This window comes from Camellia sinensis, unplaced genomic scaffold (genome assembly GCF_055761805.1).
Source record: "Camellia sinensis isolate YWXY unplaced genomic scaffold, ASM5576180v1 Unanchor1, whole genome shotgun sequence".
Taxonomy (NCBI): Eukaryota; Viridiplantae; Streptophyta; class Magnoliopsida; order Ericales; family Theaceae; genus Camellia; species Camellia sinensis.
Window position 1 is genome coordinate 15,043,570 of NW_028128987.1, and position 72,089 is coordinate 15,115,658.

Consider the following 72,089-nt stretch of genomic DNA (forward strand, 5'->3'; position numbering starts at 1 on the left):
TACATAGTCTAAAGTGATAACTCTGTTCGAGAGTAGTTGTCATATGGAATTATGTCTATGATAAATATGTCTAGACTTTCCATTATACGTATTACTCGGTGCCCGTCCAATCGCCGATTAGCTGTCACAATGAATACAAATGGCTGGCACAGGTTTGGACCAACGTGGAATATCCTCAACAAACTGACGAAGCCATTCGGCTTCTTCAGTTACTTTATTCAAAGCAATAAATTCAGATTCCATCGTTGATCTCGATACACACGTTTGCTTGGAAGATTTCCAAGACACAGTTGCCCTTCCGAGGTAAACACATAACCACTAGTAGATTTGGAGTCTTTTATATTAGATATCCAATTAGCGTCACTATACCCTTCTAGTACTGCTGGGTATCTGGTATAATGCAGCCCATAACCCCATGTGTAGCGTAGATAACTTAACACCCGTATAATGCCTCTCTAATAAGTAGCATTAGGATTACTTGTGTATCTACTAAGCTTGCTAACCGAGTAGGCTATATCCGACCTTATACAACTTATCAGATACATTAAACTTCCAATGACCTGAGAATATTCTAGCTGAGAGACACTCTCACCATTATTCTTGGTCAAGTGTAGACTCACGTCTACTGGTGTCCTAGACACACTTGTATCTAATTTACCAAATTTCTCAAGTATCTTCTCAACATAGTGAGACTGAGAAAGTATAATACCGCTAGATGTTCTGGTAATGTTAATACCAAGAATAACATATACAAGGTCCTGTAGCTCGACTTTTCGTACCCCCTTTTGGAAGATGAATAAACCCTAGAGTATCGGACTCCCGTGGCTCTAAATCTGATCTCACAAGTGCAATGTGAAAATAGATAGACACCAAATAGTCTAAATCCGACAAATCTTTTTAGAAAATTGATTTTAAATCAAAAATGCCAAAAATGGACTGCTTTGACAGATACAGAGTCTTCATCTAAATATTTTTGAAAAATTTTGGAAACCCATGACTCGTACCAAAGGCTATATGTCAGTCATCACCAAGATTGTCTCGGCTCCAGAACTTAGGTACGAGAGGGGAAGGTCATGAATTGAGCACCCCTATTCTCCCGATCAAAGATTGGCATCTACTAATCATGATATGAATCTTATTTACATTATATGTTCTTATTCCGGTTTATTAGGCTAGCAATACTATGTGATGCGCACAAGTATAGACTAATTTGCAAAAATTAGAACATTTGATTCATATTTGTTTGCAAAATTGTTTCAAATGTGTACCACTTGAAAAAGTGATCGCATATATACATTACTCAATTTATTCCAATTAAAGCAATTAGCCTTCATCCACAGGCACTCAAACAGTTTTATCAATTAAGCATTTAGCCTCATGGTAAGTATGCTAAACATGGCAACACTAACATACAATGCAATGTGCTAAAACAAAAAAAAAGCTCACCTAGTATTCCAAGACAAGTCAAAAAGATAAAAGTGTTAGAAAAATGCATGATCCTAACTATGCAATATGACCAATGCAACGCATGCGATATGCAACTTACTAGGCTCGGCTACTGATATAGCATATGAATCAATTTGATATCATGCGGTCTAAGCACGTATTCAAAGGATGTTAACTAACAATGCAAGTTAGAATGATGTGCCGAGCCTCGATGTATGCAAGACAATGGATGCAAGACATAGGAGATGCTAAACAAAATATGATGCCCTAAACTAACCATCATAAGCAGTTAAATAAAAAAGAGAAAGATGTAGGGTTGGAAGACATATACATTATTACAACATTTGCACTCTCAAGCAGGAGTGTCCGAATAAACTAACTGGCTAAGCTAATTACCTAGCTATTACAACACAAATGAAATAATTTAGCTAAGCTACTTAACTAATTAATTACAATAACAAATTAATTAACTACTCTACCTAACTAATTATTTACAACAAATTAGAACTAAATAATTACAAATTAACTAATTAAACATGAATACAAAGTTTAAAGAAGTATTAAGCTAACTACTCTAATTACTCCACTTCGGTAAACGAGGAATGCTCATGCATGCGCGGATTTCCACCCAAAAAAGGCCACTATTCTGTTGCCAGATGCCTCTGTTGCACAGTAGAACACTTGTACTGTTTTTCACCTCAAAACCAACTCTATTCTGTTTCAAAAGTCCACTGCCTGGTTTTTCAAAGGTGGCCGGCAGGCTAGAAGTGGTGGCTTGCCGGCCACAAATGATGGTCTACCGACCACTGATGCCTAGTTTTTTCCGCTGTAATAGAGAGCAAATAGAGCAAGCACAGGGTATTCTCAAGTGTTGTTTGCACAACTTACCAGTCCTTATCATCAAACAACATAAAGGAGTAGTAAACTTGATTCACAAACCATCAACCGATGCAATTTCATTGCATGATGGCCTGTGAACCAAAGGGTGCAAGTTCAATAAATGCAACAAATAAGACTCTCAAACCCCCCTCCTTATCATGGATTGATTTGGGAAGTGGTTGACAATGACTCTTGAACTGTTTACATCACTAACAAGTATGAAACAATTCAAGACTCAAGAGTTCAATTAATGTCCGATTGAACCCTAACCAAGTTATTATCTTGCATTATTTTTAGTTCTCAATTTTATTACTCCATTTTAAATTACTAACCATTTCTTAGTAATTTAAGTCCAAAGGTGAAGATTAAGTCTTCTAATGGAAACAAGAATCAAACCAAGAGTTGTTTTAGGCATGAGAGAAGTGTCATGCCATTGGTAATGAACCCCCAAGGGGATTAAACCATTAAACACAAGACCTCAATCTCATGCTTTAAAAAAGCAACTAGTTTGAATCAACTTTCAAAGCAAAGCAAAAACCAAGAAAGGAGGGAGGTTGCAGAAGTGATTAGAGGTGAAAACAAGTATGGAAAGCCATAAACAAATGCTATCAACTCAAATATGATGGTGACTAAGGCCTAAATCACCAAATCTATGACGACAATTACACTACAAGCATGCAATACAAGGCTCAAATGCAATGAACCACTAAAAAAAGTCCTAGAATAGTGCTAAATCAGTCCTAAAACATGCTGGAATTAAGACAAAAATAGTTAGAACAATAAACTAAAATATAGAGCTATGTAAACTAGTAAGCGAGACACAAAGAGGGGAGGCTACCCCCTCCATTTTTGGACTTTAAAACAACATTTTAGCCACTGAAAAATCTCTAAAAATTAGTGTTTAAAAGCTCAAAAAAAGATAGTGTAAATGTGGGAAACACAAGGGTAAAGGCTAGAGAAGCAAGGTGGAAAGAAATGTGAACCACCCCTCCACCCTTTAAGGCCTTTATCCACAAGTTTCAGCCCAAAATTACAGAGTTTATACAGCCTAAAAATAGTAGGAAACAAAGCAATTAAAGAAAAACAATAAGTAAAGGCTTATACCTCTTGAAGAGAAGAACACTTCTAAGCAACAATTCAACAAAAACACACCCTCAAGAGCTCAAAGTAAGCTCAAAAGTACCTCAGCTCAAAAATGGTAAGGTTTGGTTTAGAGTGTATAGGCAAAGGTTCAATAACTAGCAAAAGAGAAAGAGAGAATTATAAAGAGAGAAAAAATAATTTGCTCCAAAATTTTCTAACCTTGAAAGCAAGAGGGGAGGTCCTCTATATATAGACAAACATCAAACTCCCTTAGAAATATCAATACATACACGTGTAAGCAAGTGCATGCATCTGTGACAATATATAGCTGGCATAGCTGGCAGAAAATATTTGCAAAACACACTTGTGGCCGACAGGCCGCTAATTCTAGCCGGCAAGCCACACAAGTGGCTGACAGCCAAGAACAGTGGCCAGTAGCCAATAGTGGTGGCCGACAGGCCTCAAGGTTTTTCAGGCTTGAAAAGTTAGGGTTTTGGTCCAAAACAAGGCAAGAGGTGTAGGGGTTTAAAGGCTCAAAACTGTGACAATATGCTAAGGACTTCAAGCACTTAACAAGCATATTCACATTCATCATCGAGTGTGCAAGTGGTGACGTCCAAGTCGTAAGGGCAGTCAAAAATGGGGTTTCTATGGGCCTATGTCTTTCATGTCAAACTTGGAGTTTAACAATCTCTTGGTAGTTCTAATCATTTCATCATTATTATCAACAATGAGTATGTCATCTATGTATAGACACAAAATGACATAACCTTTGTCGATGTTTTTGACATATATGCATTTGTCACATATTGATTTTGAACCCATTTGACAACATAGCGTTGTCAAACTTCTCATGCCATTGCTTGGGAGCTTGCTTAAAACCATACAATGATTTGACAAGCTTACAGACTTTCTTATTTTGTCCTGGAGCTGAGAACCCCTCAGGTTGTTCCATGTAGATTTCTTCATCTAAATCTCCATTTAAGAACGCTGTCTTTACATCCATTTGATGTATCTCTAAATCACGTAAAGCTACTATTGCAATAACCATGAGAATGGATGTAATCCTTGTTATAGGTAAATACGTATCAAAATAATCAAGGCCTTCACGTTGCTTATATCCTTTGATGACTAGTCTAGCTTTATACTTATCAATTGACCAATCAGTTTTCATCTTTCTTTTAAAGATCCACTTACTCCCCAAAGCCTTATTACTTGGGGGTAGATCAACCAATTCTCGAGTATGGTTCTGCAAGATGGAGTCAATCTCACTCTTAATTGCTTCTTTCCACAAAGGACTTTCAAGCGAAATCACAACTTCATGGAAAGTTCGAGGTTCTCCCTCTAACATATAAGTCAAGAAGTTTGGATCAAAAGACTTTGCAGTCCTAGCCCTTTTACTCCTTCTTGGCTCATCTACGTCTTCAACTTGATCATCTAAGTGGTCATTTGTTTGATCAGCTATGTGATCATTGTCGCCTTCGACCTCTTTCATGGAACTCCGAATCCCTTCTTGGAGATGACGTGGAAATACATTTTCAAATAAAGATGCCTTCTTGATTCCATAATAGTATTCTTGTATATATCTAGAATAACAGGCTTATACACAAGAAATCAATATGCATTACTATTATGTACAAATCCAATGAATACACAATCCACTGATTTCAGTCCTATTCGAACCCGTTTGGGTGTAGGCACCACCAGTTTTGCAAGATACCCCTACATTCGTAAGAATTTATAAGAAGGCTTGATGCCTTTCCATAACTCATATGGGGTCTTGTCCACCTTCTTCCTAGGTACTTTATTCATAATGTAATTCGGGGAAAGAATTGTTTTCCCCCCACATGTTCTATGGTAATCCAGAACTTATCAACATTTCATTCATCATCTTCTTTAGCGTCCTATTCTTCCGCTCAGCAATCCCATTTGACTGAGGAGAATAAGGCGCTGTGGTTTGATGGATAATCCCGAATTGAGCACAAATCTCAATAAACGGTGATTCATACTCACCACCACGATCACTTCTTAAAGTCTTAATCTTGCGGCCTAATTGATTCTCAACTTCATTCTTATAAAAAACAAACTTGTCAATAGCCTCATCTTTGCTTTTGAGCAAATACACATAACAATACTTAGTGCAATCATCAATAAAAGTGATGAAGTACTAATTGCCACCACGTGATTGTACAATTTTTAAGTCACATACATCACTATGCACTAAGTCCAACGGCTTCGAACTTTTTTCAATAGAATGAAATGAAAATCTTGTTAACTTCGCTTCAACACAAGTTTCACACTTGTGTTTCGGATTAATCTTAAAAGATGGTATGTGATCTAACATGATTAATCTACATAAAGATTCAAAGTTCACATGTCCTAGTCTACTATGCCACATATTGGAAGACTCAAGCATATAAGCAGAAGAAGATGCATCTTTATTCATCTTTGGGATAAGAGTCATTATATTGAGTTTAAACATACCCCCCAACATATATCCCTTACCCACATACATTCTGCTCTTGGTCAGAACGACCTTGTCGGACTCAAAGACCATGCGAAAACCATGTTTGCTGAGAAGAGACCCTGAGACAAGATTTTTATGAATCTTCGGAACATGCAGGACTTCGTTCAAAATCAGCTCATTTCCTAAGGTTAACTTCAGGACCACCTTTCCTTTCCCCTCAACAATTGAGGTAGTAGAATTTCCCATAAACAACTTCTCGCCGTTTGTAACTGGCTCGAAAGTTGTAAACAACTTCTTCTTGGAGCAGATGTGGCGTGTAGCCCCAGTATCAATCCACCATTCTCTTGGATTTGAACCCACCATGTTCACCTTAGAGACAATGACAGACAAGTGCATGTCATCCTCATCATAGGAGTGCTCTTACATATCTGCCATGTGAGCACGGGGTTTGCTTTTGTATGGCTTCTTCTGCTTGCGGCAGTCACTAGCCTGATGCCCCTTCCTACCACGGTTGTAACACTTCCCTAAGAACCAATAACCAGGTTCCTGCGGCTTATATGCCAGCTTCTTTGCAACACCACCCCTTGGCCCCAGCTTTGAGCCCTTGTTTATAGGGGGCTTCTTCCTCATCCCAGAAGATTTTCCATGCTCAATGACATTGGCCTTCACAGATGAGGTAATCCCTCATTTCTTTCTATTATACTCCTCAATTCAGAGTCGGACAATCAGGTCTTCAACTGACATTTCCCTGCGTTTATGCTTCAAGTAGTTCTTAAAGTCCTTCTAACCATTTGGAAGTTTCTCAATGATCACAGCAACTTGGAATAACTCGTTCAAAGGCATCCCCTGAGCATGAATTTCATGCAAGATTACTTGGAACTTCTAAACTTGGCTTTTCAAAGTTTTTGAATTTATCATTTTAAAGTCCAGAAACTGGCCAACGTCAAATTTCTTTGCCCCGGCATCCTCAGTCCTGTATTTCTTATCCAGAGATTCTCGTAACTTCTTTGCTGAGCTTTTGGCACAAAACACACTGTAGAGTGAGTCTGTCAAGCTGTTGAACACGTAGTTCCAGCAAAGATAGTCTATATACTTCCATGTGTCAAGCACCATGACCTTCTGCCTGTCTAGCTCATTCTCTGCCATGGCTGGAGGATCCTCGCTCAAAACCTTTGCAAGGTTCAGCGTGGTCAAGTAGAACAACATCTTTTGCTACTATCTCTTGAAGTTCACCTCAGCAAATTTCTCTGGACACTCATGGTGACTAAGCAGTCCTCCCGGAACAACCGGAATAACATCAGGGTTGACCACAAAGGTCATATTTGGGGTTGGCAAGTTAGTTGCTCTAGGGTTTAGATCCCCACCAACATTAGCGGCAGCAGCAGCATTGGTAATGGTTGTTATTTCTGAAAAATACAACAGAATATCACTTTCTGTGTTTCCAGAAATTAAACTTAACACTAGAAAATCTCACAATTGAAAGTTAATTTAAAACTAGTCTCACCACTAAACCTAGAATCGACTATGGTCAAGAATGTTTTTAGAAAAATTAGAGGGGTCACATCGGTCCCACTTAAAACAAAATTAACCTTTTGACAAAACTTTCAAGAGCATGTTGACTCCTAATCCGTGAGAAATAATTTTTAGAAGTAAGTTTTCCAAAGAATGAACTAGGTTAAAACAAACTAAGGTCCAACACTTAAAAGTAATTTAACATTGCTCACCAAAATTACAAGCAATAAAAACAAAATAAAATTGCTACATCAATGATAAGCAAATAAAATGCTTCTAATTTAATCTATCATAGGAATCTATTTGGCCACTTTCATGAGAAAAGATATAAAATATGTTTTAAGTTTGTTGTATAAATTGTGTGATCAAATAAATTCATATTTCATAATTGAAATTATATAACATAACATCATGATAGGAATAACAACTAAAAGAACAAAAACACTTAAAATTAAAATAGCAACAGAAGGCAAACTGAAGCCTTCACTAGACAGTGTCCTTAAAATAGATTCACCGCCTCGCCAGTTGGGTGCTGGAGGTTGTTCGATGTCTGTCTCCCAAGCTACGACAGTTGAACCAGCTACGCAATGCACCGATTAATTAGTTTCGGCGTACAGAACTTTACAACACTCTCATAGGAAGAATATAATATAAGCTGAATGAAACTTTTGACAAAAAAGAGGAACAAATTTTTTAATGTCAAAAACTGAAGGAGGGGCCTCTTTTTATACACATGGAGGGAGAGAGAAAGAGGCTTAAGATGGGTGAGCCAAGCCCAAGCCCAAGCCCAAAGATCCACGGACCTGGGCACGGCCCGGTTTGGGTGAGCAGGCGGTGCGCGTGCGTGTGTGTGGATTCGCCCTTTTTCGCGCCCCCTTTCGAAAGGTTTGAAAGAAAGGCCTCACAGTTCGAACTCCCGCGGCTTTTGAATCTAATCTCACAAGTGCAATGTGAAACGGATAAACACTAAAGAGTCCAAGTCCAGCAAATCTTTCGAAAAATCAATTTTAAATAAAATATTGCCAAAATTGGACTGTTTTGCCAGATACAGAGTCGCTACCTAAATGTTTTATTTTTAAAAAATTTAGAAAATCCTGACTCGTGCCGAAGGCCACGTGTCCGTCATCACCAAAGTTGCCTCGGCTCGGGAACTTAGGTACGAAGGGGAAAGGTCATGAATTGAGCACCCCCACTCGCCCGATCAAAGATCGACCTCTACTAATCATGATCTGATTTTTTTATAAACATTATGTGTTCTTATTCCGATTTATTAAACTAGCTTTACTATGTGATGCGCACAAACAAGTATAGACTAGTTTGCTCAATTTGGAACAATTCAACTCATGTTTGTTTACGAAAATGGTTTGAATTTGCCACCTCAAGTGGGCTTAAAGATGTGGTTTTGTCACTAAACATAGTGGGCTTAAAACATGATTTGTCACTCAACAAAGTAGGCTTAAAACTCACATTTGTTGAATTATTTCAATTCAAACAACAAGCCTTCATCCGCAGGCATTCATGCAATTTAGCATTTAACCACATAGCCTCATGGCAAGCACGCTAATCATAGTAACATTCACACTTATGCAAGTATGCTAAAGCGTAAATACTCACCTAGTACTCCAAGCTAAGAAAACATGAATTAGCGAAATATGCATGATTCCTAATCATGTTAAGTGTTTAATGCAACACATGCAATATGCAATTAATAGGCTCGGCTACTAATATGACATATGGATCGATTTGAACAACATGCGATTAAACACATATTCAAAGAAGATATTGAAATGATAATGTAATTTGAATGATGCGCCAAGCCTCGGTGCATGCAATACGAATGAATAGATGCAAGCATAAGGTATGCTAATTTGAAACATGACCCTAATCTAACCATCGAAAGCGATTAAATAAAAGAGAGAAAAACGTGGGATTGGAAAAACATACACATACGCACGCACACTTATTACAACATTACGCCCTCGCAAAGGAGGGTCCGAATGAATAAGCTAACCAACTAGCTACGCTAATTAAGCTAACTAATTACAACACTTAAAACTAATTAATTATTCTAGTTAACTAATTATTACAAATCGAAATCGAATAACTAGTTAACCTAACTAATTAATTACAACTCTTAATTAGCTACAACTAATTAATTACAACACATATTTAAGCTAGATATTTAAGCGATAAATAAACTTGGAATGCAAGGGAGGCTTATGCACGTGCCTGGTTTTCACCCGAAAAAGGATTGTCTTGTTGCTGCATGTCTCTGTTTGCACACTTGAACACCAAAGAAGTTGTCCACTTCCAGAACACTTCTGCTCCACCTCAGGAACACACTGTGCAAATTTCATTAGTGGCTGACAGGGGGCCGGTCGACTACCATTGGTGGCCGATCGGCCACTGGTGATGGCTGTTGGCCACTGATGGTCTAAGCTTCCTTGCTGTAACAGAGAGCAAAACAGATCATTTCTCAAGGGTTGTTTGCACACTTTGCCTCTCTTTTTCATAGGGAAATCAAAAGAGGGACAAACTTTGGTTCACAAACCATCAATCAAGCAATTTCATTGCATGATGGCTTGTGAAACCAATTGTGCAAGATCAATGAATGCAAAGACAAGACCAAAAGGACCCTCACCCTATCATGCATGATCAAGGGTAATGGAGACCAAGGAAAATGGTACATTTCATCACTTTTGAGTATGAAATGTTCCATTGTCCTTATGTTCAAATTAACGTCCGATTTGAACACATGTGATGCAACACAAATAGATGCTTATCTTGCCTTTTTTTACTTGCCAATTTTATTTACTCATTTTAATTACCAAATCATTCATTAATCAATTAAGTCAATTGTGAGTGTCCTCTAATGGAAAGAGAGCTCAAATCCCAAGTTGCTTTGGTCATGAAAAAGGCATTACACTGTTGGTAATGGACCCCCTAAGGGATTAAACCATTAGGTGTATCACCTCCATTTCACACTTAAGCAAACAAGTGGTTTGAAACCACTTCAAAAGTGAAGAATTGAAGGGGATTGCAGAGATTGATTAAATGCTGAAAATGAGTACTAAAAACACTAAAACATGCAACCAACTCAAACCAATGATAGCTAAAGCCTTAAAACACTAAACTAGTGAAGGAATTAACACTACAACCATGCCATGCAAGGCTCAAATGAAACAATTAGCCAAAACCAGAGGTAAAACAACCCTAAATATAGTCTAAGACATGCTAGACCTAGGCCACAAAAAGCTAAAACATTAAGCTAATACATGGAGTTAACTAGGCATGCAAACAAGACACAAGGAGGGGAGGCTAACCCCTCCAATTTTGGACTTCAAAATAAGTTTTTTACCACTGAAAAATCTCTGAAATTCAGTGGTTAAAAAGCCCGAAAAAGTTGATTTGAAAGTAATGAATAAAGGCACAAAGCTTTACAAACTAGCAAACAAGAAGGGTAAACCACCCCCTAACTTAAAAAGGGCTCAAACCAGCACTTCTAGGCCACAAAAATAGAGTTTTTCTCAGCTCAAAACCAGCCTCAAAACAGTAAGAAAAGATGGTAAAACAAGCTTGCAAAATAAAGTAAACATGACAAGTATACTACCTCTTAAAGCAAAGAGGAAGTCTAGGCACAAGAACAAGCTAAAACCACCTTCAAGGGTTCCAAGATGACCCCAAATAACCTCAGCTCAAAGGTAAGAGTATTTGATTTAGGATGTGTATGCAAAAGTGTAGAGAAAACAAGCACTTAGGCACAAAATTGTAAGAGAGAGAGAGAAATCTAAAGAGAGAGAGATTTTTGCTCTGAATTTTCTAACCCTTAAAAATGCTGGAGGAACCCAACCAAATATAGAAAAACATGCCTTTAGCTTAGAAACATCCTACCATACGCGTGTAGAGAGATGTAACTAATTGTGCTAACAGCTGGCACAACTGTCAACAAATATCAAGAAATATCTAAAAAAAAGACTAGTGGCCGTCGGTCACCACTGGTAGCCGATCGGCCACACCAATGGCTGTCAACAGCAAGCCATGGCTGACAGCCTCTGGTGGTGGCCAACAAGTCACCCGACCACCACAACATTTCAGGCACCAAGTTTTGATCCAAAACAAGGCACAAAAAGAACAAGGTCTAAAGGCTCAAAGACAGGGCGTTCCGCTGAGGACTTCGGGTGCTCAAAACAAACACAAACAAACATAATCATCATATGCACAAGTGATGGTGTCCCAGTTTTGAGGACGGTCAAAAATTATATGTTTACAGTGTGACAATTTTTGCATAACCAACTTGGACCATACTTTTGGCCCAAGTCCATCCTTAAAACATTCATTACTCCCTTCCTTCAGAAAATTCAAATGCCCCAAAGGATTGGAACCCTTATGCAAAAAATGGGATTTAAAAACCCATCAATGCTCTCCTCTACAATCAATGTGGGATACAAGGTTTTATACCTTTCCCAACACGTCTTTCATGAGGCCAATTTAATGTTTCAATTTCTCATTCAAATCTTAATGATTTTTAGTCATTCTCTTTGTAATATAAAAATTTCACTATAAAAAATCCAAATCTACATTACTCCACCTCAATTGAGGATTGACACCCACTTTAATATTGCATTAAAGTTATCAAAAAAAATTATTATTTTTCTGACAAAATATTTATTTGTTAATATATATATATATATATATATATAAATAATTAACTAACTGTCTATAATTCACTACCCAACCCATCTACCAGATTGCCAACGACGTCATTGCCAACCAACCTTTAATACAAAAAAAATAATAAATAATTGTTGAAATGGCTTTAGTTGGGTGTAACGCAGATTTGTCAAATCCTCATGCAAAGAAACAAATGCTTGAGGGATTGTACGAAGACCTAGGAAGGCAAGGACGGAGTTACATAGGCTTGGGGTACGTGCCCCCTTATTTGTTTTAAGGTTACGGGCCGGTTGGTTAATTATTTTATTTTTAATTTTTAATTTATATTTATAAAAATTTTAAAAGTTGTCATAAAAATTTATTTGATAATTTTTTTAATTTATAAATAGTTGTTTCATTTTAATTGTAATTATCATCATATTTAGGTCTTGTTTGTCAACTATATAATTTAGTTAAAAAGTCAAAAAATTATATATAAGTTGTTCCATCACTGTTTCTACTTTTCTGCACATCTTTTCGTAAAAAATTAAAAAATTACTAAAATAGTATGTTCCCAAACGAGACCTTGGTAACTAAAATAGCAAATGAAAAAAGTGTGGGTTAATTGAAACAAATTTAAGGCGCATAATTTTGACATTACGTTGATTTTTTATCATCCTATCACTAAATGAAAATTAGATTTAGTTAAATTTTGTAATTGATATCGCTAAGGATTAATAGTGGCCCCATGAATCAAAATCTTGGCTCCGCCAAACCAAACTAAATCAAGAGTTAAGTCCTATCAAATGGGATCGGCTGCATGAATCCTTCTTCTCCACTTGACTCTATCTAAGGTCATTTTGTTAGCCAAATTAAAAAGATTCATATCTCTATTTACTACACTAGTTCACGTCAATCTAGGTCTACTACTTCTCTTAACACTACTATCTACTGCCACTGTATCGCATTTCTTTATTACTACCTCTGTTGGTCTCCGTTGTATATAACCAAACTATCTCAATTTATTCTCCATCATCTTCTATCAGTATCATTCCTACCCATTCTCGATATACTCATTCCTAACTCTATTTTTCCTAATTTTGCCACACATCCACCTCAGCATTTTCATCTCAGCAATACTCATCTTATATACATGTTATTTCTTAGTTGTCTAACATTCAGTCTCATACAATATCGCTGGTCTAATAGTTGTTCTATAGAATTTCTCTTTTAGTCTTATGGGTACTCGTTTGTCGCACAGTACTCCAGACGCATTCCTCCACTTACACCACTCCACCTTAATTCTGTAGATCACATCAACTCCAATTTCCCTAATCGTTTTCTTAATCGATCCTAAATAACGAAAATGTTAACTCTTAGGTAATTCTTGGTTCTCAATCTTCACTTCTCCTCTACTTTTATTGTGACTGTTACTAAAATTACACTACATATACTTTGTTTTAGTTCTACTTATCCTAAATCCTTTATATTCAAGTGTTATCTCCAAATTTTCAACTTAGGCCTCATTTGGGAACCTTCCCTTTTAGCCAAAAAGTCAAAAAGTTACTAAATTAGCCAAAAAGCCAACTACCCATACCAAAAAGTCAAAGATTCTCTTTTCTCTCTATTTTTTGCACATCATTTCGTAAAAAGCCAAAAAGTCATCACAAACATACTATTTTTTTTAGCTCATATTTTAGCCAAACAGCCAAAAAATTACTAAATTAGCCTCTTCCCAAACGAGGCCTTAGTGTTAACTCCTGCTTTAGTCTTATCCACCAATACGATATCATCTGCAAAAAGCATATACCATGGCATATCATCCTAAATATTATGCGTCAACTTATCCATAACTAAAGCGAAAAGATAAGGACTTAAGGTCGATCCTTGGCGTAATCCTATAGTAATTGAAAATTCACTCGTCTTTCTAGCAGTTGATCTAATAGTGGCTCCGCTATTGTAAAAAATATTAATTAATTAATTGAACATTGTGTGACTTCCCTACACCTTTTTTTTTTTTAATTTGGATTTTGTTAATTATTTTTTTAATAAATCTTAAAAAAAAAAATTGAAATCTTTGAAACATAAATTTTAAATTATGGATTACACAACATCAATAAGTTATTGCTTGAATTAAAAATCAACTTAAGATTCAACGCCTCCTTTATTAATAAGGATGAATGTAGAGACCATGTTTTAGGAGTCTCTCATATTTATTCCCAAAAAAAAAAAAGAAAAAAAAATTACTTGAGGTTTTAAGGAAATATTATTCAGTGTGTTTCTGAATTTAATTTTCTGAATATTGAATTTTTTATTTTTACCATTTTTTTTGGTGAATATTTTTAAAATTTTAAGCAATTTTTTATTTTTATTTTTTTAGATGTACCTTGCTTAAATGTATCTAAATAATAAAATATTTGTGAAAAAATATTTTAAAAAATTAATAAATACACAAAAATATAAAAAAAATGTACTGAATTTATCGTATTTATATATATATTTTTTGTATTTCGTGAATTTTTTTAAGATTTTTTTTTGCGATTATTATACATTTTAAGTTTATTTAGGTTATGTGTGTCTAAAAATTAAAAAAATTGCTTAAAATATTAAAGAAATTCAGTGAAAATAAAAAAAATACAGAAAATGAAAAAATAAAATTTTCTGAAAAGTAAATTTTGAAAACTAAAACCAAACAGAATAATTAGGTTTTGGAGTAATATTCCACACCAATCATTGGTTGACATGTTTCATGTTATTTTGCAAAATATTAATGTAAAAGTGATAGTAATATTACAGAAATGATAGAGACCCCTTTTTTTCTTGATCCCTACAACTCCCATAGACACATGTCAGTGAATAATAGAAAGAAAAAAATAAAAAATAAAAAGTTAGTCAATCCCAATACATTAGAGATGATAAGAGTAAAAAAAAAAAAAAAAAAGTCTCAACCTTTTTCCGTAATATTATACAAACTAACAACAGAAGCGTTATATATCACTTGTTATTGGACTACCAAATTATTAATTGACAAATTTCATGTTACTTTTCAAAATGTCAATATTAACATGATAGCAATGTTATACAAACTAACCAGTTATGTATCAATTGTTTTTTTCACTCTTTTGTATCATTAGATTATATGACAAAATACTATTCAGTATGTTTGATTTTAGTTTTTTAAATTCAGTTTTCTGAAAATTGAGTTTTTCGTTTTTGCATTTTTTTTTTAGTGAATATTTTTAAAATTTTAAACAATTTTTTTACTTTTTTAGATGCACCTTACCTAGATATATTTAAATAGTAAAATATTTGTGAAAAAATATTTTAAAAAATTAATAAATACGCAAAAAATACGAAAAATGTACTAAATTTTTATATCTTTTTTTTTTTGTATTTTTTGATATTTAGTGTATTTTTTAAATATGTTTTTCAAAAATATTATACTTTTTAACTGTATTTATGTTAGATGTGCCTAAAAATTTTTAAAAATTGCTTAAAATATTTAAAAATTTCATTAAAAACATTAAAATACGGAAAATAAAAGTAGAATTTTTTAAAAACTATTTGTTGAAAATCATAACCAAACAAACTAATTCTTTTTTATTAAAATTTTTAATAATTATTTTCAAACAAGGAAACAAATCATAAATAAGTGATATAAAATGGTGACAAGTATAATATTTCTAAACTAACAATTCTGGTAGACTTAAAAGAGTGTCGTGTAATCTTGAAAATTGAAACACAACACTCTTTATTGTAACTATGAAATTAAAAGATCATGTACTCTTTATTGTGACAATGAAATTAAAAGATTATGTAAATTTAACCCAAATATAATTCGAATTTGGGGGAAAGAGGCATTGCTGTGCTTCTTATTGATCTGATGAATTGATTTAATTATTTATGTAAAACAATTATATCATCTCACAAAATTAGATGATATATATGATTTTGAGAATATATTTTTCAATTGTTTTTAGACAATCATGTGTGTATCAATATTCAATTTCTTTAATTTTGTATATGAATAGTTTTCTCAATGGACCATACAAAATAAATACTCTATCCGTCTCATATTGTTTGTCTGACATGAAAAATAAAAATTCAAAAATAATGTATTCACGTGCTGTATTTTTAAAATTTCTTTCATCAATTAAAAGATCTCTTTAAATACTTTTAATTTGTAAAAAGATTTGAAAATTTTGATAGAAAAAATAAATAAATAAATTTGGGCCGAAAAAATAATTTGAGACTATCATCTCAATTGTTTGGTTGCACAATACTTGGTATGTATTCTATTAGGCAAAGAGTACACTTGAATTTCGTTCAAAAAAAAGAAAAGAAAAAAAGAGTACACTTGAATTTGTCTCCATGGGCTCACATTTTTTTAGTAGAAATGAGTGAGACTGTCACCACTCCCAGTGAATGTTGATTAGTCTAAAATATATATATATATATATATATATTTCTTCCTCTTTGTAACCCTCACATGTATGTGGGGGCGGTGGGGGTCACCCACACTGGGGGTCTGTATTAGGATTGTTTTTTTAGGATAAATTATAAATATACTTTTTGAGATTTGATTAAAATACGAATCACTCCCTGTAGTTTTGAAAATTACATTTCACTGTCTGAGATTTCAAATTTCATAACAACTCACCATTTTTATTAATAAATCATCAAGTCAATTAACATTTTTTAATGATGCAATTAATAATTTAAGTAATTTTATTACTGTATAGGAGAACAATTATAAATTTTATTTTTTTAGTTAATTTTGTTAAATAAAAAAATACTAACAATGAGATATTTATAATTTTTCAAACCACAGAGAGTAATTTGTACTTTAAACAAACTTTCGAAAGTGTATTTATAATTTACCTTTTTTTTAAAGATAAATTTCATCAACACTCTTTTGATTTTTTGAGATCATATCACCTCATTTATTCTGTAAAATACCAATGTGCTCCCTTACTTTTAAATTTTGTGTAACGTAATAGTCCAGTTGTTAGCTTGCGTGAATGTGACGGAAAAGCAAAAATATATTTCAAAAAGTCAATTCTACCCTTGTAAAATAAATAAAAAAAATATTATCAAAATCAACACAAGACTCCTCTCTTCCTTCACTCTCATCAACACCTCTCACAGTCCAATTTAGGCCATCATTAAAGCTTTGAAGAGAAGAGTATGGTGTGGAAGGTCATGGTTTTGAACCTCAACGACCCGTTGTCTTCTAATATTTTGAAATTGGATCTGAAATTAGATTTTGAAATTTAGAAAAGCTAAAAAAAAAATTTGCTAATTAAAATTACCAATATTTATCTATATATATATATATATATCACGCCCATCCATAGCAACATCTATTTCTGCAATAAATATCTTGCAATTGGATGGCGATCGGGTAGAATGACTCAACAATCCAACATCACAACTTCTTCATCTTGAGTAGATTCTTAAAAAATAAAAAATAAAAACAAGAGAATAAAGGTAAGGGTATTATAGTAGTTTTAATATGTTAAGGTCAGTGCTATTTCAAGGAATAAGAAGGGTGCTAGTGTGATTTCAATAGAACAAAGGGGGTGTCAATGTCATTTACCTTTCTTCTTTTAAAAAAAAATTCCTTTACAATAGTGGCCTTCACTTTCAATAACAATTATTAAATCTGTTTCATTTTGAATTTTTAAAAATTTTAATTCATATTTTAAATTTATTTTTAATAATTTTTTTAATATTTTAATATTTTTTTTGGCTTTTTGTATTTATATAATCTAGATATATTTAAAAATTAGAATATTTATAAATAAATATTAAAAAAACCAATAAATATTAAAAAAATACGAATATATTGAATTTTTTAATTTTTTTTGTAATTAGTTTTTAAAAAAATCACAAATTTTATATTTTTTAAATGTATGTAACTTAAGTGAATCTAAACCGGGAGAAAAAGAAAAAAATGGTAGAAAGTCCAATTTTGAGAACTTGCTTAGTGATACATTTTATAAGGGTTTGTTTGGTATTGATTTTTTTAGCCAACTTTTTTGTGTTAGAGCTTTTTTAATCTCGTTTGTTTTTTATTTTAGAGTTTTTTTAACTTTTATAAGAGAAAAAGTGTAATGATTATGGGTAAAAGTAATATTTTATCTTATTGACTTAATAAGTCTAATTTGTCTTTTTGTGATTATTTAACTCTAAAATGTTAGCCAAACCATGACTGAAAATACTTGTGATTCGATAAGTTCTATATATATTTTTTTCCAGACGTTATAAGTTTTATATGTTTGAAATTGTGCTTTCAAATATTTTTTTTCAATTAGATATTTTTCCATTATATTTTTACTCTTATTTTTGGTCAACAAGTTTTGTTGGAAAATAATGATTTTCGACAACTTTAATTCGAAATTGAAGTGGGACCAAACCGCAGGTTGAGATATGTTTGATTGGTTTTGTATTCTCTCAAATGAGAAGATTACAATATAAAAATGATAGGCCGAAACTATTGAGTTGTGAATGAGAATTGTCTCATAAAGTAGGTATCAATAGAAGTTTGGCTTGGGCCTAGGCTTGGACTTGGACTTGGACTTAGTTTTAGTCTTGGTCTGGACTGGTCTAGGCTTGTGCACGTGCATGTGTTGGACTTAGGCCAAGTTTGGCAATCCAAAAATAATTCATCTTTTTATTTTTTTATCTTTTTTTCATCACATCACCTCTCTACTTTTCTGTACATCTTTTAATAAAAAGACAAAAAGTGTACTTATTTAGGTCATCCCAAATAACCCCTTAGTCTTGGGTATGAGCTATGTGCTATGCTGAACTGGGCGTGTCTTGTGCATAGGTTTTAGACTGTGTGTAGATCGAGTTGTGACCCAATACCCATATTCATTTTGCAACCCATCTAGTTGGATTATTTAAATAGCATTATATATATATATATATATATATATTTAACCTTTGTAACTCTCATCTTTTGATGATAGAGTTGATAGTCATTGATGTTAGGTTTTATGGTGGCTTTCATAGTTAAGACCTCTTCCATACAAGTATAAAAAAGGTCTTTCTCCTCCAACTTAGAAGAAGAGTTTAAGAGAGTTTTGAGAGATTTTTGATGGACAATGGAGATATTGTTTTAAGATAAAAAAGTTGGAGATAATTTTTTACACCAAAGAAAAATTTTCCTATATTTTGCTAGTCCCTTCTTTGGTTCTTGTTAGAGAGTGCAGCCATCATCAAGTTTGCCAAAACTAACAGAAGGTGTTTCTGTGTTAGCGTGGTCTAAACCGTCGTATCCTGAGAGACAAAAGTCGACGTTCCTCCAACACCCACAGTGAGGTGACTAATCTGGTTTAAGGATACTGTAGTATCACGCAGGTTTCAGTTTACTTCCTTCTACTAGTTTTATTATGAATTTTTATAAATTCTAGCTTTTTCTTGTTCTGAAATTCAAAGTAATTATTCAATATAAATCTATTTATTTTATTTAAGTACAAAATTTACACAATAATCTTAAAACAGATTATATATATATTTTCTATGCAATTGGTTTAATAGATTCATATATGCATTAGGTTTTTCCTCCCTAACTGCTGTACCTGTTGCGCTGGGAAAAAAAAAAAAACTGTTGCCTGCTAGTGGCCCACTACTTCCTTCCCATGAATTTGTTGCTACTGTTTTATGTGATACAATAGTTTGTTTGGTTTTATTTTTAAAAAAATATTTTTTCAGAAAATTTTATTTTCTTATTTTTTGTATTTTTTGTATTTTTATTAATTTTTTTATATTTTAAGCAAATTTTTTTTTATTTTTTAGACACACTTAATATAAATACACCTAAAAAGTAAAAAAATTGTAAAAAAAAATCTTTTAAAAATTCACTAAATACCAAAAATATTAAAAGATGTATATATAAGAATTCAGTACATTTTTTATATTTCTACTTATTTATTAATTTTTTAAAATATTTTTTCACAAATTTTTTACTTTTTAGATACATTTAGGGATTGTTTGGGGTGTCCTAAATAAGTGCACTTTTTGTCTTTTTAGACTAAAAAATTGAGGAAGAAAATATAGATGTTTGGGTTAATTTTTTGACTTTTTATGAAAAAATGTGTAATAAAAATTGTAAAAATTGATTTGTAGGAGAAAATTAGGATTGGGAGTTGTGCAGCCGTAATTGTTGACTTTTGGTGAATAGTGTTAACTTTTTAACTTTTTGAGTAACTTTTTGACTTTTTAGCTTTTCCTGGACATGCCAAACTTGGCCTTAAATAAGGTACATCTAAAAAAGTAAAAAAAAATATTTAAAATTTTAAAAAAAAATTATTCACTAAAAATAAAAAACACAAAAATTAAAAAACTCAATTTTCAAAAAATTTAACCCAAAAAATTCAAACCAAACACACTACTCTGCCCAGTTTGTTTTTTGTTTTGGTTTCCGTGTTTGTTTGTAGACTATGCCCCAGAACTGTTTTGGTAGTCTTGATTGAGATATTAATTTAATATCATTTGCATGCTGGTTTGTAATTTCTAGTCTTCTCCCATTATTTTCTAGCTATTAGATATTCAATTGAATTTACATGAGAGCCCGTTGTTACATATATGAGTTCTTGGTTACAAATTCATGTTTAATTTAATAAATTCATATATAAAATGGTGTGTTTTAATTTTCCAATATTTATTTAATTTAGTATAATTTTATTTTATGAGCATGGTTCATAATTTCCTAACATGCTTTGCATGTCTTTTATTTTATAAATTATCATTTGCATGCCAATGAGTGTTTAAAAGTTTTAGTTAAAATGGACATGATAATTAGTTGTTATTTTCTTAATACAAGTTCATGTTTTTCTAGATCCCAGTTTAATTCACATGTTTATTAGTTTCTCGGATTTTAAGGTAATTTGCATGTTCTTTAGTTTCTAGATTTTAGTGTAGGCTACATGCTTATTTTTTTAGAATTATTTGCATGATTTGAATTGCTAGAGTTATTTGTATGTTTATTGTTAAATAAATTCATATGTAACTCTTGCCTATTAAACTTTAATTTAAGGTTTTGGAGTTATAACTAGTCCAACTTTATTCACATGTTTATTATGTAATAATTGATATATAACTCATAGCAATAATTTTTTAATTTGACTATTTGTAATTATAAATTTTTAAGGTTTTGTAACTTGCCTAATTTATTTACATATTTAGTGTGTAAATTAAATTGTACATTTAGTTTTGTAGTTTTAAGTTTTATATGTGTAACTTATATTGCATTTTATTTTTCACTTAATGTGCTATTCATGATAATGCTTGAAGGGTTAAATACAAAGTTTTTAATTAGTTACTTTGTATTATGTTGTGGTTTGTTACTAATTTTTTTCGTAGGCATACCTAAGCGTGGAAAGGATCTTTGGACTACTTACAATTCTTAATTGGATTGATTTACTCATATTTTATTTGAAGCAATTGTTTGCTTGAGTTCTATTGTGGTTATTTACTAATTTGTAGAAGCAAGTTTGTTTGCTTGTATTGTTAGAAGCATTTTATTTACTTAATCATTGGTTAGCAATTTTTAAATTATTTGTAAGTTTGAAGCTTGGTTTGATTTTCAGTAATAGAAACCAAAGTGTTTAGCCTTGGCTACAGAGTATTTCTTATTTGTTCAGAAATGACAATTAAGACAGATTTGGTTTCAAACCTTTGGGGTTTGATGGAATTTTTTGGTTTAATCATTTTATTCCCAAAGTGTTAGAAAACTAAGTTTGGAGAAAGTTTTTTGTTATAATCTGATTATTTCTAAAGTGTTTTGGTTTTGAGAAAAGAAACCAAATTTTGGCATTAATTAAAATATTTTTGATTTTTATTCATAAATAATGGGTTCAATTCCGGGTATACCGATTAACTTTTATGAGTGGTGTAATTCTGGTAAAAAATTTTATTTGCTTGGGAATTCATTTGTTTTAACTTGGTTTATCCATTGAAAAACTTAATTCTAAAATTGTTTCACACGGATTAGGAGTCAACATGCTCTTGAAAGTTTTGTCAAAAGGTTAACTGGATTTTAAGTGGGACTGATGACCCCTCCAGTCTTCCTAGAAACATTCATGACCATGTTCGATTATAAGTTAAGTGGTGAGACTAGTTTTGAATTAAATTTCCAACTGTTGGATTTTTTAGTGTTAAGTTTAATTTCTGAAAACATAGAAAGTGAAATTCTATTATAATTTTTCAGAAATGACTTCAAGAGGTGACAACAGAAATGTTATTCCATCTGACAACCTTAAACCTTGCGAGATTCTTGAAGGAAGATCTAGAGAGATCAAGTGTAATTAACGGAAATCATAAAATTGTATGATAATATCTCTGAATTAATCAGAGGCGATTAGTATGTTATCCTTGTGTCAACTATAGCATATATGATTGCTATGTAGCTTTGTTTGAAAGCAAAGATAAGACAACTTATTAGGGTAGGTGAATATATTTTTGAATTTTTTAATTCCAAATATATTCTTAAATTTGTGGCTCTTAGTGAGTATAAGATCACTGATCACAGAGATAGAAAACTAGTGGTTCCTAGAAGGTGTTAGACCACTGGCTACACAGTTATGAGATTGTGGTTCCTAGTAATGAACAGATTACTGATCACATGTCAAGATATGATGGTTCCTAGTAGTGGAAAGGCTACTGATCATATGTCAAGACATGATGATTCCGAGTAATGAAAGAGTCTATTGATCCTATATCAAGATGTTGTGATTCCTAATAATAAAGTGACTACTGATCACAGGTTAAGACATTGTGATTTCTAGTAGTAGAAAGTCTACCGACCACATGCTAAGAAATTAGTGATTCCTAATTATAAGACTACTGGCCATGTTATGAAGTTCTGAATAGTAGACTATTGAACATTAGATTTATGTTTCCTAATAGTAAGACTATTGGTTTCAGAGTGATAGGTTGGACCAAATATATTTGGATGCCTAATTCGATTGATGACATTCTGAGAATATATTTACTGTCATATAATTTTGAGAGTTTCATAATCATTTTGACACAGTAAGTTCATATTTTATTCAACGTGAGAGATGTCCTACTAGTACATGTTTGGTACAAAGTAGGTTCATATTTTATTATTAATAACTTCCCTAATAAATTTACTCATCGCTGTACAGTCTCCCTGTAACGTTTAAGGTAAGTTATTAAGAAGTCTTAATAGTTTGATCTAATTTTAATTAAATTCTATTGAAAATAAGTTTTAACAAAATTGTTATTAATTTTTTTTGTAACAATTTTTTACAAATATCTTTAAAAATTGACAATTAATAATTTTTTTTGTCACGATTTTTATACATTATTGATAAAACTTATAATCAGTGACTTTTTTTATAATAAATTTTTTAAATTGTTGCTAAAATTAAAAAATTAATAACATTTTTTATAACAATTTTTTTGAGGGATACTTTTTCATAAATTCCTTTTCACTTACTTATGTTCCATTTAATCCACATTATTTTCTTATATTCCAATAAGTCCTACGAGTGACATAGTTACCAAAATACTCTTAATAATATTCACATTTACAGTGTGAATGTTCCATAATGTAAATATTATGTGAATGTTCACACCATCAATATAAATGTTAATATATCAATGTGAACATTCACACTGTCAATGTGAACATTCACCTTGTAAATATATGAATGTTTATATCACCAAATTGCTAACCGTTCAAAAAATATTTGCAATGGTAGAAATGTCCACAAAATACTTTAAATATGAGAATTATGATTTGGTAGATCAAATGTTCAAATAGTAGGATTTATTGAAAAATAAGAATATTTTATGAACTAATTAAGATACAAATACTTGAAAAGAAATTTTATAATAAATCTCTCTTTTTTTAAATTGTCGTCAAAATTTATAATTAGTAATATATATATATATATATATTTTTAATGATAAAAGGGTAAATTACACTGACACCCCTTGAGGTTTATGTTTATTACAATTTCTCCCTCAACTTTTGAAAATTACATCTCCCTCTCTGAGGTTTAAAGTTTCATTACAGATTCCCTCTCAGCAATTTAAATTTTTTAAATACCAATTTTATCCTCGCTGGATAAATTACATTGACACCTCTCACATTTTAGAAATTACAATTCCCTCCTTAAGGTTTAAAGTAATATTACCAATTGCCCTCTCCATTAATATTAGTTGGGAAAAAAAATTCATTAAAAACAAAATTTAATAGGGAAAAAAATTATTTGAAAAAAAATTAATTGAAAAAATTTTTGTTAGTAAAATTTTTAAATTTCTATTTAAAAACCAACGTAAACTCATTTTTTGAATTTACGTTTTTTTTCTCAAATTTACAAACTGAGACAACAATTTATAAACCAAAAAAATTATCAAACAAGTTTTTATGATAGTTTTTAAAATTTTTGTAAATATAAATTGAAAATTGAAAACAAAATGATTACCAAACAGGCCTTAGATGGTAAAAATGGCGTAAAATTAACAAATAATTAAATAAGTTACTAACATAAGAAATGACTTAGCAAAAGATTCTTAGGTTATGTATGGTTTGATTTTTAGAATTTTTTTTAAAAATTTAAAATTAATTTGGTTAAGAAATAAAAAATAAAAAATAATTATCAGTTAAGGGTAAAAAACAATTATCATTTTAACTTTTGGGCAGGTTATATAAATTCGTACGGCTATTTTAATTTAATTTATAAAAAATTATTTCTAACCACTCGAAAGATAAAAATCATATAAAAATGATAATTATTTTTTATTTTTTATTTCTTAACCAAAATTAATTTTTAATTTTTAACAAAAATTTCTAAAAATCAAACCATACATAACCTAAGAATCTTTTGATAACTTATTTCTTATGTTGGTAACTTATTTAATTATTTGTTAATTTTACGACATTTTTACCATCTAAAACCTGTTTAGTAACCATTTCGTTTTTAGTTTTAAATTTATATTTACAAAAATTTTAAAAACTGTCATAAAAACTTGTTTGATAATTTTTTTTTGGGTTTATAAATAGTTGTCTCAGTTTATAAATTTGAGGAAAAACGTAAATTCAAAAAATGAGTTTACGTTAGTTTTTAAACAGAAATGTAAAAATTTTACTAACAAATTTTTTTTTTCAAATAATATTTTTTTAATTAATTTTTTCCCAATAATTTTTTTTTTCCAACTAATATTAATCGAGGAGACAATTGGTAATACTACTTTAAACCTTAGGGAGGGGATTGTAATTTTTAAAATATAAGATGTGTCAATATAATTTATCCAATGAGGATAAAATTAATATTTAAAAAAATTAAATTGCTAATGAGAGAATCTGTAATAAAATTTTAAATATCAATAAATGAGATATAATTTTTAAAAAGTGAGAAAAGAAACTGTAATAAATATAAATTTCAAAAAGTGTCGGTGTAATTTACTCTAAAATGTTTTAATATATCATTAAAAATTAAAAAATGCTTAGAAACACTAAAAAGAGAGCACTAAAGAAGCACTAAAAATATGACAATAGACCCCGCATACTTTCTAATCCTTGTTAGTTTTTTTTATTAGTAATATATTTTTTAGTGATTTAAATCATTATTTTTAAAAATTAATTATCATACCAGATGTACATATTACACACCTCCCCCACGTTTACTACCTACCTATCCCCCTCCAACCAACGAAGGAGAAAAGCTACCCTTCTTCTACACACTCCTCTCAAAGAAGTCTTCTTCTTCTTCTTCTTCTTCTTCCTCCTCACTCTCGATAATAAACCCTTCCTTCTTCCCCGGAAAATTCAAAACTTCCGGCAATGAGGCCCGCTGGAATTCTCGCCGGACTCTTCCTCCTCCTCGCTCTCTACTGCGGAATCGACCCCTTCAAACACAGCGCAATCTCCGACTTCCCTGACTTCGAAACCTACAAGGTCGAAATGCCCGATTGGTCCGATGTTCCTGCGATGAAAGACTCCGAGAATCTGTTGCAGAAATCGGAAATTAAGTTTCTGAATCAGATTCAAGGTCCGGAAAGCATGGCGTTCGATCCGCAGGGCCATGGACCCTATACTGGTGTTGCTGATGGGAGGATTTTGTTCTGGAATGGCGATAAGTGGATCGATTTTGCGTATACTTCGCCTAATCGGTGAGTTTTGGTAATGGGTTTTTGATTCCTTCTTTGTTTTGATGTTCTTGTTGTTATGCTAAAAATTTTGTTTGATTATCTTCTTGTCTGGAACCTTTTTTTTTTGGCTATTGTTGTTGTTGTTTTTCTGCGAATTTTAGTTATTTTCGGCTTGATTATTTATTAGTTTCGAATGTTTTGCTGCAAATTTGCGTTGTTTTGGGTTTGATTATATGTTTGTTTCGAACGTTTCATTTTGGAGTGTGGATTCTCAAGTTGGAAACTTGAGAGAACAGTTTTGGGCTTTTGGTGCCCATTTTGGACCCGACTTGGGTAATTTCAACAGTTCACTTGGATTCATTGAATAGAATGTTTATGCATTTATATATTTTAAATCACATGTACACTATAAAAAGTGTAAATTACAAATAGACTCCTGAGGTGAGGTGAGGTGAGGTGAGGGTTGATTAAAATACGAATCATCTTGGTTTTGAAAATTATATTCCACTCCCGAGGTTTATAATTTTATAACAAATCGTCCATTTTATTAATAAATTATCAACTCAATTAATAGTTTTTAATGGTATTAGAAATATGTTTCAATTAATAATTTAGGTAATTTTATTATTGTATAGGAGAGCTGAGAGGGTGATTTATGATCCGGTGTTGGGCCGGGGTATCGACCGGGCAAGCTGAGGGCCCAGCAGTGCATTGGGGCGAGATGATCAACTGTTCACCCGGAGATGGGCTACCAGAACTTGGGCCGGGCAAGGTTTGGACGGTGTGCCGCCTCGGACCGTGCAGAAGTTGCTCGGTCGGGAAGTGACCGGTCAGACCAGGATGCTTGGTCCGAGGATGGTCGAAACCAGACAAACCGAGAGACCGGCGCTCGGAAAGGCGCGGTCAGCCGAGGTAGTTGATTGACCGGCGAGAAGGCCGATCAAAGTAAGCATCCGGGCTAGGCTCGGCCGGGATGCCGCTTAGCCCGGTCCACCGTTTGTTTATCCGGTTAGGCGCTTAAGGTATGAAGCATGGTACGACCGAGGTAGGGCATCTCGGCTGCCGAGCACCAGCTGTGCTGGCAGGCAGTTGAGAGCAGATGATGAATGGCATGGTTTATGCTGACAGATGGGATAGCAGAGCCACGTGTCAGGAGATGACAGGGAGTGGATATGGGGCTCAGAAGGTCTATAAGCATGTCTGCGCCCCCCATACGCGACGGACGAACACTCTGTAAGGAATTTCTTACACTCAAACACTCTCTCCCTTCTCTCTATTCCCTCTAAGGTGTGTGCTAATTTGACCGTCGGAGGGTGTTTCCGGCCACACACCGCCGGGTAGCTCACCGTTATTTGCTCGCAGGTGATCGGATATCGACGGAGCTCGGAAGGAAGGAATACGGGCACGCCGGAATATTTGCTCCCCGTACAATTGGCGCCGTCTGTGGGAAACTTGACAGACAAAACCTTGTCTTCCAGGTTCATCTGATCGCCGTCCATGGCGAACAACGACGAGTTTCCGTTGTCCGCCATCGACGGAGCCACCCCGGAGTATACCCGAAGGAGAGAGGGACCTCCTGCTGTCCACCCAATGGCTGACTTGGGAACGCCCACTAGCGGACAGTCAGGAGACGCGCGGGATAAGCGCGGAAGAAGTTATGGTCGTTCACGGAGTCCAGACGGTCACCGGCGGAGGAGAGACTCACACGCCAGACGTCTGGAAAATAAGTTGAGGGACCAAGACGCTGTCATCCGGCGAATGGCGGCGGAGATGGAGGATCTGAAACGGCATGTCAAAGGGAAAGGTGAAGCTAGAGTGGGCGACCACAGTGAGCGCACCCCATCCCGCCGTTCAGGCGGTCAGAGTCAGCGACGCATTCCATCCATTTCTATTACCAGAAGTTACCAGGTTGGTGATTCCGACGTGCATGCAGAGAAGTCTAGCGCGCAAGACAGCACCTACCGGCCCTCACGTCCGGTGACGACTTCGAGGTACTCTTACTCCGCTCATTCAGAGGATTTGCGGGCGGTCTTAAAGGAGCGGGTTCGTCGGCGCGAAGCTCAGAGGATACCGGCGTTCCAGCGGCTATCCTACGGGGTTCACGCCAGCAAGGAGGTCGGAATGCCTCCACCCCGCCAAGCAGCGCCACTCCTAGTGGATTCAGATTTGGCCAGGTTGAGTGCCACCCCTTTCTCCCTGGAAATAGAAACTACACCGCTTCCGGCAGGCTTCCACCAACCAAAGTTCGCGCTTTACGACGGGAAAACCGATCCTTACCTGCATGTGAGCCACTTCCGACAGGTTATGGCCGGACATAGGCGAAATGACGGACTTATGTGCCTGATCTTCCCGTCAAGTTTAGGCGAGCTGGGCTTGAAGTGGTTCGAGAGGTTGCCGGAAGGGAGCATACAACGATGGCATCAGTTGGCAGAAGCGTTTGTGACGCGCTTCAAAACCAACACAAAAACACCAAAGGAAGTCGATCATTTACTTAGTGTCAAGATGGAACCAAGCGACACACTGAAGGCATACAACTCGAGGTATTGGGAAACCTTCAACGAGATCTTGGATTGCCCGGTCAACCTTGCGATCACGCAATACAAGCGCGGTCTCCCGCTCGGACATAGGCTGAGGGATTCGCTTACAATGAACCAGCAGACATCCATGTGGCACCTAATGCAGCGCATCAATGAGCACATCCGAGTAGAGGATGATGCGGCGACGTCCACCGCGGAGACAACCTCGATGGCAACGAGCAAGTGGGCGACTGGGTTTTAAGGAAGGTCATGGGTAACGCACTAGTGCCGGGTGAAGGCAAGCTAGGGGCAAACTAGGAGGAGCCTTACAAGATAACCGGGCAAGGGGGCATACAACTTAGAAGATTTGGATGGCAAAGGCGTACCCCGGCCATGGAATGCGGCCTTATGTAATTTTTTGAGGGACTTGTTTCCCCTACACTTCTGAATGCAAATACTCTTTTTGTCAATGTAATAGAAGTGAATTACTTTTGCTGAAGAGCTTTGTTGTGTCCGAAATAATAGTGGATAAGGGGCCTACTCTTCTGTTCCAGCCGAGATGATTTACTCCGGTTGAAGAGTTGATGATTTGCTCAACTGCGAGGTTCCAGCCGAGATGTTTTACTCCAGCTGAAGAGTTGATGATTTGCTCAACTGCGAGGTTCCAGCCGAGATGTCTTACTCCGGCTGAAGAGTTGATGATTTGCTCAACTGCGAGGTTCCAGCCGAGATGATTTACTCCGGTTGAAGAGTTGATGACTTGCTCAACTGCGAGGTTCCAGCCGAGATGATTTACTCCGGCTGAAGAGTTGATGATTTGCTCAACTGCGAGGTTCCAGCCAAGATGTTTTATTCCGGCTGAAGAGTTGATGATTTGCTCAACTGCGAGGTTCCAGCCGAGATGTTTTACTCCGGCTGAAGAGTTGATGATTTGCTCAACTGCGAGGTTCCAGCCGAGATGTTTTACTCCGGCTGAAGAGTTGATGATTTGCTCAACTGCGAGGTTCCAGCCGAGATGTCTTACTCCGGCTGAAGAGTTGATGATTTGTTTAAATCCGAAGTTTCAGCCGAGCTGATGTTGCTCGCCAAGAAGCAAGTCGCGGAGCGGACCTAGCTCGCCGACCTTGGAAGTTCCTTGACCGAGCTGTTGTTGCTCGCCAAGAAGCAAGTCGCGGAGCGGACCTTGCTCGCTGACCTTGGAAGTTCCTTGCCGAGCTGTTTTTGCTCGCCAAGAAGGAAGTCGCGGAGCGGACCTTGCTCGCCTTCCTCGGAGTTCCTTGACCGAGCTGATGTTGCTCGCCAAGAAGCAAGTCGCGGAGCGGACCTTGCTCGCCGACCTTGGAAGTTCCTTGACCGAGCTGTTGTTGCTCGCCAAGAAGCAAGTCGCGGAGCGGACCTTGCTCGCCGACCTTGGAAGTTCCTTGACCGAGCTGATGTTGCTCGCCAAGAAGCAAGTCGCGGAGCGGACCTTGCTCGCCGACCTTGGAAGTTCCTTGACCGAGCTGTTGTTGCTCGCCAAGAAGCACGTCGCGGAGCGGACCTTGCTCGCCGACCTTGGAAGTTCTTTGCCGAGCTGTTGTTGCTCGCCAAGAAGCAAGTCGCGGAGCGGACCTTGCTCGCTGACCTTGGAAGTTCCTTGACCGAGCTGATGTTGCTCGCCAAGAAGGAAGTCGTGGAGCGGACCTTGCTCGCTTTCTTAGTACGGTCACATTCTTGCATATTGAGGACCGAGGAAGTATTACCCCGATCGGGATAGGTAATCCCAGTCACGCTTCAGCGGACGGAATTAAGGGGCAATTGAGAGGGTGATTTATGATCCGGTGTTGGGCCGGGGTATCGACCGGGCAAGCTGAGGGCCCAGCAGTGCATTGGGGCGAGATGATCAACTGTTCACCCGGAGATGGGCTACCAGAACTTGGGCCGGGCAAGGTTTGGACGGTGTGCCGCCTCGGACCGTGCAGAAGTTGCTCGGTCGGGAAGTGACCGGTCAGACCAGGATGCTTGGTCCGAGGATGGTCGAAACCAGACAAACCGAGAGACCGGCGCTCGGAAAGGCGCGGTCAGCCGAGGTAGTTGATTGACCGGCGAGAAGGCCGATCAAAGTAAGCATCCGGGCTAGGCTCGGCCGGGATGCCGCTTAGCCCGGTCCACCGTTTGTTTATCCGGTTAGGCGCTTAAGGTATGAAGCATGGTACGACCGAGGTAGGGCATCTCGGCTGCCGAGCACCAGCTGTGCTGGCAGGCAGTTGAGAGCAGATGATGAATGGCATGGTTTATGCTGACAGATGGGATAGCAGAGCCACGTGTCAGGAGATGACAGGGAGTGGATATGGGGCTCAGAAGGTCTATAAGCATGTCTGCGCCCCCCATACGCGACGGACGAACACTCTGTAAGGAATTTCTTACACTCAAACACTCTCTCCCTTCTCTCTATTCCCTCTAAGGTGTGTGCTAATTTGACCGTCGGAGGGTGTTTCCGGCCACACACCGCCGGGTAGCTCACCGTTATTTGCTCGCAGGTGATCGGATATCGACGGAGCTCGGAAGGAAGGAATACGGGCACGCCGGAATATTTGCTCCCCGTACAAGAGCAATTATGAATTTTATTTTTTTAGTTAATTCTATTAAATAAAAAATACTAACAAGGAGGTATTTGTAATTTTTCAAATCACGGAGGCAATTTGTACTTTAAGCAAATCTTAGGTGGTGTATTTGTAATTTACCCTTATAAAAAATAGTCGATTGTTCTTAAAATTATATTTATCTAACAACTATTAAAAAAATAACAGTTGAGATCACCCAGATCGGCTTCAAAATAGGCCCCCAACCCCTTTGGTTTTCTTCTTGTTCTTCTTTCTCAAGTTATTGCTGAAAGTTTGTACTGCTTACCCGCAGGATTGATAAATTGATGGGGTATGGATACCATCACAAGTGTTTTTATTTTTTTATTTTTTATCTATGAAAAATAGATACAATCATGCTTTGTACTTTTTAACGTATGAACTTCAATTTGTGCATCATGAAGCTCTTGGTAAAGCTGTTAGTTCAGATTGTTTTTTAAATAATATGAGGAAGGGATTTTACAATATGATGAAGGAAGAGATATGATAGGGAAAATGGGAAAATGTTAGTTAGTTCCATAATACCACGGGTGTTATGGCTGGCATGGTGTTTCTGGAAAATGAGGAACTGCAAAACATAGTTAGTGTCTCCGAACTACCGAAGAAATGTGGGTCAGCATTGTTCTATACATAAAATTTCCTGCTACATTATTGGTTGGTTGTACTATGTGGATAATGGCCCCATGATACTCCAAAACTACCTAATAATTACTTGGAGAAATATGTGATGAGGCTGCAAAATCAGAGAGCACCATTTTATTCTTCACAAAAAAAAAAAAATAATAATAAATAAATATTTTAAAAATCATAGAGCACCTTTTTATTCATGATCATATACAGCTTCTAATTTGTGGCATTTATTTCTCTTTATATTCAGTATCTAGTAGGTTTTGTCTTACTTGCCTTGACCTGGAATTGTTTGAAGTAGAGTCCTATGTCTTTTGCTTTGAGATTGGAAATAAATGAATATAAGAATATTATGACCAGTGGAGATTTCAGTCAAAAATAAAAAGGGGAATTACCATTCAGGGTTTGTTTTAAAAAATTATTATACATTAGTGAAAAAGCTTATAATTGTAATTATTAATTAATATTTATAATGTTTACCACTTTTTTTTAATTATTTTTTCTTTCCACCACTAATCTGTTATTTGCCCAAAATAAAAAATGGTTTCTTATTTATTTATTTTTTTGGTCGATGGAGGTTCACAGTTATGGTTCCTCCTTTATTGATGTCAATGACAATCTTGAATTTACACTTTGTGCTTTACTTCTTTTTTTATTTTTTATTTTTATATTTTCACATATACATGGGATTTTTAACCAAAAATAATATATCACCCTGTTTGATTTTCAGTATTCAAAAACAGTTTTCTGAGTTTTCAATTCGTATTTTTTTTTATATTTTTAATATTTTTTAAATTATTCTAATCATTTTTTTAAAAAATTTTTAGATTGACCTAATCTTAATATGCTTAAAAACTAAAAAATTCATTGAATACAAAAAATATGAAAATATATTGAATTTTTTTTGATTTTTTGTATTTAGTGATTTTTTTTAAGTTTTTTTTTTTTTCCCCACAAATATTATACTTTTTAAGTGTATTTAGGTTAGGTGTATCTAAAAAATAAAAAAAAAATTGCGTAAAATATTAAAAAAAATCATTAAAAAAAAAAAAATACAGAAAATAAAAAACTCAATCTTCTGGAACCAAAAATGGTGATTATTTTGTTTTACAAAGAATAACCATTGTTGCCAATATCTTGCATGGAAATGCCTGCTGGGGATGTAGAGAGAGAGAGGTCTCCCTTCCTTGGTTGGCTCAGTGGCGATCAGGTAGGATAAGACCCTCTGTTAATTTTCCACCAAATGGCTGCAGTTGTCACATGACGACTCCCAACTAACTGGAAGACAAAGAGTTTCAAATTTTGCTACAAGTATTAATTTGATAATTGTGCCATTCCTGATTATTTTTAGGGTGAACTTTGATGTAATTTTAGTGATGTAGATTTGATGAATTCTTGTTGGTTTGGCACTGCAATGGAAATGCAATCACTTGATCCAAGTTATTTATACCAAATCATAGGATCCTGAAGGGCTTTGAGAATAAATGTTTAAATGCCTAACTTGTTCCCACCATTACTCACTTCTAAGTTCTAAACCCGGTACCTTTTTTTTTGTTTCTTTATTTTGTTTGCAATTGTTAGTAGCTGAATGTTTGTATAAAGATACTTTCCGTAGTAATGTATACTGAATCCTCTGATACAAGTTATTTATGCTAATTGAAATTGACCATGCACAGAATTTAAGGAAAGCACCTTTGAATAATAAATTTACATGAAATTGAGTGAAACCAAAGGCAATAAGATGCTAAGGATTGAAGACTTTTGGAATATGCGGTGGCTTATCGGACTACATCCTAGGAGGCGTCGGTGAATATGGCTGCGATGTATCTTGATGGTTCAACCAAGTTCTGGTGGCGGACCAAAAGACATAAAGAACATAGAGCGTGAAGTGCAATTAGATCCATTTTGGGGATGAGTTTCAGGCAAAATGTTGGGTTCCTTCCCCGTTGTGGTCTGCCATGTTGATGAGCCTGAGGCAAACAAGCCCCATATGCTAGTATGTCAAGGCCGTGTTTACTGTTTATGTCTCTTGCATGACCACTTGATGAAATGTGGAAGGAAGTAGGGAAGGATTCCTCTTTGGCTAATAGGTACTTTAACTGGTATTCCTATGATCGGTTCAATAGGTCTTTTCTTATACGGTTCATATTCCGGATTGGGTTCATCCTGGTAGTAATCGAATGAATTGGGTTGTGCCTATTCGGAATGAAATGACAAAAGAACCGGGCTCGTAGTTCTCCCTAGACATTTTTTTTTTTAAGATGGAAGAGGACCAGCTCCTCAATTCCATGAAAAGGCTCCAACCTGCACCAAACTGTTCAAGATATAGGGGCAGCAGAGACAGCTAGCTTGCTAGATTGAAAGTACATTGCCAGGGAGATAAATTTTTGGAAAATTGGTATTATATTTAATAAAAATTTAAAGAAGGGTAATGTGGGGAACTGATAATTGAACTTTTTGAATTTTGAATTTTACATGTGTCACTTAGCGATAACTTAGCTTAGGCATTTTAACATGCCTGATTAGAATGTTTGACAGGCAATTTGTTGACAGAAAATGAAGCAAGAAAGTTTAATTACTGAGTTATTTGACACGCCAAATGTAATAGAGTGAGTTAGTTGATTTCTTATTTGAAGCCTAAATAGCTCCCAGAGGCGATCAGCAAATGAAAATGGGGGGGGGGGGGGGGGGGTGGGGGGGGGGGGGGGGGTGGGGGGTGTGGGTGTGTTAGTGATTGGATGGATGAGTGTTTCTGTGTATGCATATGGAGGAAGAGGTAGAGGTATGGGTCATAACATGCTATCATGTCTTGGAAGAACATATGTGATCTTAGCAAGAATGAATGAAAGACAATGCTCCAGGGATCCCATAGTTTCTTTATCCATGTTGCAAATGGGAGAGAGAATGAGAGAGATGTATGGGCAGCATAAATTGCCTCCATCTGTTAGTTTAAAAAAAAAAAATTTGTTTTGCCTAAGAGCTACTGGTTAGAGCAAGTCTAGTTATTTCCATCCCAAGTATTCAGATGTTTATTTGTATTTTTTTAAGGAAAGCTTTGATTTGGTACGGCTTTTTGAGCTTTTGAAACTGTCATTCTTTTGTTATGTCTTTCAGATTGAGTTATAAATGTCTTTCCAAGATCTCAGCTTGTTTTTCACTTTTGGTCCCCACATATCTTAAAGGTTTCATTAAAGCAAATGAACTTTGAAATTTTTGTGATTGTTTAATAGTCAGAACAAAATACGTGCATGTTGCATAGTTTTCAAGCCATGATTAATAGTTTTGTTGTTTCTCCTGAACTTCTATGGATTTCAGGTATTAAAAAAAAATTGATTATTACTTGGATAAGTCCTCCAAGAAACTTATAAGATATGAGTTCCTCCTCAATTAGGTGGCTATTTATTGACAAGATCCTTAAAGAATCCTCTGTTGCAGTTAATTGACATTGTATTCTGTTTAATTGGACTAAAACTATTTTTGCCTTTTTTGGTTTGCGAGGAAAAAGAAAGAATATATACTCAATATGATTTAAACATTTAAAAGAGAAAACAGAAGTGCCTTCTTTCTCGGGGAAAAAAACATTAAAAGGTAGTTTATGTAATATTATTCTCCAAATATCACTCGATTTTATCCACATGCAAACTGAAGAAATTTTCTCCCCTCTGCCTCTTCCCCTCCATGGAAAGTCAGTTTAAAAGATATGCAAATAAAGGAATGCCATTATTTTCTGATCAGTTGGACCTGTGGTTTTCTCTATGGCAGAGAGACTTACCCTTACTACAAGATTTTTTTGTTTGAAAAATTATATTAAGGAATAATATACTAGCATGTGTCTACAATTTGCTGGTTAGCTATGAGCATGATCCGATACTCTTTTCGTTCTAACTAGTGGTAAGTTGCTTCATTAATAGGCCAGTAGAATTTATTGTTTGGCTGGTGTGCAATTAATGAAATTTGTTAAACAAGTCATTTGGGTTTGGCAAACTCTTTTTTAGCACTTTTTTATTGATTTTTTTTTGACTTTGGTGAACTCTTTTTTGAAGTTTTGGTCATTTTTTTTTAGGTCTTTCTGGACTAGAAGGTCCTTAGTTTTTTTTTTTTTTTTTTTAATGAAACAAATTTGGAAAAAAAAAAATGATATTTTTTTTAACCTTTTTTTTTTGTGTTCTTGTCATTGTCACCTATATAAGTGGTTTCCAAATGAGGGTGTTAGCATTTTTGTCTAAAATAGTTAAAAAATTGCTATATAAGCGGTTGACAAACACCTTCCAAGAGAGAAACTTCTTCTGGTTCACTGTTCTTGCTTATTTTTCATTTAGGAAAAGCTTTCAGTCTGCTGTGTTCTTGTTAAATTCTCGAAGATATTCTTTTTATGATGCTTTGTCTGAAATTTAATCCCTTTTTAACCATATATGATTTGGGATTCAGGTCATCACTATGTGACCCAAAGCCATCGCCTTCGAGCTACCTGAAGAACGAGCACATATGTGGCAGGCCTTTGGGGCTTCGATTTGACAAGAAAACAGGTGATTTGTATATTGCGGATGCATATTTTGGGCTGATGAAGGTTGGGCCTGAGGGTGGACTGGCAACATCACTAACAAATGAGGTGGAAGGAATGCCACTGAGGTTCACTAATGATCTGGACATAGATGACGAAGGAAATATTTATTTCACGGACAGCAGCACCAAATACCAAAGGCGGTAGGTTTTTAATTCTATTCTGTTTTCAAATGCCGGCAATGTATGTGTTAAAGTTGCTGCTTGAAGTCATTGAATTTGTGAGCAAAGCCCTACTAAGTGATTGGCCAATATTCACAATTCTATGGTGGGTACACCCCTGATGATTGTGCATAACTTTTTAAGTTCAGCTAAAGAAGGCACATGTTTTTTTGAACTTCTTTTGTCTTTCGTGATTTTTTTTTTTATAGATTTGTGTCAAAAAAATTTACAATTCAGGTCTGTCTAGTCTAGAAGGATCTAAAAAGTAAAAGAAATTTGAAAAACCCAAAAAAATTCCAACTTTTTATGCTTTTTTTTCATCTTTAGTGGACTTTTTTTTTTTCAAAAGGTTATTTTTATTTTGCACTTTCCAAGTCGGTCTAGTGAAGTATAACCTAAAAGTGTAGAATTGTTTTGAAATTTTTTTAAAAATGTTCACTAGTGATGAAAAAAAAAAAAAAAAACTAACAAAAAAGTTGCTAAAAAAGCACTTGCCAAATGCTGTAAACAGAAGTTGAAATTTGGTTTCATGCATCAGGTATGGTGAAAGCAGGAGGCACATGTTTGTGGTGTTTTTATTCTGAACTAAGAAATTAAGTGAGGAAATTATCCTGAATGAATTTATAATGGCAATCACGCTTCTTTCTTTTTTATATTTAGGCTTGGTTTGGCATGTTTGAAAAAAGTCAAAAAGTCACTATCCTATTTAAGTCACATCATCTTATTTAAGTCACACCACCTCTCTAACCCATCACTTCAAACTCAATCCAAACCCAACCCATATTTCATAAAAAGTCAAAAAGTACACTTATTTACATCATCTCAAACAACCCCTTAGTTTCTTTGAAAGGAAAAATAAATAAGTAGATGCACTTACATTGTTGTTACTCAATTCATTATTGAAAAGATAAATTCTTTATCAGAATTACTACTAGATCTCTGATCAGATTCCCTTTATTACTAGCTTAAACCTTTTCACGTTATTTAACTTATTATAATTAATTGGTCTAGAAACCCTTCAACTTGATACCTGCAAGTTGTTGAGAGCAGCCCCTTTAAGCCAGGTCTTAGGCCCTGTTTGGTGCAGCTTATAGATTTTGTTTTTTTTTTTGGAAATCTATTCTAGTGTTTGGTGTAGCTTCTACTGACAGCTTATTAGGAAGCAATCACTAAAGTAAGCTGGAAAAAAGCTTGTTATTGAGAAGCAAGGAAATGTGTGCTTTTAGCTTCTACTTTCTAATTATTAATTTATCAGCTTTCAACTTGCAAGAAGTTCCACCAAACAACCTCCTATTATGTTATGGGGAACTTAACTGCACTTGGATGCTGTTTCTTTGTTGTGAATAGCTGTGTTTTGATCATTATCCTAGACTCCTAGTTCTTTTATGGTATTTGTTTTCAGGAACTTCATGCAGTTGGTTTTCTCTGCGGAAGATAGCGGGAAAGTTCTGAAATACAATCCCAATGCCAAGGAAACCACCGTCCTTGTTCGGAATCTCCAATTCCCTAATGGTGTGTCCCTAAGTAAGGATGGTTCATTTTTTGTATTCTGTGAAGGGTCTGTTGGCAGGTAAATCTGTTCACTTATTGAAATTTTGCATGGGCATGACTCATAACATGGTAGTCCTCACATGTTAGCATAATCGGCCACATATATAACTAAGACCTGCATGAGAATCACCCTGATTGGGGGAAGAACAACTGTTGACATTGCTGTGGTACAGATGTTGCGCCCATTACATGTCCAATTTTTTGTGTGATAGAAATGTAGCTACCAATTAACTCTGTTGAGTGCTTTCCATATGTTTCGTGTTCTGTTGTGCATATATGATATATATATATATATATATATTTTGTTGATCTCCTTTTGTATCAGTTAATTGTATGACTTGTGTGTTGATATTGATGACTTGTGTGTTGTGATCATGAAGGATTTTGTTGCCCTTGAACACTACCAAGCAACCAGCATCTCGTACTAAAATGAAAAATAAGTGTTTTGTAAAAAAGAAATGACAAATAGGTGTTATATTGTGGGGAGATGCTATAATGTGCACCCCCAAAAGAGTGCATATGGGATTATCAAACTCAAAACAAGTATTTATGTCACAATATGGGAGAAATCTACAATGTGGTAAAGTTATGAATAGTGAATTTATGTTGTGCACTATAAAGTAATGAATGGTGAAATTATGACACTTCGTGATTTTTGTTATGACATTTTTGTGGTGAGAAAAAAAATTATAACATTTTAATTTTGTGAAAAAATTACAAAGTGCATGCCATATGCACTCTTTTGGGGGTGCACATTATAGCCTCTCCCGTAGAGGCATCTTCTCCCGTTTTGTGGCATAAATACTTGTTTCAAATTTGATGATTATAGAGACAGATTATATAATGTAGTACATCATTAACCAAGGAAGTAGAGGCATAGGTGTCAAAAACCCCGGTTTTTGACTAAATTACTTGCAGGCACTTGTGAATTTCTACGGCGTTCATTATGAATCTGGGCTTGTGAAATTTCAATTTGACAATGGGAATTATGTCAATAATATTTTACATGTTGTCTTCTATTCTTTTTTTTTTTTTTTCCTGATTGAAAAATATTGGTAACCTTATATTTCTTAAACCACTGACCATGATAAAATAGTTTTCTTTTGTGTCTTCTAAAACACAAATTGTTGAGTTCTTGTGATAGAATCTCAAAGTTGACAGTCAGTGGGTTTGATTTCTTTAAGTCATATAGAGTTTTGTGAGATTTGAACTAAGACACTTGCCTCCTCTAAGACATAGGTACAAAATGATGTGGCCAGGTATAAATACATGAATTGGGCTGATTTTGTTAAATATCTTCCTTGAAAAGCAATACATAATTCTTACTTTGTGACACAATCTTCAATGAGATATGAAAATTTTCACTCAATTGGCTATTTCCAGTTTTCTCATGTGATCTTCACTATTTGTTTGTTCTCCCTAATATGAAATTTTATTGGATGTCTAATTATTATAAGATAATTACTTTAGAAGTACATTAAATTGTTATAATATAATGTATTCAAAGTCCACATTTTAAAGCATATGATGTTACTCATTCCGGTGCAATTTATGTTCCAGGTACCGTAGCTTTGCTATTGTCATTTACCTTCAATTTTTCTTGGTTTTTGGTGATGTAGATTACGTAAGTATTGGTTGAAAGGCAAGAAAGCAGGGACCTCAGAAGTTATGGCTGTCCTACCTGGATTTCCGGACAACGTCCGAACAAACGACAAAGGTGAATTTTGGGTAGCAGTCCACTGTCGCCGCACCTACTACACTTACCTATGCGCTTTATACCCAAAAGTACGGAAATTCTTGCTAAAACTGCCGATCCCGGCAAAGATTCAATACCACCTTCACACAGGCGGGAAGCTCCACGCCGTAGCTGTGAAGTACAGCCCAGAGGGTGAGCTAATACAGATATTGGAGGACAGTGAAGGCAAGGTTGTTAAAGCAATTAGCGAAGTGGAAGAGAAGGACGGGAAGCTGTGGATGGGAAGTGTTTTGATGCCTTTTGTCGCGGTTTACAAATTATAATGAGGGTACGGAACCTCCTTGTTATTTGTTTTTTTTTCGATGGTACTGTTGCTCATTTTGATTTTGGAGGTTTCTTCTCCTCTTATGTGCTTTTCGGCTTAGGTAGTCTCTTTTTAGGGCTGGGATTTGAATCTTTTACCTATAGATGTTGTAAGTCTTGGTTTATCCTGATTAGGGCTGCAAACGAGCCGAGTTGAGCCGAGCTTTAGTGTGTTTGGGCTTATTTATTAAGATTTTAACGAGCTCGAGCTCGAGCTGAATAAAAATTTAACGAACCGAGCTTGAGCCGAGTTAGCTTAGGTTCGACTCGAGTTCGAGCCTGTTCACAAATCTTAACGAGCAAAAAAATTTATAAATTCATTCTTGCATGTGAGACTACAGTTACAATTAAAATTTTGATTATACAATTATAAATACAATATATATAAACATACTAAAAAAAAGTTAATATTTTACTAAAATAATAATATCTACTACCACTATTATATAAATATACTATGTATAGTTAAGTATTATTTACATATATATTTTTTAAATATATAAATAGCATATTTCTCTTATTTTTTATACATAATTTTATATTATTTAATATATAAATAATAAATATTAAACGAGCCAGCTAACGAGTCGAGCTTACGAGCCGAGTTTTAGACTGTTTGGGCTTGTTTATTAAAAATTTAATGAGCTCGAGCTCGAACGGCAAAAAAAATTAATGAACCGAGTTCGAACGAGCTCTTACCGAGCCGAGCTCGAGCTTGTTCATGAACGGCTCTGTTCATTTGCAGTCCTAATCCTGATATCGTGACTTTTTTAATGCATCTAGGCCATGTTTGTTTGGACGGACATGTGCTTGGGATTGGACTAATAGTTCAGTAAAATTATTAATCCGATGTTTGGTTACAAAATTGAAGTACGGAGTAACAATTCATTCGGATATGGTATCTCACATATGATGACTATTCAATCCCACATAAGGGGTGATATATAAATTGGGGGACTAAGGCCTGGTATGACAATCGAACTTTTTAGTCAAAAAATCAAAAAGTTACTAAGGCCTCGTTTGGCAAGAGGCTATTTTAGCCAATTAGCCAAAAAGTTACTAAATTAGCCAAAAAGCCAACAACCCATACCAAAAAATCAAAGATTCTCTTTTCTCTCTACTTTTTGCACATCTTTTCATAATTAGCCAAAAAGTCATCCCAAACATACAAGTTTTTTTTACCTACCTTTTTAACCAAATAGCAAAAAAGTTACCAAATTAGCCTGTTCCCAAACGAGGCCTAAATTAGTCAAAAAGTCAACAATTCATACCAAAAAGTCAAATATTTTCTTTTCTCTCTATTTTTTGCACATTTTTTCGTAAAAAGCTAAAAAGTCATCCCAAACATACTAGTTTTTTTTAACTCATATTTTAGCCAAATAGCCAAAAGTTACTAAATTAGCTTGTTCCCAAACGAGACCTAAGTTAAAGTCTGGACTAACTTATCAAATGATCATAATAGAGGTATTATGATCAATATATTGGATGTTTCATGTCCTATCCATTTCAATTCTATTAAACAAACATCGGATTGGATAATATTTTATTAATCCCTCTTAATAATTCTAACCCAATCCAAACATAGGATAGGATACATAATTCAAAGGGTTCGTAGTCCTAGGGTTATTAGTCATGTGAATGTTAATCTAACCTAATTCAATCCGCCCAAACAAACATAGTCCTAGCGTGCTGTTTTATCGGTTAATACTTCCCAACTTAAAAATTTGCAGTATTTGGCTTTAGAACAAAGTGTTTTTCTCTTTAATCTTGTTCTGTTCTATTTTCTTCCAAAATTTTTCTTTTCTAGTACTGATCATTTTTAGCTTCTAAGCTCATTTCTAATGCTATTCTTAAATTGAGTTTAAGATTCAAAAATTCGAAAGGTACGACTAAGGGATTGGACAAGTATATGTGAGGCCGAATTATCCATGTTTGATTTCAAAATAAGAGGCCGGGAAAAAATATTTGAACCGGTTACACAATTCTATGAGCATTCGATAAATCAGTGGTAATGATAATGCCTAACATTCAAAAGTTGTCAACGTAAGAATGTTGAATATTTTATTTAAAAAATTAACATAAATTTAACAAATATGATAATCAGTGGATTTACTACAAGGAAAATTTTCTTTTATTTTTAATTCAAGCTGGAAGTGTATTTTGATGCTCCAAAGTATGCAGGGTAACTCTAAACAAGTTAGATCTAAGTTAAGATAATTAAAAAAATAAAAATTAGAAGCACTTTTTCCTAGCTTTTAGATAAGTAGCTCTTTTTTTTTCTGTTTTCTAATTTATTTAAATTATTATTTTTTTTGTCTCATAAAAACAAAAATTGCAAAAACAATCTAACATAAATTTTTTATATTAAAAAAATATATAAGAAATTGAATTGGATTGATCCAAACCAATAAACTTGCTCCAAATAGAACCTTATAAGAGTATCATTATCAAGCTCATTAGAGCCTTTCCTTGGCTATTTTACAGTACAAAATCATAGAAACACACTCTATCAAACTCAATTCTTTGCTAGTTACTTTAGTTGAATATCAAACTATTAGCTCCATGGAGTTAGGGAAAGAAAACTCGGCAAATGGTTTTAGGTAATGAAATATTTAATATATTGTATTTTATTTATCATTTAATCAATTATTACTATATTAATAATAAATATGTGTTTATATTGTATTAGTTTAATAGATTTCACCATTTATATTAATACAGTATTTACACATGAGATTATAAATAAAGTATAATAAAATAAAAATTATAAAAAAAATAAAGATAATAAAAAAAAGAATGTTTTAATGAAATAGAATTTTAGAATAGAGAATTTGATGGAGTGTGCACATAAAAAAGAGATTAGCTAAAATACAAAAGTGGATTTTAAGTTATAATTTAATTTAAATTTCGATGAGTTTGATACGGATGCTCTAATCTTTCCAAATTTCATTTGAAATTTGAGTTTCATCTAAATTGTTCATCTAGCTGAATCAAGGAACAAATTATTTTTTTTCCATCACATTTCCCAACAAATTTAAATGAAACCCAAGGGAAATACTAATCATGTCTCATCATATTTCTCCATCACTTAAAATAAATAGTTAATATTTTACCTTCTTCTCCAATCTTATTATTATAGAACACTATGTGATCGTACTCCCCACTATCGAATAATCACCCTATTAACAAAACCCTTAGTCATGATGGTTGGAAATGATTTATATCCTGTCTATGGATCCTGTTATATGAAATTGTAGAATTTAGATATCGTTTGACAACTATTTACTATAATCTAAAAGTAAAAAAGTCATTTAAAGAAAAACTAAAACCAACAAATTATACAAAACAGTTGAAAATTTCATTTTCTCTCTACTTTTTGCAAATTTTTTTTTTATTTATGAAAAAGTCAAAAGGTTATTCCAAATAATTTTTTTACTTCATATTTTAGTCAAAAAATCAAAAAAATTATTAAAATAGTTTGTTCCCAATTTTAATCATTCAAAGAAATTTTATTTTTTAGATCACTTTATAGAGATCATTCACAAAAAATAAAATAATAATAATAAAAAATTAAATCGATTTAATATACATAACTAAATAATTTTATCACATTTATTTTAAAAAAAATAAATAAAAAATATGTTAAAATTATGTAGTTACATATTAAATCAAATAAATCCGATATTTATTATGTGTGAATGATTTGCACAAGTAACTTTAGAAAATAAATAACTTGAACGATCGAAACAGAATCATAGTGTTTGAACAGTGCAATCCAATTCAATGACAGATGACAAGCACTTGTCATAATGAAAATATCACAGGATCGGAAGGTATTTGGGTGTGCAACAGGGCCGGCTCTGAGAGCATCTAGCATTGTTGTTGCTGTATTGGGCTAGTTATTGCTATAATTTGATAATGAATAATGTTATTTTGTCAAACAGTAATGATTCATCCCCCTTTTTCCCCCACTCCCTTTGACCCCCTCTCTCTCTCATTGGTTACCTTTTCTTTTTCTTTTTCTTTTTTTTCCTGCTCCTCCAATCACCACCCGCCACGTGACAAAGGGGGTGAGGGGGTGACCCCCAAAAGGGGGTCCCAAGCATTATTCTTTGTCAAATTATAACAATAGTGTTTCAATAATCATTTGTTATTTTTGATAAATCTCAACCAACTTTCTTTTTAACTTTGTAGGCGTTGTTTGGATATATGTTTTTTGTGATTTTATTTTTGTTTATTTTTTTTCCTTTTGTGATATTTTTTTACCTGTTTGTTAAAAAAATTATATATTTATATTATTCATAACTAGACAAATATAAAAAATAAAAAAAAATAAAAAATTGGAAAAAAAAAATGTTTGATTAATTTGCCCCAAACAAATATTGTAATTTTATATATTTGTTTGAAAAATTTGTATATTTGTTTGAAAAATTTGTTGGGCTCTTTTATATATTTGTTTGAAAAATTTGTTTAAAAGAGCTGTTGTAAAAAATTTATTGTAATTTTTTTTTTTTGTTAAACAAACCAAACAGAGCGCAACGGCTCTTTATTACACTATTGAAATATATATGTTTTGATCAAGACAGATCAAAGCATCACTCTCTTCTCACTCTCTTCTCCTCCACGGCTCTTCCTCTCCCTCTCATTCTCACTCTTTCTCCTCCATGGCCGAAATCAAACACAGCACAAACCAAACCAAACAAAGCACAAGATTGGAACCCGATCTCCCCTTCTCCTCCAAGATCGGAACCCCCTCTTCCATGATCTCCTCCAAGATCGGAACCCCTTATCCTCCATGATCTCCTTCATGATCGGAACCCGATCTCCCCCTTCTCCTTCAAGATCGAAACCCCCTCTCTTTGGTTTCACTATGTCTCCCTCTCAATCCTTACCTCCGATCTGTGTACTCTCCGGAATAATGGTACGATCTCCATCTATATACATACTCATATATATATATATATATATATGTTTTGATCTGTCTTCATATATATATATATATATATATATATGTATCAATTTTTTAATTTTGTCATGAATTTTGTCTTGATCTCCTTCTGTTTTGATTTTTTTTTTTATTTGTTCCTTCATCAACATATATATATATATATATGAATTTTTTAATTTTTTAATTTGATCTGTCTTCAATTTTTTGTATCTGTCATGAACAATTTTTTGATTATCCAGTATACAGAAATTTGCATTGATATATATGTTTTGATATCTGAAATTGAAATTTGCTTGATTCTAAAAATTGGGTCTCCAACGGTCTGATTTTTGCTGATCTGGCAAGCTTGGCATCTGCCATTTCACTTGCCAAATTTGAGAACACATATGGCATCTGCCATCTTTGGCAAGTGAAATAGCAGACCGTTGGAGACTCATTTTTGCCATTCCTATCATTTTTTAGCTTTGGCAGCTGATATAGCAGAACCATTGGAGATGCTCTGAGGTGAGGAGGTTAAGACGGTCATTTCGGGTCTTTAATTTTGCATAAAATTTAGGGTCTCTAATTAGGAGTGTATATCATGTCGTGTTATTTTATAATTATTTTAATATTAGTTCAATTCATTTATTTTTTTATTGTCATATGATGTTATTTTGATTTGTGTCCGATTGATGTTTAATATAAAAACTTTCACTTTTAGTTAAAAATAACTTAGCAAGTGTGTGGAGAGATTAAAATTTTTCTCATAAGTTGAATTTTATAAAATTTATTTCTACTAAATAAAATTATTTTTAGAATGTTTGATCTCAATTCAATTGTATTTTTCTAATTAAAAAAATTGTACCTTATTACTATATTTTTTTACTAGATTGACTCTAAAATAGGTAACAAAAAATACATATCTTAAATAAAAAAAAGATATTAGTCTTAATTATTATTTTACATACTTTTTATTTAGTTAGATGGAGTTAAATAAATGATTAAAAAAATGTCATGACATCCTTTAGTGAACATTAAAATATATAACTAATAATTCATGTTATTAAGTCGTGTTATACTTGGATTCATGTTGGAAAATAGTCAATCCTAACTTGCTAATTTGATATATTGCTTGAATTGTAATGAAAATTCTCATCCTTACCCCCTAATTAATTTTGGTTCTTATAGCATTGGTAAGTTAAAAAATAAAAATTCGATTCAACTAACTGAAGTTCAACTATTATATATATATATTTGTTATCAAATTTTTCTTAAATTGTATTGCAATAGAAATAATTTTTTATCCTTTTTGTTTTATCCAAACAATTTTTTCTAGTAATGATATATGAAGGACCCAATTTAAAAATTTTGTTTTAGGGCTCTAATAACTCAGGGCCCGCCCTGGTGTGCAACACCTTAAAGGTTGCACGCCATATGTAAAAGTGTATGTAAATTTGTGTAAATTTTTATAAAAATGCGTTAGTTATCTCACAAAATTGTGTAACTTAAATATAAATTTTCGTGAGTTAATCTATTAAAATTTGAAAAATCATAATTTAGCATAAGTTCGCACAAACATACATAAGTTAGCTCACAAAATCGCGTAAGTTAAATACAGATTCATGTACGTTAACCCATAAAAATTTAAAAAATTATAATTTAGCGTAAGTTCTCACAAACATACGTAAGTCATCTCACAAAATAGTGTAACTTAATACAAAGTCGTGTAACTTAACCCGTAAAAATGTGTTGACATATCGTATGCCTTGAACACTCAAGAATCATCCTACTATCATCTATTAATAATAAGAAAATTTATATTGAGTTATTGAGAGACCAAAAAAAAAAAATCTCATTTATAATATTTTATTAGCAAATAAGTAGTTTAAAAATGTTAGAGATCTTAAATAAGTTATCAAATATTCTATCAAATATTCAGTGTGAGGCTCACTCTACATGATACCGACATAAGACTTACATTAATATGAGTATTTAATAAAATATTTAGTAATTTATTTGAAATTTTAGTATTGTTTAAAAAAATTAAACAATGCTGCTACTTCAACTCTATCAGAAAAATTCTTGCTGATGAGAAAAAGCATTAATGATGAGAAATACTGTAGATGAAATTTTTGATCAATAATAAATATCAACATGCGATTCAGATTTATTTTATATCTAAATTTTATAACACATAATTTTAATTTCAATCACACAACGCATTCTAATCTCTTGTTATTAGCATATGATATTTGTAATTTTGTGGATTGAGTCAATAATCGACCTTGACCTAGACTAATGGGATGGATTAAGAAGAATTCAAGAAGAATTTTTTATTTTATTTTTATGTATTTGTTCAAATTGTAGGTCTCATCACACAAGTGTTAACATTATTAACGGTCTTCATATCTATATATATATATATATATTATTTAAATTCTTGATTCTTAACATTATAACTCTATCTCTTGAATGTTCTTTCCAACCCACAATAATTATATTAACCAAGAAAAGCGTCCCAAATTGTTGTTTAAAATGTGTTTTTTTGATGAAAATTAAGTTAATGTAATGTAAATCTATGTATAAAATAAATTTAAATTAAATATTTATATTTTTAAATAAAATTTTAAATAAAAATTCTGTATTATTATAGTCCAACCCACCTTTCTTGCTAACCCACTATATAAATCACAGAATCGTAAGTGTTGTATTCATTTAAAAAAAATTATGTTTAATTTTGTAATTGATTTTAAATTTACTTATGTTTGAGGGATGTGTTACAAAAAGGTTTATCCTTAATTCTTATTCAATAAAATTTTTACTTTTGCTAATTAAAAAAAATAAGGGGCTAGTTATGTTTGTTTGGGTGTTATGTGGATGTCATTGAATTAATTTAGTTTGGTATTCAATTTAGTTTGGTGTGTTTTTGTTGCATTGTTTTGTTGTATGATTTTTTTGGCAATATATAAAAAAGTTAATTTATTAATTTATTTGAATCACATTAACTTTTTATTTTTTACACATTTTTTTATAATAAATAAAAAAATTAATTTTTAAATCACACTCAAAACAAATTGATATATAGCCATGTATGATGTAATTTATTAATTTATTTGAATCACATTAACTTTTTATTTTTTACATATTTTTTTTATAATAAATAAAAAACTTAATTTATAAATCACACTCAAATCAATTTGATATATATCCAATGTATGATGTAATGTAAGAATTGATATTTGGAGAACCTGTTTATGGTGGTGATGTGCATATGCATGAGGGCCGATTTCCCTCACTGTCATTCTCAAAACTTTAGTCTCTCTTTCGGGTGTGTTTTTTTTATTTATTTCTATTCTAGGATAAATCGGCTTTACCAAAGTCATAGAAAACGGCTTTGCCAATGCCTTTTTTCTATGAATAAAAATGAATAAAAAATAGCTTCACAAAATCGACTTTTGAAAAGCCGTTTTTGCTTAAAGTGTAATTAAGTTTAAGTTAATAAAAAACAATTTTCGTAAAACCGTTTTTATTAAATTTTATTTTTCTCAATTTATATTTTCAACATAAATATTGTTGCCAAAAATATTTTATTTCATAAAACGGTTTTACCAAAGTTGCTTAATAATACGGCGTTACAAAAGCCGTTTTCTGATACGGCTTTGCGAAAACCGTTTTCGTAAAAATAATTTTTTTATTTTTTTGGGTTTTGTTTTGGGTTAAAACATGATATGCTCCAACAGTCCGAAGCACACCCACACACTCTACATTCAAAATTCTCGAATAGCACCGTGTAGGAGGCCAAGAAGAGAGAGACGCGAAGAGTACCGCGAAGGAGGCCAAGAGACGAAGGCTACCGCGAGAGTTGTAGCAACAACGAAGAACGGGCAACCCGACACCACCGGCAAAACGAGAAAGACCTTCAGCAAACATCCGCATTAAGGTTTGTTTTGCATGAATGATGGTTTTCATTTCAAAATTCGGATTTTCAATTTAGAAATTAAGGATTGCTGAAACTAGGGTTTTGAAAAGGTTCAAATGTTGTAATTCGTAAGACATGTTTTGCAGCTAAGATCTAGGTTGTTCAATGTTGAACAAAATTTTCTAGCCACAAAATTTGACAAATTATTTGGTTATCTGTTGTATTTTATTTTAAATGGTTCTAATTATCTTATTGTATGTCGAAATGAATTTTTTTTCCATTTTCATTATAAACTTTTGTGAAAGATGTACATGTTTTTTGTTTTGAAATAATTTTACAAATAATTTTATTTGAAATGTGGTCATTATGTAAAATGTACAGGTTATTTATTTGAAATCTACAGGTTTTATATTTGGAAATATTTTGAATTTAATTTGAAATGTGAGCAGGATTTGATTTTATTTCCATTTTCATTATATGGAAGGTAAAAAGTGAAATTAAATTTGTTGTGTTTATGTTTTCCGAAGGGAAAATAAATTTGATTCTTCATAGAAAAACTTATTGCTGTTGTTTTTGAATATTTGATACTATTGTTTGAGATTGAACAATTGTGGCCATTATAGTTTACAATTTGAACTTCTGAACAATTTAGGATTTTGCTGTTGGAAGTTGTTAGGTTCTTACAGTTTGACAAATTAGGGCTTGGAAAATTAGGTTCTTATGTTATGACACATTAGGTTATTTGATTTGCTGTATGAAAGCCCTATTGCTTATAATGTCATAAACAGATGGAATTAGGTTGTATGAAGTAGCTTTGTGACCCAATGCCTGTTGTATACATGAAGATGAAATGATAAATTATGTACCTTTATGCCTAATCTAATGTGTGCCAAGCTTTTTTAAGTCAGGGGAAACAGTTACAAAATTTGTTCCGTGGTGTAAGCTGTCTCATGCAAATAGTAATGGTAAAGAAATTCTACAACGATAAAAGAGTATAGAGACAAGGATTAGCTAACCCTCTAAGTGGTATGGGATCCATGTTGCATCATGATATTAAATCTGATTGAAATATGAAATGACAAACTAGGCATGGGATTAGTAAAATGTTGGTATGTTCATAGAGACACAACAAAATAAATAACACGGTTTTTTATCAAGCACTATAATCAAATGTCAAATAATAATAGTTCAACCATGAAAATCAGATTCCCAAATGTGTTTACTGTATTCTTTTGAAAAAATTGACAATGTTTACATGCACAGTTTACATATGGAAGTTGTCAACATTATGTTCTATTGGGGGGAAACATTTTGCAAAATCGTGAGGAAAGTGTGTCATACGACACCGAAGCGTAAGGGTTGTATAATGTACACAAGGGGATAACATTGGGGGAGTTGGAGGCTATGATGGTGCCCAAGGTCAGTATGTACGGGGAAATAATGCGAATAAAGTTTAAATGTAGACTCCTATGTCGAGGGAAGTATAGGTTGTTGCCAATCAAAGATAATGAGACATTAACTAATGTCTTAGATCTCCCACAGAAATATGGTCCTGAATTTTATTTGGAAATCTATGTGGAGAAGGAGAGCAATGTTGGTGGCACACACATGCTAATTCCGGTGGGAGGGACATTCACTCAAATGTTGACACAATCGCAATCCCCTAACAATACACTTGTACAGTTTGCACACATATTCCCTCAAGATTACCCTTCATTCAATTATTCTCAAAGTTACACTCAATTCAATGCATCAGAGCACATACATGGTTATTATAGTGCTGGAGCAGGTCCAAGTGCTTCGACAATGTCTAATTCGTTGGTTCGTACAACCCCACATTCCCACTGGACTGAAGAATGTCCAACAAGTTTTAATGGTCAACGTAGAACGGAGACGACAGTCCAAATATATGCAACCTCCAATGATACAGTGCAAATTGGTGACGAGAATGGAGTAAGTGATGAAGATTCTGTGGAAGATTTCTATGGCGCAAGGGAATGTGAAGACAATGACTCCAGTGATGATGAAGTTGGAGGGCATGATGAAATGTAGGACGTACACCCAATTATCCCTATCTACGATAATGTGCATTTTGACAATGGTGGTTCTATCACTAGCCGCGACGCTGTCGAACGTTGGCCATTGTGGGACTCCGAAACTGCTCATTTGGAGAAAGGAATGATCTTTAGTGATAAGAAAAGCTTAGTGCACGCTGTTCAGTTGTATAACCTGAAGCGTAATCGAGAATGCAAGGTCGTAGAATCCAAAGGAAACAGTTGGGTGGTCGAGTGGTAGAATCCAAAGGAAACAGTTGGGTGGTCGAGTGGAAGCACGACTATAGCTGGAGGGTTCAGGCAACGAAGTTGAAAGACAAAGATTTCTTTCAAATTAGAAGGTTTGAAGCGCCGCATCAGTGTGTGCACCCAAGAATGAATAGGGACAATTGCAACCTCAAGTCCGAGCTCATTGCTCATTTCATCAAGGGACTTAGTAACATGATATCATTTTTTAAGGATTTAAGTATGAGTTTACTATATTGAATTATAATTTATATTTGTAGATATCACCAGAATTGCCTCTTGCTACCATAATTGAGGTCATGATGGAGAAGTTTCAGTTCACGATATCATATAAGAAAACGTGGCATGCAAGGACGAAAGCTGTTGCAATGGTGTTTGGGGACTAGGATGAGTCGTACCGAAGGTTGCCTAGATATATGGCTGCATTACAGGCATTCAATCCAGGCACAGTTGTCATGTGGGACATGATTTCGAAATTGCAATCTATCTTAATCGGAATTGAAATGTACATGAACTATGTGTTCTAGGCATTTAAACCAGCAATAAAAGGCTTCAAGTACTGTCGTCCAGTGATATGGATTGACAAACACACACTTGTACGGGAAATATGAAGGCAAAATTGCTGCGGCCACTGCAGTGACTGCTGCTGACAAGATCATACCTCTTGCCATTGCCGTTGTTGACAAGAAGATGATCAAGAGTTGGGGTTGGTTCATTGTTCTCCTTCGGTGACGTGTGTGCCGTGACCGAGAGGGGGTGACATTGATATCCGATCGATACACGACTTTGCTTAGTGTTGTGTCCAGAATTTGGAACAATCCAGCAGTGCAACCAAGAGGCTACCATAGGTATTGCTTGCGATACGTATGTAGCAATTTCAATGAAAGATTCGGTAATACAGTAGCCAAGGATCTTGTGTAGAGAGCTGGTTCTGTATGACAAGTGAGGAAGTTTAACAAGATTATAGAGGATATCTACAAGCTAGAGAAGAATGCTGAATTGCGATTTAGTCGGATGAACCCTATTCATTGGACGTTGTGCCATGATGGTGGTTTTCGTTGGGGCATATTGACGACAAACCATATAGAGGGCTTCAATGGTGTACTCAAAGGTGCACGTAGTGTCCTGATTAAAGCATCTGTTGAGATAACTTTTTGTTAGCTCGTCAAATATTTTGATGAGGGCAGAATTATTGTTGAAAATGCAAGTAATTGGGGTCATTTGTACACGAGTAATGTTCAACGATGGATTGACGAGCATCAAGCTAAAGCGAATGTCCATATGTTGGTACCAATTAATAGGTAATTTTCATTGGATGCACGTAATTCACAACACATTATCATTTCGCACTCGTCGGTCATTCATGTTAGTCTATATTTAAACATATCCCTAATATTAATCCACGTACATACATTTTATTTGCAGGGAAACAAGGAAATATGAGGTGAGGACAGCACCGTATGGGATGGGGGGTGGTGCTCGTCAAATAGTTAGTCTCCGACCACCGCGTTGTTCATGTGGGAAGTACACATTATTTCACTTGCCATGTTCCCACATGCTTGTTGTGACAATAGACTTGGGCGAGGACCCTTCTCCTTTCGTTGCACCGGAGTATAGGTTGGAAGTCCACAAGCGTATATTCGCGCAGAAGTTTAGGCCCATGCTGCACGAGTAATATTAGCCTAACGATGATTACCCAACTTTGCTCGCTACCCTAGACTGACAACGTGAGGTTAAAACGGGTCGTCCTCAACATAGTCGCATCCACAACAAAATGGATACCTTCAGACAAAGTAGAATGCACCATTGCAGTTTGTGTTTGCAAAGAGGGCATGATAAGTGAAAATGTCCAGCGAGAATCCGATCGATTTGACAGTAGTTCTTTGTCTAGTTTACATATTAGTGCCACGCAACTTGCTTCATTATTTGAATTGCAATTAATGTGTTCTTTAATGAAGCAATATTCAGTAATTTCATATTGTATTTACCACTTCAATTACAAAATGTCGATTACTGATGACATAGATTTCGGCAAATGTGGCAAATCTCTTCAAATGGATTTTTAATTAAATTTTTTTCCAGCTATCCTTTACTACTTAGTTTTTCGGAAATGTTTGTGTGCTGCATTATCAACACTTTGGTGCATTGATGGTCCATTGTGTCCTGACCTCCATGGACACCTGTTTATTTGTCCTTCTCTCCTTACTTGATGTGATATTACAAAAATGCACATATTATGAAATGAATTAATAATCACCAATATAAATGCATGCCATATTTAATGGTTTGTCACATTTTGTTAGGTGCGAAATTGTTGTTCAGTTTTGAAATAATTAATTACGGGAGGAAGCCCATGTTATGAATTAAATTGTTGCTCTGAAATTTATTACATATTGGTAAATACTTAGTTCTTATAAGAAGTGCCCTCTTCAAACCTTGGTACTTCTTTCATGTCGAAGTGACAACTCCTATAAAGTAAAAGAACGTTCTTTCATGTCGTAAAGGTTGACGTGACAACGCACTGACAAAAACTTTAAATACATATCTACCATATCTCGTATGACAATAATGTGAAATGCATTAATAATCATCAATTATACAAATTGCATGTAATATTCAATGCGTTGGCACATTTTGTTAGGTGGTAGACCTTTTTTTTCTTTTTTAAATATAAATTCAATTTGTGAGGGAAGGTCATTTTATCAATTCAATCATTTCTCCGAAAGGTGGTACATATTGGTAAATGCGTAGTTCTTCTACAAAGTTAGTAGTGGATTTGAAATTTGTTGATTTGATAACTCGTACAAAGTGAAAACTCGTATTTCCATCTCATAAAGGTTGATGTGATAATGCTCTTACAATAACTTTAAACACACAGCTACCACGTGATCCTTATTTACTGCAAGAAGTCCTTGTCGGCATGTGGGGTTATCACACATTAACCTCATATGATGATTCATGTAATATTCAATGAATCAATATTCACTAATATTAAATAATATATTTACTACTTCAATGCAATCAACTTCACACCCTCTAACATAGACTGACTAGTCACTTCATGTCGAAGTGACAACTCGTATAAAGTTGATTCACGTTTTCTCACTTCAGAAAGGTCAACATGATAACTGTCTTACAACAATTTGAAACATACAACTCCTATGTGTAGTTTATTATAATGACTAGTCATTGTCAGTATGTCGGATTGCGAAGACATGAGTAAGCGCGTCTATCTCCATTTTATGTGTTCTGCATGTTTGAACTACTGTGCCCAGTGACCGCTATAAGTATCACACCATAGCAGACCTACATGTTTATAGAAAAATTGAGAGATATCATCATGAGATATACGGTGGTTGATCTATATTCAGTAATGGGTTACCATTGGATTGCAAATGAAGATGAATTTGAATACCCATTAAACCCAAATTTGCGTTACTCACATCACACCGTCAATACCATGAGAACTAAGTGGGAATTTCACATAACTCGAGCAAGTGTTCTCGTTGAGCTATGTCGTGAAGTTCATATTAAATTTCCTCAACGATTAGCCATGCATATGCCAATTGACAGTCCACAATTGTTGCAAAGGGCATTGCATCGTATTTGCGATGAAGTTAATCGCATGACCCAACGTTTACAAAGGTCCGAACTTTGGAAGACCGTAAATGAGCATGCCAAAGATGGGTTAATGGATGATGTGCAACAATATTTCTCTTGGAGCATGGATGCTATGTATCAATCTGACATTAAGATGTCAGAAGATGATGACAATGAATGAAAATGTTTCGATGTCTGACCAAATGATTTCTCTTGTAATGGCTTTGTAATGGTTACCTATGAGTTATCAATAAAATTAGAATTTAGAATGTGAAACAAACTGTCTATATTGTTTCCAATTATCACTTCTGTACTGGTTTCACTGAAATTGTACAACATTATTTGTCTTGTGTTATTGTAAAGATCATCATGTGGCATATGCATATGCCCCTTGTAACTGTTTATTATTTTAATTTTTCAATTACTTCCATACTTGACAGATTAAATGGGTCTATACTTCCATGGAAAATGTGGCTGTTCAACACATCTCATACATTTGCTCCTTATAATCTGCATTTTTTATTTTTTTTTCCCCTTAAATTGATTATGGAACATTATTTCGAAAACAATATACAAACCTTACATTGTGATACTAAATGATAATGATGCTAATGAATGAACTTGGTTGGATTTATGCTGAAAATAGATAAGATACATTGTAATTTTTCTGATCCACCCGTTACCAATGCAATGAGAAATTTGCAGGTCATGTTTACATGTTAGTCTACGTAATGACTTGTCATAAACTTAATATTGGAGCAAATAGTAACACATAGTGCAATGGACAGTTAATAATGTACACACGATACACACGAACAACAGTGTAGTGGACGGTTACACACAAACAACATAGACCTGCTACACACTAACAACATAAAACAGTAACACATAGTGCAATGGACGGTTACAGACGAACAACATACAATAAAGTACGACATTCACACATATTGAACAACACCACTTTGATGTTTGATTTGTCATTCCTCATTTGATATGTAGTAGTCTGAGAGATATTTCTCATTGTTTAAGACATTATTTCGCTCTCTCACGGTAAATTCTCTGTTGCTTACTTTCGCCATTTTTGTGGCTAGTTGAAGCATGAAATGTCGACATCTCCGCAGCAACATTCTGTTGTTCTCTTTTTTAATTCTGCCAACTGCTTGCTCATAGTTACCTACATTTCGTCTAGGCATGCTCACTGACCGACGATGAGGTACTGGTGTCCCTAAGTTACGTAGATTAGTAAACAAGCTCTCCTGTTCTGTTACCCTGAATGCCCATTTTGCCCTAATACTAGTGTAATAATCCTTTGGGCTAGAGTATTTTTCGCTCATGTAGTCATAACTAAATCGAGGTAGTAGCCACACTTTTGATCTGCTTCAACGGTGTGAACTGCCTGCACCCCTTGAAGACATTTTTTGTACAGAACAAACAAAAATAAATCAATGGGTTGTAAATAACTATTAAGATGGGTTGGAAAATGATTGTACTTGGGGAACTGCTATTTATAGATAGGTAAAGGATATGACATGGTTGCGATAATTCATATAAGGGGTTAATGTGGAAGAACACACACTCGTGATATTATTTTAACTTATTCATTTCGTGCAACCCATCAAAATTGTTGTTACTAACTTTTTGCATCTTGAATACTCGTGATATACCCTCAGGTCGTACTAAAATTTTGTCAGCATGTATGTAATATTTTAAAACTTGTTGTTATTGGATATTGATTTTCATATATGAAAACTTGTGCAGGTCTATGATTCATTTACCAAAGAAGATCTCATTATTGATTCATCAGCATCGAGCCGACACGATATGGCGTCAGTCGGTATGAATTATTTATTTATTTATAATCGATATTTTAATACTACACAAACACTCCAGTTGTTACATAATATATTGTCAAACTGTATTCCTTTTGGAAATTGAATTGTTTAAATTGAAAGTGTAACGTAAATTGTTTTTATATCACTACGTCTGTTAAATGTCGTTAGTTTCATCATCTTCAAATAGATACATGAAGTAGTACATTTGTTGTTGTCAATCTATATAACAAAAAAAAGGTGTTTTTAATTGGAGATGGGACATTTGTCTATGTGTGAAAATGTGGATCATGAGATTGATTCAATGTTAGGGATGAAAATGTGAATTGTTTTAAATTTACAATTATGTTTGAAAATGTGAATTATTTTAAATTTACAGTTATGAACGTTATATAAAAATTCTAAAACAGTGAAAATTATACCTGATCGGAACTTATTTTCAAGGTTTTAGTTAAGTTTCGCAGAAAATTATAATGAAGTCTAAAGGCATTGATAGTGAAGTCCAAAGGCATTAGGTTTCATACATGTAATGTTGTCTTGTGCAGGTGAAAGATCGGCCAAAATTGGAATGCCGACGATATGATTCGGGCTTATGAGACACCACCTTGGACCATAGAGTCCTACGTTGCCTACTGCGTGCAGGGTTCCATGGGGTGTACCGGATCGGTCATATTCGATTAGACCACCATCTCATTACAACTCTCGTAGAGAGGTGGCGCATAGAGATGCGCACATTTCATTTTCCTGTCGGAGAGGCCACGATTATATTACATGATATGGCTTTTTTGTTCGGCCTACCAATTGACGGAGACGCGGTCAGTGGCAAAGACCCAAGAAACAAGTTCGATGATTTGATAGCTTTATGTGTGGAGTTGTTAGGAGCAGCACCTACACAAGAAGACTTCATAGGCTTCTCGCTTAAGTTGAAATGGATATTAGATCATTTCCGTCAGCTTCCATATGATGGGACGGATGAGATGATTCATCATTACGCTTGAGCCTATATGATGTGGCTTGTTGAGGGGGTGCTAGTCCCCGATAAGTCACAAAATATAGTGAAGATGATGTTTTTGCCACTACTTAGAGATTTTGACTGTATCCACGAGTTCGGCTAGGGTGGTGCCACATTGGCACGTTTGTATAGGATGTTGTGTCGGGTGACTAAGCCTAATACAAAGGAGATGGCTAGGCCACTTTTGTTGTTACAAGTGAGTTGCAATGACTTATACTTTTATCTCATATTCTCAATTGTCAAGTTTTGTAAAATGACTAGTGTAATAAATTAATAATGTTATCATTCATTATAGGTTTGGGCATGGGAGAGATTGAGCATGATCGCCCCTAGTAGGAAGTCTAGCATTGCTGATAGCGAGCGAGCCATAGAGGAGGCAGACCAATAGTTACCACCTGGCCCGAGAGCTTATAGATGGAGGGTTTCCTTCAGGCACGAAGTCATATCAACTAATGTCAGTGTCATCTTCAGGGACCAGTTTGACCGCATAATAGAGGGGGAGGTTTGTAATTATTTTATGTCAATTCACCCAAGTTAATGTTTGTTAACCTCCGCTGTACGAATTAGTCTCTAAATTATTGCTTCGTTATTGCAGTTCATATGAGAGCCTTACGGGACAGAGGATGAGATCATGATCGGCTTCCCATAGTATTGTACCGTTAGTCAAGACATTTGGATGGCACGAGTGCCACTTATATGCTTCGATATCATTAATTGGCATCTCCCCGAACGGGTGCTTAGACAATTTGGACGAGTTCAGGGTGTGCCTGATCTGTTTGACGCGTAGTTGGCAATGCCTTTTATGTTGGGTTGGTGGACCCTGATAGGTACTGTCCACTCAACCCTACTGTTCACTCAAACACTCGGTCCAATAGGGGGTTTGGGGTACTTTCGTAATTTCCATGTGCTTCCGTGTAACCCTAATTTTATACTTATAAATAGATGAAGGGGCACCTCTTTTAGGTTAAAAGAGAGTTGTATTTTTTTGATCATAGTGAAAATTGCAGCAGTTGTGGACGTAACCTTATTCTGGGGTGAACTACGTAAATCCTTATGTTCTTGTGTGTGTGATTTGTTTGATTCATTAATTTCTTTTTTGTTTGTTATTTCGTGTCTTACCGATCTTGGTTAGGAAGGGTCAATTCATAAAACTGGTATCAGAGTATTGGGTTGAGTGGGAGCGATGGCTACAAACGGAAAGGTTAAAACCGATAAATTCAATGGCACAGATTTTAGATTTTGGAAGATGCAGATTGAAGACTATCTGTATCAGAAAAAACTGTATGAGCCCCTTTCAGGGACGAAACCAGAAAATATGAAGGATGATGAGTGGACTCTTCTTAATCGCCAAACACTAGGTGTTATTCGGCTAACGTTATCTCGTAACGTTGAGTTTAACATAGCGAAGGAGAAGATTGCAATGGGTCTCATGGCGGCACTTTCAAACATATATGAAAAACCCTTTGCCTCAAATAAAGTTTATTTGATGCGTAGATTGTTTAATCTGAGGATGACAAAAGGTACTTCGATGGCTGAACATCTGAATAAATTCAATATTGTGGTAACACAATCGAGTTTTGTATCTATCGAATTTGATGATGAGGTTATGACTTTGATTCTTCTATCTAGTTTGCCAGAAAGTTGGAATGGTACTGTAACGGCAGTAAGTAATTCTTAAGGAAAAGAAAAGTTGAATTACAATGATATTCAAGATTTAATTCTGAGTGAAGAAATGCACAGGAGGGAATTAGGGGAAACATCAGGTTCTGCCCTGAATATAGAAGCTAGAGAAAGATTAGCAAGAAAAAACCTGAACCGCAATAGATCAAAATCCAAACACAGAAGCAAGTCAAGAACTGGAAAGGGATGGAGTTGCTGGAACTGTGGAAAGCAGGGACATCTAAAAGGAGATTGCCCGACATTGAATAAGAACAAAAGTGATCAAAATCAGAAGTCTGCTAATGCTGTAACGAAGGAAATTTATGATGCTTTGATCTTGAGTATTGACAGCCTTCTTGAATCTTGGATTTTAGATTCTGGGACATCATTCCATTATACTTCACAGAGGGAAATCATGGACAATTTCATTGGTGGTGATTTCGAGAAGGTTTATTTGGCTGATGATGAACCCTTGAAGATTGTGGGTAAAGGGGATGTAATAATCAGGTTGCCAAACAGATTCGTTTGGTAGATACAAAATGTTAGACATGTGCCTGGTTTGAAAAGAAATTTGATTTCTGTTGGATAACTTGATGATGTAGGTCATGCTGTAACCTTTATGGGTAATTTGTGGAAAATCACCAAGGAGCCATGGTTGTTGCTCGTGGTCAAAAAGAAGGCACCCTTTACATGACTACGAACAATAGGGATGCAGTAGCAGTTGCTGGTGAGAATGAAGACTCAAATCTATGCCACCAAAGGATGAAGGTATTTGCATTTAAAGGGAAACTATCATATTGATTTTTGTGAGGAATACATCTTCGGCAAACAAAAGAGGATCAGTTTTTCAAAGGATGATACAAAACCGAAGTCAGAAAAATTGGAGTTGGTTCATACAAATGTGTGGGGACTTGCACCAGTTTCATCTCTTGGAGGATCATCATATTATGTTACCTTTATCGATGACTCAACGAGAAAGGTATGAGTTTATTTTCTGAAACATAAATCTGAAGTTTGTACTACTTTTAAGAAGTGAAAAGCCTTAGTGGAGACTGAAACAGGTCTGAAAATTAAGTGCTTGAGATCAGATAATGGAAGAGAATATGAGGACAATGAGTTCAAGAAATATTGTGTAGAAAGTGAAATTAGAATGGAGAAGACTGTTCGAAAGACTCCTCAATAGAATGGCATTGTAGAACGCGTGAATAGAACTCTGAATGAACGTGCTAGAAGTATGAGGATATAGGTCGGATTACCAAAGATGTTTTGGGCAAATGCATTTAACACTGCAACATATCTGATTAACCGTGGTCCATCTGTTCCATTGGATGGAGAGTTACCAAGAGAAGCTTGGAGCGGTAAAGAGGTCAATCTTTTTTTTTTGAAGGTATTTGGCTGTGTTTCATATGTGCATATAGATTTTGCTGATAGAAGTAAACTTGATCCGAAATCTATTAAATGTACTTTTATTGGGTATGGCATTGATCAATTTGGTTATCGGTTTTGGGATGATAAAAATCAAAAAATAATAAAAAGTAGAGATGTCATATTTAATGAGAAAGTAATGTATAAAGATAGGGATAAGTCTGTATGTGAATCTGAATCTGTTACTTGTCATGAGCATGTTGAGTTAGAGGAGATCAGTGAGAGTGATTTGAATAGTAGGATTTAGAATAATCCTGAAAAACTTATTCCACAAACTGAGCCACATACTCCTACTCCTAAGTTGAGACGGTTAGAAAGAGAGTGTAAACCTAAACAGCATTGGTCTCCATCTTTACATCATTTGTTGTTGTCTGATAGGGGTGAACCTGAAAGTTATCATAAGGCTTTGCAGGTTGATGATTCAATCAAGTAGAAGTCAATTATGCAGGATGAAATGGATTCACTCATGGAAAACTAGACATGGGAGTTGATTGAATTACCAGTGGGTAAGAAAGCTTTGCACAACAAGTGGGTTTACAGGGTCAAATAGGAACATGATGGGAGTAAACACTACAAGGCCAAATTGGTTGCAAAGGGATTTCAGCAAAAAGAAGGGGTTGACTACACTAAAATTTTCTCTCTAGTTGTGAAGTTGACCACTATTAGATTGGTGCTCGGAATTGTGGCTACTAAAGATTTGCATTTTGAGCAGATGGATGTGAAGACGACTTTTCTCCATGGTGATTTGAAGGAGGAAATTTACATGAAGCAACCACAAGGTTTCTTGGCACGTGGCAAAGAGGAGTTTGTATGCAAACTTCAAAAGAGCTTGTATGGTTTGAAATAGGCCGCAAGGCAGTGGTACAAGAAGTTTGATGGGTTTATGTGTAGCAATGGTTTTACAAGATGTCAAGCAGATCATTGCTGTTATTTCAAGAGGTTTGACAAAAGTTATATTATTTTGCTATTGTATGTTGATGATATGTTTATCACAGGATCTAGCATTGAAGAGATAAAAAGATTGAAGAAAATTTTGTCCAACCAATTTGAGATGAAGGATCTTGGAGTTGCAAACAAAATCCTTGGTATGAGGATTCATAGGGACAAGGCAAATGGTACTTTGAAGTTGTCACAGAGTGGGTATGTCAAGAAAGTTCTCAAGAGCTTTAGCATGGATGGTGCAAAACCAATGAGCACTCCATTGGCTAGCCACTTCAGACTTACCAAAGAGTAGTCTCTGAAGACCGAAGAAGAGCACGCTTATATAGAACATGTTCCATATGCTTCAGTTATCGGTAGCATAATGTATGCTATGGTTTGTACTAGACCAGACATTGCACATGCAGTGGGAGTGGTTAGTAGGTACATGAGTAATCCAGGCAAACAACATTGGATGTAGTGAAGTGGATCCTTAGATACTTGAGTGGTACTACAAACATGGCACTTTGTTTTAGACGAACCAGCGTCGGGTTACATGGTTATGTTGATGCAGACTTGGCTAGTAATATGGATAACAGAAAGAGTATTACTGGCTATGTTTACACGTTGGGTGGTACAACAGTGAGTTGGATTTCACAGTTACAGAAGATTGTGGCCCTTTCTACAATAGAGGCTGAGTATGTTGCTATTACTGAAGCTGGGAAGGAGATGACTTGGGTACAGAATTTCCCATCAGAGTTGGGTAAGACGCAAGAGATGAGTATTTTGCATAGTGACAGTCAAAATGCTAGTTATCTTGCAAAGAATTTGGCTTTTCATTCTAGGACGAAACACATTTAGCTGCAATACCATTTCATTCGTTCACTTGTAGATGATGGAGTCTTGTCTCTTGAGAAGATCTAAGGTAGTAAGAATCTAACAAATATTTTGACCAAGACAGTCACCATTGACGAACTGAAGTTGTGTGCAACTTCAGTTGGCCTTCAAGATTGATGAAGGAAGATCGAGTTGTTGCGGCATTCCTCTATGTGATGAAGATGATGGAGAGCTTGTGTTATCAGGTTTCAAGTGTGAGATTGTTGGGTCGGTGGACCCTGATAAGTATTGTTCACTCAACCTTACTGTTCACTTAAACACTGGGTCCAATGGGGGGTTTGGGGGTACTTTCGTAATTCCTATGTGCTTCCGTGTAACCCTAATTTTATACTTATAAATGGATGAGGGGGCGTTTATTTTTGGTTAAGAGAGAGTTGTATTTTTTTGATCATAGTGAAAACCGCAATAGTCGTGGACGTAACCTTATTCTGGGGTGAACCATGTAAATCCTTGTGTTCTTGTGTGTGTGATTTGTTTGATTCGTTTTCTTGTTTGTTATTTCGTGTCTCACTGATCTTGGTTAGGAAGGGTCAATTCATAACATTATAAAGATAGACGTGGCAAAATGGCCATTGATTGGGCAAAAGAAAACCAGACGTTTACGGATGATTAGAACAACCGACGTAATAGCATTGTCCACGTTGAGAGGAGCGATGAAGTCCTTACATCTTCCGACCCATACATGTTATGGTTTCGTCGCCATACACGTCTAGTACTGAGTAATCCGAGCGACATTGCTGCGTTCGGATACCAAGGCGTCGGGGGTAGTTTAGAGGGCTTGGTAAGTTGTTTATATTTTGCAAAACTACATTACCGTAAGTTTGTCTATGTTTAAGTTGGCGTCGATGGCTACGTAACACAACTACCATTACCTTACAGGTTCGTAGAGTTACAAGGGCATATCACTTGGTAGACGCAACCCATATTACACGTGATGGTACAGAGGTATTGGATACCATTGCTGAGATATGGGAGTTACTGTACGATGGTTTGCAACAGGCACACCGACGTGATTGACTAGATTTCGGACACTTTGGCAAGGATTCTTCTATGGGAGTAGATATTACAGCCACTTTAGTGCCGCACACGAATATGCCATCCACTGAGCCATCCACATCAATGCCTCCACCGCATCCTACCCTATGTTATGCACATTGATCTGATCCTTTCGATGTGAAACACTTTGGTGAAGGGCCTTCCATGGGTTTGTTACGTCATGGTCCATCTACAGTAATGCCTACACCGTATTTTGCCCCAATTGAATGTACACATTACACATCCCAGTCTTTCCCTAAGCTAGATCCTCTCATGTTTGAACATACATCCACACACCATCGCCATATATTGAAACCCTCTTGGTCACCATCCCCATATAGGACAGAGGATGGTAGCCCGGTGACTCCCTTAGCACCACTATCCACTACATGCCTATCTAATATGATGCCCTCTACTTCAACATTGACCGCACTCGACCATTTGACAATACCTTCATCTTTGACACCATCGCAAACCAATGTGGATGAGATAATGGCTGGATCATCTCCTACCCCACATATAACCTTCCCCGAACTTGATGATCCACTAATTACCTATGACTTCTACATTGAGGGGGAGGGGAAGGGCCAGGTCCATGCACCTACCAGAGGGACAGGTAGGGGTAGAGGTCATGACGACCGTCAAGGCTGACGTCGCGGTGTAAGTAGAGACCAAGGCCAAGGGCGAGACGAAGCTATAGACCATGATAGTAGTGCAGTGGATGAGGGCATTTCATAGCTCAGTGTCGTATGTGATGGCTTGCCAGCGGTGGTATCAAATATTTGTACTGCAACCATTGGTGATGGGCAGCCACCTTCTACAGAAGTCGGTGAGAGCATCGTATGTGTAGCACCGCAAGATATACAGAGAGTATATAGTAAGAGACCCAAGAGAGGGACCCATGGAAGGGGTTGTGGAACAAGGAGAAAATTAGCACATTAGGGATAGCCAACACTGGTAAGTAGCTTCAGACATTAACGCCATGTGGTGTTTTAGAGACAGATTAGTGTACAATGTTTTAGTTGTGGCTTATTATATAGTTGTGGCTTTTTGCTTATCTTATTTTGTAATTATTTTTTGTTAATAATGGGGCTTCTAAGTGATTTTTGCAAAGAAGTATGCCTATGTCTTGCTTATAAGTGTTCGAAGATCTTTGTGAAATGTCCTACTAGTGTTTTTAAGTGATTTGGTAATGGCCTCATGAGTGTAAATGTTACCTTTACTGGCCCTTTCACATGGCAGGATATACTGCTTGGGTTGTTTGTGATTTGAACTTTACTTTTTTGTTTCCTGTATATGTTCCACAGATAATTTCAAATTTATTATAATTGATTATGTTTTTGCACATCTCAAACTTAATACTGTATTTATTAGATTGGTCAAACAAAGAAAATATGTGGACTGTGTAAAACTTACTTTCAGATTTGAGTTTATTGATATTGTGTTGATTTTGATAGGTTAATTATTTCTTTGTTGAGGTAAAACATTGAGTGGGACATCCGTTTTAGTTAATGGCTGCAGTGGGTGTAGCACCAATTTGTGGTTTGAGATAATCCAGTAGCACTGATAACATATAACTACTGATTTACTATAGAAATTTTGGTCCTGATTGGAGTTTGTTTTGTATGTGGAGTGTGGTTTTCCTTCTAATTGGCACTGATTCTTCAACAAGTGGTTGCAAACTTCAGTGCATCATGGTGTGGTCCTTGTAGACTGATTGCGCCATTCTACTTCGAGCTGTTTGAGAAATACCCAGTCCTAATATTCCTATCCGTTGACGTTGATGAACTAACTGTAAGTTTTACAATTTTAATACAAACTAAGTCATTCAAAGACCTTACCTCTCATTATGTGCCTCAGTTGAGCAATTTTTAAGTTCAACAAAGTTTACATTCAACTAAGCAAAAGGTGTGGTCTAAAATTGTCTGATTCATTCTTTTGTTGATGTATCGGGATGATTTTGTAGCATTGGTGAAATTGGTTGGAAATAAATTCTGTTGTTTTCTGGTGCAGGAATTCAGTACAACATGGGATATCAAAGCCACTCTAACGTTCTTTTTCCTTAGACATGGGCAACAAGTTGAGCAACTAGTAGGAGCCAACAAACCGGAGCTACAGAAGAAGGTAACTGCGATTGTGAATTCAGTGGCGACATCTCAAAAATAGTTGTTTGGTGGTTGTGGTTCTCGTCTTCACAAGTGTTCGGGGAATAGTCTCTTTCTTTTAGTTGGCATTCTTGTGGGATGAGTCTGTATTCTTTGCCTTTAGATTGTAAATTAGTACAGAAGTGTCTTGTGTTTTTGAGGATTACGTGAGCTAAAACCAGGGTATTGTTGGGAATCAATTTTTCAGAAAATGGTGATCCTCATGTGTTGAGATTCTTAGTCAATTCAGTAGCTTCTTTTTCTATTTTTGGTTTATTCTTTTTTTTTTTGTCTATTTATTTATTTATATAATTTGAAATGAAAGAAGAGTTGCAAATAAATGTTCAGGGGTACAAGAAAATGACAAAAAAAGACAACGAATTTTTTATAAATCAGTGATCTGTATTGAGATTCCTAGTTAATTCACTAGCTTCTTTTTCTTTGTTTTGTTTTGTTTTGTTTTTTTTAATATCAAAATGAAAGAAGGGTCTTTCTAACAAATGTTAAAAGGGGCACGACAAAAAGAATGAAAGAAGGGTCTTTCTTTGTTTTGTTTTGCTTTTTTTTTTTTTTGTTTTGTGTATATTGGGCATGAACTTTGCAGGATGTTAGAATTGAAATTGAAAATGAACAATTTGTTAGTGGACTAAATGAGAAGGATGTTCTTCTATTGTTGCCTCTTCATTTATTTATGTAGGGAATAATTTAAATTATGATGGCACCAATCGATAAAAGGTCATCTTAATAGGTGATGGCAATGAACATTTGGAGATAAAATTGTTAACGTAGTGTTAATAATTTCATATTTTTGGCCAAAATAACTTGATTTGAAAAAGGTTTTTCTTACTGACTTAACAGTTTTGATTAGAAAAGCTTAGTCACGAAGTACATGTCCAATTTTGTGACGTAGGAAAAAAAATTATTAAAAACAAAACTGTTTGCAACAAAACCTAAGTTCTGTCTAAATTTGTTTTTGTGCAAAATTGGAAAATTACGCATTATTCACATTCCACTAGGAAATTAGGAGAGACTAGGGAAAATAATTTCAAATTGGTACAACAGTGTTTTAATTTTGCATTTCATTTGTCTTTCATTTTTTTTTTTTATTATAGAAAATTTGAAGTTTCAAAACGGACCGCTCGAGCTAAGAAATGTTGGCTCGAGCCAACATTCCATGCTCCTAGAAGTTGCACCCAGCCTGCAAAACTTCTGGGGCTTCTCAATTTATGCTTGAGTGAATGCGATAACGGCTCGAGCGAACCTGTTAACAGCTCGAGCGAACTTAAAAATGGTTCGAGCAAAAAAAACATCAATCCAGTGCATTTGTAGGTTTGTTAACTGCTGAGAACTCCACAAGTGGGCTCGAGCGATTATTTATTCGCTCGAGTGGTATTGGCATTCTTATATCACAACCCCTCATTTCTATTGCCCTCGACTTTCCAAATTTTATCAATTTGTTCCCTATCTACTAGGGTAAATCCTTGCAGCTGCTGTGCATGGCCGATTACCCAACCTTCTCTCTTGGATTACCCCCTTGCTACGTGTTTTTCATCGGTACATGGTAAGTGTTTCTATATCTATACGTGTTTAATTTGTTTGGTTTGTTTCTCTTCTCTGTGGTTTGTTTCCTACATTTCATGAACGCGTATAATTTGAACAATTTGTGGTTTCTTTCATACATTTCTCTTCTCTATGGTTTGTATCTATATCTATAGGTACGTGTTTAATTTGAAAATCTGTGGTTTGTTTCATACATTTCATCAACGCCTATGAACTTTAGTGGTACATATTGAGTATAACATTATGTTTGTTACAATGTTCCTACGTATTTCATATAAGCCATGTACAGAGTTGGGAAAAATTTCATCTGCTTCAGTAACCCCAAAACTTGACTATAAAACTAACTAAATTTTATAAATTGGTACAGAACAGTATAAAATGTTGTATAATTAAAGAATAATAGGTTTTGCAATTCAGAGTCATCCGCATAATGAAGTTTCATTAAAGTAGCAAAAAAATATGTATTCTATTCAAAAGTTCCCAACACATTGGCTTGGTTATGGCATGCCTTCATAATTCGAAGCATGATTAGCTCCAACTTTATAATTAATACTACTAAAAACTTCATTTACTTTTACCTTTTTTGAGTTGTTAATAGTTTGCAACAGCCTTGGAAAAGTACAAGTGTCGTGTGAGCAGTTAAAAAAAAAAAAAAATTCAATTTTTAATTAGATCATCTCTCTTTCGCATTATGAACCAAGTGTAATTGTAGATAACTTGATTTGATGCAGTTTAATAGTTGTTGGAAAGGGACTATAAATAATTAAATATAAGTTTGTGGATACTGATAAAAATATTTACAGAGTTGCGCCATAGTATGAGTAAGAGTCACTATTTGATCTACAGTTTAACAGTCTAATCCAAATTCTTCTTATGTGATGAGTTTAAACTTGTCTATTAATTCTGCTTTCTTTTTTTTTTTTCTTTTTTTCTTTTTTTTTTTTGTTTTGTTAATGGTTTGTAATGATGCTTAATTTTTATGGTTGTGATTGGGGATTTGGGATTGTGATGAATGTTAGTGGGTTCTGAATTGGGGGGGTTGTTTGTGGTTTGTTACTTGGTAGATTTATATGTGTTGTTGGGGTTTTAGTGATGGCTGAATCTCGTAAACGCCGAAAGGCCATTGTGTCCCGTACCTTTTATGACAATAAGAAATTCCAGTCTAAGGAGAAAGCCAAGTTGTTTCGGGATTTGTACGAGTCTAGGACTGTTCATCTAGAGCGTAATGTCAAACCCAATACCTTCGAGTCAATCCCCATTCGTTCTATTTTTGATGCCTTAGGTGGTGACTGTGTCCTATTGTTCTCGGGCCCCCAAAATCTTAGTTGGGTGCGAGAATTCTATTGTAATATCCACTCAATTCGTGACATCGCTACTGATTTCAAGACATGGGTCCGTTCGAAGCCAATTTTTGTCAATGCAGAATATATTCGGTCATTTCTTGGTATTCCTAAAGTTTATAACTGTCACTTTCCCTTCCTTTCCAAACGAATTGCCGACTTTGACATGGTGGCTTCTGAACTTTGTGGCACATGCCGGAGTTGGATTGACGGGACTCTGATTAAGCAACATGAGCTTATTTCTTGCTTTCGCCTTTTGAACATCATTGTCTATGCCAATGTTCATGTCACTACCCACAGTTCCAACATCTCACAAGACCAAGGATATGTGCTTTACTGTATAAATCGGGGTCTCCCTATTAATCTTCCAGAAATGATGGTGGAAAAGATGATTTTGATTTTTAAAGGAAAAAAAATCCTTAGGTCTTCCATATGCGTGTCTTGTGAATAAGATACTCTCGTCTATCGCAGTTCCTTCATTTCTAGATGATGAGTTTGCGTGTCTTGTCAAACCCATTACCAAAAAGACTGTATCCTAGAGTGAGGCACATGTGAAGGTGACTTCGTCAGGGGTGAGTGGTAGTGGTGCAGGTGCGAATATGATGGACGAAGAAGCTAAGTTGGATGTTGTCGTTACTGGTGAGGGGGCACTACCTCATATTGGTCCTACCAGTCGAGGACAGCTTGACCAGTTTGAGTAGGCCATGGTTGCACACTTTGATCGCCTAGACACCCGGATGGATATATACGATGCCCGTCTCACTGACTTAGAAACGTCCACCGACGCTCGGCTTACTGCATTGGAGACTTCATGTGGACACATTGAGCATGCCATGGGCCAGTCTTCTCTCTAGCTTGTCGAGATTCTGTCCATGCTTCACATGCAGCAGCCTTCTCCACCGCTACCGGAGTCGTGAAGGTAGTTTTCTTTTCACCCAAGTTCAATATTTATATTGTCTATTATGGACACTTGTTTATGTATTATGAGCAATTGTACAAATTAGCATTATGAAAGTGATACCATTTGCATTTTTTTACGTAGCATCTGCCTAAATGAAACATGTACTGTTGTTAGGATTTTTATTTGAGAGTATTTTAGCATGCTATTTATTGTTTTCATAAATAATGCCCTCATCAATTGAATGTTGTTGTTCATTAAAATCTATTTCCATCATGATTGAGGCCTGCTAAGCTAAATCATAGCTATTGCGATATTTGGTTCTTGTAGTACGCTATAATGAAGCATCAAATTGAACCCTTGTTACCACTGTAGTTTATGCAAGAAAATAAAGAATCTCTATAGGACAGCAATGAAGGCATATTGACATACACACAATCGTTTGAAATATATATATATATATATAAAACAAATTGCAAAATCTTCTTTGCAAAATATTGAATTGTGGACGTATGACAAAAGTCTTTTGAAAATTCAAAAATAGGCTGCTTTGTTACTTAGAGTGGCATGAGATATACGACACTAACTATGCACAATGGTACAATAGTTGAATGCCACAGTAGTGGAACTACATCAACATTTTCTCTCTTAAACGAACATGACCTCAACAATCACTTACAAAATGATCTATAGTTTGTGCGCATTGAAAATATTAGAGATAATCAATGCTATGAACTTGGTAAGCATTATCATTGATCTTGCAAAAAAACTTTGACAAGTGTAAACACCTTTTTAATATTGGAATGAGTACTCGATGTTTGGTTGTTATTTTTATTACTCCTTCAATGTATTGAAATATAGTGGCTCAATCTTCTTGAAATTTTTAATGGATTATTTTTTTTTTAACTACCAACAAGGTACCTATGGTTGTATTTACAATGCGTTGTATTATTTTGGTTTAATAACTGCATATATGCATGTGTTTAGATAGGAATTATCTTTCATCTTGTTCGTTATGCAGATTGCAGTCGGAGATGGACTTCTGCTTGTGAAGAAGATTGCAAATGTGGCCAACGGTTCAGGGCAAAGCTAGAGTTGGGAACAGTGGCATATATTTTGGAACTACTTGTTATCAGCGTCACATATAATTATTCATGTTAATATTTCTCTATATTTTGTTTGTTTATGTAAACTTGGGCTAATTTTCTTCCATGCATTAGCTCTCCCCTTGTTAATATACAAAGCACAAATTCGGTTCCTCACCTACAAAATGATCAACGTGTTATGTACTCTTCTACTCATAGTGTGCTCTAATTTTGAAAGTAGAAGAATTGTAAGGCATTAATATGAAAATTAATTTTAAATTATTTGATTACACAATAAACTACAAAAATAATGTTCCATATGTTATTTTTTATTTAATTTTTTTTTGTTATTTTGTTAAAAGGCCATACATATTTTTTTTAAATAGAATTTTGTTAATGTTCCAAACTAAAATATCTTGCCAAAACATACCGACTAGATTTCATAGCCCTTGAACACTAAATAAAAATAACAATTAATCTTCCATATCTGTTGGGTTAAGTGGGCAAGCGTGGGATTTGCAAATGTATTAGGACTGATTTCAAGAAAAAAATCAAAATAACAATTAATCTTCCTTACCTATTGGGTTAAGTGGGCGTGTGTGAGATTTACAAATTTATTACGATTCATCTTCGGATGGGTATGTTAGTACCCATGTTTAGTTGATGTTGTAAATGTTTCCTAAAATATTACAACTTTAAAACAAGAAAGTTGTTTTTCAATAAATTGCAAATGAAAACAAAAATTCAAATAGTCATGCTTTAGAATAAAATACTTTGCAGTTGGTCGTAACAATGAATGATGCATTAATGAGTTAACCACAACAATGCCTGCATAAGCTTGCTTATTTCATGCAGTGAGTAGTCAAGTCATGCAGAGACTTGTCAAGTCGTGCACAGATCCGTCCAACATGACTCAGTGATGCACTGACATGGAACAGACTTTAAAAATTAATCCCACTACGAATTGGTGAAGTTCACATGGGCACAATAAACTTCGTACGCATACGTGCTTCTTTCATACAGTGACTAGTCACTTCGAAGTCATGATATCAAGGTCAGAAAATGGTGTTTTCAAGAAATTTTATATTCAATCATAAAACCAAACGGAGGAAGATAGAAGATAAAATGGTATACTGGTTCATGACTTGGCAACATGCACTGACTTGTGAAGTCGTGCAATGCTCCATCCAAAATAACTCAGTGACGCAGTGATTTTAATAGACTTAATATATTCATCCTGCTACGACTTGCTGAAGTTCACATGCGTACAGTGAA

At 34.7% G+C, this 72,089-nt stretch overlaps 1 protein-coding gene across 1 annotated transcript; it reads left to right on the forward strand.

Moving 5' to 3' along the window:
- The first annotated feature begins 25,664 nt into the window (after positions 1 to 25,664).
- On the forward strand, positions 25,665 to 40,428 carry LOC114314842 (protein STRICTOSIDINE SYNTHASE-LIKE 3). The gene is made up of 4 exons (XM_028261347.2): positions 25,665 to 26,191; positions 36,363 to 36,638; positions 38,059 to 38,226; positions 39,827 to 40,428. The coding sequence occupies exons 1-4, from the start codon at positions 25,863 to 25,865 to the stop codon at positions 40,224 to 40,226; spliced, it is 1,173 nt and encodes a 390-aa protein (XP_028117148.2). The 5' UTR covers positions 25,665 to 25,862; the 3' UTR covers positions 40,227 to 40,428.
- The last annotated feature ends 31,661 nt before the right edge of the window (positions 40,429 to 72,089 follow it).

What these genes read in the sequence shown, in the direction of transcription:
- LOC114314842 (XM_028261347.2), top strand. Translation starts at nt 25,863, where the DNA reads ATGAGGCCCGCTGGAATTCTCGCCGGACTCTTCCTCCTCCTCGCTCTC. An exon ending in AGCACCAAATACCAAAGGCG is followed by an intron (nt 36,639 to 38,058) that starts GTAGGTTTTTAA and finishes ATTTGTTTTCAG; the next exon opens with GAACTTCATGCAGTTGGTTT. An exon ending in TGTGAAGGGTCTGTTGGCAG is followed by an intron (nt 38,227 to 39,826) that starts GTAAATCTGTTC and finishes TTGGTGATGTAG; the next exon opens with ATTACGTAAGTATTGGTTGA.